The 72089-nt window shown below is 42.5% G+C and overlaps 4 protein-coding genes and 1 long non-coding RNA gene across 7 annotated transcripts in view; 1 reads left to right on the top strand and 4 right to left on the bottom strand.

Annotated features, from left to right (window-relative positions):
- The window catches only part of LOC106583913 (paired box protein Pax-6), a 6119-nt gene extending 3048 nt beyond the window's left edge, over positions 1 to 3071 (bottom strand). Inside the window, exon 1 of one of the 2 annotated variants that reach the window (XM_014168569.3) lies at positions 2849 to 3071. The gene's annotated coding sequence lies outside the window, so the exon portion shown is untranslated. The remainder of the gene's footprint in view (positions 1 to 2848) is intronic. The other variant, XM_014168568.3, reaches the window with a different exon arrangement.
- A 5983-nt stretch (positions 3072 to 9054) lies between these two features.
- Positions 9055 to 17432, top strand: LOC106583893 (calumenin-like). Its single transcript, XM_082967839.1, has 6 exons — positions 9055 to 9082; positions 12651 to 12813; positions 14714 to 14958; positions 15771 to 15943; positions 16485 to 16580; positions 16823 to 17432. Exons 1-6 carry the CDS (start codon positions 9055 to 9057, stop codon positions 17105 to 17107), a joined length of 990 nt encoding a protein of 329 aa, XP_082823965.1. The 3' UTR covers positions 17108 to 17432.
- Positions 17433 to 25058: 7626 nt separating this feature from the next.
- On the bottom strand, positions 25059 to 32321 carry LOC106583915 (uncharacterized). The gene is made up of 6 exons (XM_014168575.3): positions 31301 to 32321; positions 28921 to 29117; positions 28668 to 28736; positions 27654 to 27705; positions 27461 to 27497; positions 25059 to 25468 (listed from the first exon to the last, which is right to left on the bottom strand). Exons 1-6 carry the CDS (start codon positions 31830 to 31832, stop codon positions 25435 to 25437), a joined length of 921 nt encoding a protein of 306 aa, XP_014024050.3. The 5' UTR covers positions 31833 to 32321; the 3' UTR covers positions 25059 to 25434.
- Positions 32322 to 34767: 2446 nt separating this feature from the next.
- LOC106583917 (uncharacterized) lies at positions 34768 to 42492 on the bottom strand. Its single transcript, XR_001323647.3, has 2 exons — positions 36567 to 42492; positions 34768 to 36365 (listed from the first exon to the last, which is right to left on the bottom strand). It is a non-coding gene; the product is annotated as an uncharacterized LOC106583917 (long non-coding RNA).
- Positions 42493 to 43416: 924 nt separating this feature from the next.
- Positions 43417 to 65205, bottom strand: LOC106583916 (uncharacterized). 2 transcript variants are annotated; one of them, XM_014168576.3, is made up of 9 exons: positions 64986 to 65205; positions 64496 to 64605; positions 64328 to 64407; positions 62774 to 62877; positions 58852 to 62643; positions 57106 to 57188; positions 48094 to 48381; positions 46477 to 46605; positions 43417 to 43983 (listed from the first exon to the last, which is right to left on the bottom strand). In XM_014168576.3, the coding sequence occupies exons 5-9, from the start codon at positions 62534 to 62536 to the stop codon at positions 43834 to 43836; spliced, it is 4335 nt and encodes a 1444-aa protein (XP_014024051.3). In that variant the 5' UTR covers positions 62537 to 62643; positions 62774 to 62877; positions 64328 to 64407; positions 64496 to 64605; positions 64986 to 65205; the 3' UTR covers positions 43417 to 43833. The 2 variants fall into 2 exon arrangements, with proteins under 2 accessions (XP_014024051.3, XP_014024052.3); XM_014168577.3 differs by having other exon boundaries at positions 48094 to 48315.
- Positions 65206 to 72089: the final 6884 nt, after the last annotated feature.

Below are 72089 nucleotides of genomic sequence, written 5' to 3'. Positions count from 1 at the left end.
CAGAAATACAGTGTAGACATTGTTAATGTTGTAAATGACTATTGTAGCTGGAAACGTCTGATTTTGTTTTATGGAATATGTACATAGGCGTACAGAGGCCCATTATCAGCAAACATCACTCCTGTGTTCCAATGGCACATTGTGTTAGCTAATCCAAGTTTATCATTTTAAAATGCTAATTGATCATTAGAAAACCTTTTTGCAATTATGTTAGCACAGCTGAAAACCATTGTGCTGATTAAATAAATAATAAAACTGGCCTTCTTTAGACTAGTTGAGTATCTGGAGCATCAGCATTTGTGGGTTCGATTACAGGCTCAAAATGGCCAGAAACGAGGAACTTTCTTCTGAAACTCGTCAGTCTATTCATGTTCTGAGAAATGAAGGCTATTCCATGCCTTCGCTCCCTTCACAGAACAGCGTAAACTGGCTCTAACCAGAATAGAAAGAGGAGTGGGAGGCCCCGGTGCACAACTGAGCAAGAGGATAAGTACATTAGAGTGGGTAGTTTGAGAAACAGACGCCTCACAAGTCCTCAACTGGCAGCTTCATTAAATAGTACCCACAAAACACCAGTCTCAACATCAACAGTGAAGAGGCGACTCCGGGATACTGGCCATCTAGGCAGAGTTCCTCTGTCCAATGTCTGTGTTCTTTTGCCCATCTTAATCTTTTATTTTTATTGGCCAGTATGAGATATGGATTTTTCTTTGCAACTCTGCCTAGAAGGCCAGCATCCCAGAGTCGCCTCTTCACTGTTGACGTTGAGACTGGTGTTTTGTGGGTACTATTTAACTACTTGCAGTTGAGGACTTGAAAGGCATCTGTTTCTCAAACTAGATACTCTAATGTACTTGTCCTCTTGCTCAGTCATGCACCTGGGCCTCCCACTCTTTCTATTCTAGTTAGAGCCAGTTTTCCCTGTTCTGTGAAGGGAGTAGTACACAGCGTTGTATGAGATCTACAGTTTCTTGGCAATTTCTCACATGGAATAGCCTTCATTTCTCATGACAAGAATAGATTGACGAGTTTCAGAAGAAAGTACTTTGTTTCTGGCCATTTTGAGCCTGTAATCAAACCCACAAATGCTGATGCTCCAGATACTCAACTAGTCTAAAGAAGGCCAGTTTTATTACTTCTTTAATCAGAACAACAGTTTTCAGCTGTGCTAACATAATTGCAAAAGGGTTTTCTAATGATCAATTAGCCTTTTAAAATGATCAACTTGGATTAGCTAACCCAACGTGCCATTGGAACACAGGAGTGATGGTTGCTGATAATGGGCCTCTGTACGCCTATGTAGATATTCCATTAAAAATCAGCCGTTTCCAGCCACAATAGTCATTTACAACATTAACAATGTCTACACTGTTGTATTTCTGATCAATTTAATGTTATTTTAATGGACAAAAAATGAGCTTTTCTTTCAAAAACAAGGACATTTCTAAGTGACCCCAAACTTTTGAACGGTAGTGTGCATTTGGAGAGAAAGAGACACACATACACGCTTGTGCATTAGCTTCCCACGGCGACACACGGGGAGTTCATTACAAACACACTCAGTAATTAGGAGCTACATCCCCTCCACTCTGACACTGACTGTACACACACGCATGAGAGGAGAGAGTAACACTGTCAGCTACCATTAACCACACAGGCAGAACACAACCCCAGACACTAACTACACTAATGATACACGGTCACAATGTAGGGACCAAAATACTCACAACATTACACACATTATTATACACACTCTGACTATGATGCACACACAGACAGAAGGGGAGCGGAAATATGTATGCACAACACTAAAGCTATACTAGTGATACAGGGGAGCAGAATTACACACAACACTTGCTACACCTGTAATACACAGAGAAGGGGGGAATAAAAATACTCACAACACCACAATACTCTAACCTTAAACCTAACTTCACATTAATATGGTACACTGAAAGGAGGGACGAAAGTACATACAACAATACACACTGACTATGTATGATAGTGATACCGGTATACATAGAATTGGAGCAGAAATACTCACAACACTGTCGTTAGCACTATAACTATACTCTAATGACACATGATGATAGAGAAATAGAACAACTAAACACACAATGGACTTTGGAAAAACACGCAATAATAGGCCATAATACAGTAATGATGGAAGAGACTAACAACTCACGACACTGGACACACATTATCATGTTGTGGGGTAAAATATGCTCTAACACTATACACTTCATTTTACAGTTGATTCATTGATCCATTAATCCATTATTAGGATTAAGACTGGAATACATGGGGACGAGACAATTAGTATAAATAAAATCCTGCCTTTTATTCAAAAGTTGATGGACTCCCAACAATGACTACAACCAGGTATCATAACCAGCACAGAGCCATACCGGTTAAAAGCATAAGACATCGGACAGGCAGATTTCATAAATCATTATTAGCAGACCTTTAGCTTGAATACATACAAAGTCAAGTGGGTAAAGGTTATACATTACAGAAGAAGAGGAGAAAGCCTGAAACATCAGCGAGTGAGAGCTAGTTCTCTGGCCATATATTCATAAATCTTGCTAGCGGGGTGTATTTCCAACTATTTGGCTCACAGTGCCTTTCCGTATCTCTACGTCGAGTCAAAGATCAAGTTATCTTGGTTCCGTGTGGTTTCACCCTCTCTAGTCTAGTTGGTACTTTTGCTCTCTCTCACTGTCTGTCATAAATAGTTCCTTGATGTTTAATTCAAATTTGTCTTGTTCTCTTATTCGGTCTCTGTCTGTGTCTGTCTCTCTCCCGAAACATTAGTGTTGGTTGACAAGTTTAGTGAAAGGACACTCACCTACTCAAGAGAGAGGATGCCGATGGTTTTCCAAACTTGTGTTTCTCTAGTCTCTCCACTGTTTCCAAGGTTTCTCTCTTCCTCCTCTTCCTCTCTTTCGTTATACCCTCATCCCTCTCCTCTGACCTCGCTTTTGTTGACTGTGTGTGCAAAGAGAAAGAGAGAGCAGGGAGGCGAGCCAGAGTAGAGATGGAGAGAGTTAGACAGAGCGAAAGAGAGGAGGCGAGGGAGGGGGGAGTGGGCCAGGGAGAGAGAAACAAGTCTGCAGGCACTCTGGTCCTCGGAGCGATGGATAGAGAGGGAGAGAGAGAGGGAGAGAGAAGGAGGAGGAGGGAGGAAGAGAGGGATGACACACAGACTCAGTGTCAGTGTCAGGTCTGGACTTAATGCCAGGAAAAGGGGTGATGGAGAGAGAGACAGAGAGAGAGAGAGAGAGAGAGAGAGAGACGAGGGGAAGGAGGGAGGGGTGGTAAAGGTATGGAGAGAAAGGAAGAAACGCGAAGGAAGGATGAAGGGAGGATGATGATCACCTATATCAATTTTTAAACAAGGCCTAGTAACACTTTATTTTGAAGGATGGCTTCTGAACATTATTCAATAGTGTACCCAATTTTATGTAAAAGCCATATCATTCATGATCTGTATGATTACATGTCCTTGCAATGAATGTTTTTAGACATGCACCGGTATTTACTTGTTTATAAATATATAACAAATGATATATAAACGGTCTATGAATAACAACCTACTTAACACAGGCTTATAAGCCATTCATAACACCGTAGGTAAAGCTTTAAAACTGAAATGTGTTCGGCCTTATAGTGTTCCAAAGGGTTTGGCCTGTAGAGAGAAACTCTGACCTTTTGGATACAGAGGACAGGGAGAGAGAGACCACTGGCCTAGTTCTGGCTCTTTCGAGAGAAACTGCATACATTTACATGTGCAGATAAGAAAGAAAGGGTCGCATTCTAAGAACACACAGTTATAGCCATAGTACAAACACTTTGAGGTATACACTTTCATACACAGTACTTTGATTATTTTTTTTTACACACACACGCACACACACACCAGTGACACCCTCACACACCAACTTGGTCAGTTGCTATCCTTACGGACTACGATGTGAGGCCCCTCCCCACATACACAAACCCTACACAGTACAAGCTGCCAAATACGCTTGCTACGGCATGTTTGGCTTGGTTTCTCTCTGACTGCACTTTGTCACTCGTGACACCACATTTGCATATTTCATTGGATTAGCCCAGAGAACTAGAGAGTCCTTGACAGTACAACAATGAGAAGAGAGAATGCATCTACAGTTTGAGCAAACTTATGTTGAGTCCTGTAGGGTAATATATCTGTAACACAATAGAATATAGTGGAGATGTATTGAGGAGAACTCTATTACTTAAATCCCCTTTATCCATCTTTAGTCTTATTCAGTGTCTGCTGAGTTAGAGAGCTCACTATGTTTTACAGTCATAATACAGCATCTTTTGCCTGATATTCTAAAAACGACACTACAAACAGATATTTTTTGGGAGGAAGACTGGATTGTTTGTTTTTCGTAACACACAAGGTTGGGGTCAATTCCATTTTAATTCAGGAAGTGCCCGAAAAAAGAAGGAAGTGCTCTTGATAGTATCACTGCTCTTTAATAAGCTTTACGTATCGTCAGGAGTGCCTAAATTGACTTTCAATAAGGATGAATTTTCACGTCTTGAATTTGAATGTTCTAATGACCTGAATTGATCAAATTGAAATACAACTGACCCAAACTTTAACAGAAGTGCACAACTACTTCAGGAATGACTACTTATAGAAGACAGAGAGAGAATGGAATGAGGAAGAGCATGTTGTTATTATGAAGACTATAGAAAAAACAAGAGGACTTAAGTATGACTATAATATTAGAAGAAGAAGAAAGGGGGACAGAGAGAGCGAGAGACGGGAGGAGGGGGGAGGTGGAGAAGGAGGGTGCCAACATGTTTTATTTCCGGTTGACAAAACTCTGCGCTCTCTCGCTCCCTCCCTCCCTTCTTTCCTTCCCTCCCTCCCATCTCAACCTCCCTCTCTCTCTGTCATTCTCTCTCTGTCACTGGCTACAGAGAATAATCTGAGGTAAGAGATAGATGACAGAAATAATAAGGGATTTTGTTTTCCAAAACAATGAAGGAAAGACTAGAAGATATCTCTGGAAATGTGTTTTAGATGTTTCTATGCATGCAGTCTTTGTGTGAGTGAGTTTATGGGCGTACATGTACACTGTATCTTGTATATAAACCTGTATGCACAAGTGTGTGCTGGGCAGGCTCCAGTCATAAGCAGTCACTTAGAGCCCCAACCCCCCCAAATATAAACGCAACATGTAAAGTGATGGTTTCATGAGCTGAAATAAAATATTACCATACACACAAAAAGCTTATTTCTCTCAAATTTTGTGCATTTGTTTACGTCCCTGTTAGTGAGCATTTCTCCTTTGTCAAGATAATCCATCCACCTGACAGGTATGGCATATCAAGAAGCTAATTAAACAGCATGATCATTACACAGGTTCACCTTGTGCTGGGGACAATAAAAGGCCACTCTAAAATGTGCAGTTTTGTCATACAACACAATGCCACAGATGTCTTACGTTTTGAGGGAGCATGCAATTGGCATGCTGACTGCAGGAATGTCCACCAGAGCTGTTGCCAGAGGATTTAATGTTCATTTCTCAACCATAAGCCGCCTCCAACGTCGTTTTAGAGAATTTGGCAGTATTCACACCTGCTCGTCGAACTAATTTCAAAATCATGGGCTTAATTAGTTGGTCCCTCCTTTGCTGCCATAACAGCCTCCACTCTCCTGGGAAGGCTTTCCACTAGATGTTGGAACATTGCTGTGGAGACTTGATTCCATTCAGCCACAAGAGCATTAATGAGGTCGGGCACTGATGTTGAGCGATTAGGCCTGGCTCACAGTCGGCGTTCCAATTAATCCCAAAGGTGTTTGATGGGGTTGAGGTCAGGCCTGTGTGCAGGCCAGTCAAGTTCTTCCACACCGATCTCGACAAACCATTTCTGTATGGACCTCGCTTTGTGCACGGGGGAATTGTCATGCTGAAACAGGAAAGGGCCTTCCTCAAACTGTTGCCACAAGGCTGGAAGCACAGAATCGGCCTACCACTTCACGGCTGAGTTGTTGTTGTTCCTAGACATTTCCACTTCACAATAACAGCACTTACAGTTGACCGGGGCAGCTCTAGCAGGGCCGAAATATGACGAACTGACTTGTTGGTAAGGTGGCATCCTATGACGGTGTCACGTTGAATGTCACTGAGCTCTTCAGTAAGGCCATTCTACTGTCAATGTTTGTCTATGGAGATTGCATGGCTGTGTGCTCGATTTTATACACCTGTCAGCAAAAGGTGTGACTGAAATGGCCAAATCCACTAATTTGAAGGGGTGTCCACATACTTTTCTGTATATATAGTGTTTTTTTTTTTTAATTCAGTCGTGGTCTCAACTTACTGTTGAGAGTAAGAATAGTCGAATATACAAGGGGCAAGTTTGAAATTTGGTTGTGCATCAGCTAGTTTTATCTTGTTATGTCAGTCATGGACAGTCACTCAATTAGCCATATCAGCTAACAGTTTTTATATTGGTAAATTTGTCTTGCCAGCTATCTAAACTTGTAGTAATCATGGCCGAATACCGACCGGTCACACAGTACATGTGCCCAGGGGCCCTGACCTCCAAGGGGCCCCTGTTGATTTTGTTAATCACTTTTGCTTGTGAGGTGAGGGGCTCATAAAAGGCTAGAGCCGGCCCTGAGTGTGAGTACTGTATACGTATATGCCTGTGTGTATGTGTGTTACTTGAATATTCGTGCAGCTTTAGGGCACATTTTTTCAGTCTCTTGTTAGTTCATCCCTGTCACCCTCTCTCTCTCGCTCTCTTTCCCTCTCTCTCTTTTTCACTGCTGGGGGGAGGGGAATGGAGGTCACCATAGCAACCATGCCGGGACAAATTAATATCAAGTCTTTAAAACAAAACACACAAGCTTACGTGTGCATGCGGGTGTGTGTCTGTGTGTGCGTGTCCTTTTCCCTTTCGTGACTCTGTTACTCTGTGTATTTCCATAAAAGGGGAGTGGCTACATTAATTATGAAATATTCATTTCTATATCCATCTCTCTCACTTTGTCAATTTCCCCCACTCAATTCACTCTTCCCCTCCTCTTCCTTGCTTTTGTCTTTCCTTCTTTCCAGTCTCTCTCTTCCTCCTCTCTCCATCTCTTTGCTGTTGTGTGCCCCCAGGCTACAGTGTGGCACGTCCTCCCTCCATCCCTTCCTCTCCCCTCCTCTCTCACTGCCCCTGTCACCTTCAATTGCTCCATGGAACTAGACACACCGCCTTAGGCGAGGGAAGAGAGGAGCGAGAGAGGAGAGGAAAAAAGAAAGAGAGGAAGAGAGAGACGGAAAGGGAAAGAGAGAAGAGAGAAATGAAACCGAGCGGAGGGAAAAAGTGGCAGACAGGGTATGTGTGAGAGGGAGATAGTAAAAGAAAGGAGAAAGAAACAGCGAAAACGAGTTTGAATTAGATAAAAAGAGAGAAAGAGAGACGAAGAAAGAGAGAGGGAGAAAGAGAGAGAGAGAGCGAGTGAGTGAGAGAGAGAGAGGACATAATAAAAAGGTTCTGGTTAGAGGAGGGGATGAGAAAGTCTCAACTGTGTTGTTCAGCAGCATCCTGTGTAAAACTATCCAATAACAGCAACACCTGCTGTCAATCATTGTCCTAACTGAGGAGTCCAACACTGAGAACTAATGGATTCCTGTTAACTAAGATAGCAAATCGGTTCCATTCCCAGAATGTTGTGAGAAAGTCTTTAAATTCCATGAGTTTATGATAAAAACTCATGAAAGGACAAATTTAGTAAATAACACAATGACGTAAATAATAAAATGAAGTAGGACTAAATAAACAATTAAGTAGAATCAATTCGGGAATAAGTGGGACACTTTTTGCATTTCCGTCTGCTGTAACCTCTGTAGACATCTATCCAACACATCTTCAAGAAGTTTCCTAGTCACAAAAAAATCGAATTGTTTTCATATTCACAGTAGGCATGACAAACCCCTTTTGTGTACACTGTGTCAAAAGCATATTTTCAGTTCGCATTTGGTAGACTGGGACAGAAGGCTATGTAAACTGGGACACCATTATTATAGTCCCAATTGTACCCCAATAACAATTCAATTCAATTGTGTGTGATTAGGAAACATCTGAGGATTTCAGAAATGTATCATGTATTGGGCTAATATGTTGGATAGATCTCTGAAGAGTACAGAAGACGTAAATGCAAAATGTGTCCCACTTTTACAGAATTCACTCAAATAACAGTACTAATAAAAATATTACAAGAAAACATTTACAGGACATAGTACTACAAGTACCAGAGCCCTGCCTAACCTACAGGGGGTCCCTAATGTAAACTGGATCTCATTCCTCCATTAGAAAATCCTATAGAACTGTCCCAGTTTAGCTACTCCATGCTGTCCTACTTTAGCTGGTTGGTAAAGCAGGGCAGCTAAAATAAATACTGAAAATTGAAACAAAACGTTTTTTATATATTTTGAGGCACTAGACCATATGCATGTATTTTCACCCCCTTTTTTTCTCCCCAATTTCGTGGTATCCAATTGGTAGTAGTTACAGTCTTGTCTCATCGCTGCAACTCCCGAACGGACTCGGGAGAGGCGAAGGTCGAGAGCCATGCGTCCTCTGAAACACAACCCAACCAAGCCGCATGGCTTCTTGACACAATGCCCCATCCAACCCGGAAGCCAGCCGCACCAATATGTCGGAGGAAACACCATACACCTGGCGACCGTGTCAGGGTGCACTGCGCCTGGCACGCCACAGGAGTCGCTAGTGCGCGATGAGACAAGGATATCCCTGCCAGCCAAACCCTCCGCTAACCCGGACGACGCTGGGCCAATTGTGCGCCGCCCCATGGGCCTCCCGGTCGCGGCCGGCTGCGACAGAGCCTGGACTCAAACCCAGAATCTCTAGTGGCACAGCTAGCACTGCGATGCAGTGCCTTAGACCACTGCGCCACTCGGGAGGCCAGCATAGTATGCACATTTACATCACAATGTGGCACAGTGCATTATTTATGATCATTTTATAAACTTAACATCAAAATACAAAACAACCTATATGGCCAATCTTATCATGTGCTTTGCAGGTGAGCTTCCTGTTTGAAGCTTGCTCTGCCCCCCTCTATGGCTGCGTTTCAAACTCAAAGTAGACCTAAACCCTCAGCCCTATGCCCTTGGGGGAAACCCCGCGGCCATATTTACCATTTGTCCAAATTATTAGCCAAGCAAGGGAAGTTTGCAACGTAAGCTCTTAAACCCTCGTTTTTAATGGAGTTTGCGAGTGTCCAATTATGTTCACTTCGGAGTCTGAAACGCCCCATATTTCAATTCGCGATGATTGGATATCCGCTAAGAAAAGTCGGTCAAAACTTAACCTCAACGTCATTATGGAGTCAACATACAAGTGTAAGTAAAAATGAATGTAAATAAGTTAGAAATGGTGCTACTAATGCACAAACATGTCTCGTAAAAGTAATTATGTTTTTTCTTTGGTTAGCTTTTGGAAATTGTCGAAATAAAACATTTTCCTTCTTCAGAAGTTCCAGCTAGACTGGCTAACGTTAGTTAGCTAATTAATTTGCTAGCTATCATACAGTAGGTGTATATTAATAATTATATAGTTAGTATAAGTAGACATGCCATCATAATACCCTGACTACACCGCTCGTGTCGTGTGCGCGAGCGTTGCAAAATAAATTTAGAAATCTATGTTATTCAATTATTGCACACACACTGCTCGCGCGTGTCAAAGAGCGTCTGCATTGCCAAGGGCTAAAATAGAAGTCCTTTCTATTTCTGACGCAGATCGCTCTGCAAGTCCTGCCTCTCCCATCTCCTCATTGGTTTATAGAAGTAGGTACCCACGTGCTATCTCCTCATTGGTTATACCCACATGGGTGATTGAAAGACAAACTGTGTTGCCGGTCAGTGTAGTAATACTATGAAAGTTTAGATGCCAATCACCATATAAGTTCAAAGATAAAAAAGCCTGGAAGGACGAGAGATGACTAGAAACGATTCAGTTGACCGTTTTATGTGTGGATTAATTGTCGGAGTAGAGGACTTTGTGCATTTCTGGTAAAATAACAACTCGATGTTTATATCCCAGGACAAATTAGCTAGCAACAGCAAGCTAGCTAAATAAGACAAATTAGCTAGCAAGTGCTAGCTAAATTGCCATAAATGTTTAATGCTTTTCAACCTGTCCTCAAATTAATGTAATTGGTTCAGAGTTTGTTTTGATATTTTAGCCTGCGTGTTGTGATTGCGTTTGGTGTAGAGGGACAAAATAAATGTATGCACGATGGCGCACGCGCGCAGCCGGTTTGGGTTCCGTGTAATCATAATTCACTGTAGCGCATATAAAGCATGCTACCCGTGGCTAAAAACACATTGCGGGTGACAAACGAGTGACGAATTTCCGGGCAAGGGCGGTCTATTTAAATATCATTCCTTCCTCCCTCGCCCCTTGCCCTGCAAGTGTAAACTCGTCAGACGTCATGATACGTCATCAGAAGTGACCACTTAATTTGAGGGCTGAGGGGATAGGGTGTGTTAATTTAAATTAATTTTAATGGACCGCAGGTAGCCAAATGGTTAGAGTGTTGGGCCAGTAACTGGAAAAAGTGTGTGCGAGCAAGGAGGCCTACAAACCTAACTCAGTTACACCATCTCTGTCAGGAGGAATGGGCCAAAATTCACCAATTTATTGTGGGAAGCTTGTGGAAGGCTACCTGAAACGTTTGACCCAAGTTAAACAATTTAAAGGCAATGCTACCAAATACTAATTGAGTGTATGTAAACTTCTGACCCACTGGGAATGTGATGAAAAAAGCAAAAGCTGAAATAAATCATTCTCTCTACTATTATTCTGACATTTCACGTTCTTAAAATAAAGTGGTGATCCTAACTGACCTATAAGGCAGGACATTTTTACTAGGATTAAATGTCAGGAATGATGAAAAACTGAGTAGAAATATATTTGGCTAAGGTGTATGTAAACTTCCGACTTCAACTGTATGTGCTAGGAAGGAAGAAGTCCGGAAACGGAAAAGGGAGGATTTTGCAGAAAAAAAATCTGCTGTGTTTTCTAGATTGTTCTGCTCAAAAGGCATCCCAGTCTGCCCTCAAGTGTTAGGTTTTCAGAACAATTTACGCATACATTATTTAATCAGATAACCCTCTCTGAAATTAAATGTTTCTCCCAAAGCTGAATGCAGACGAACTTCCTTTCTATTAAATATCACGTTAGTCTGTCTTTCCGATATTATTATGGACTTCATTTTCGGACTTTACAGTGGGAAAGGCTACAGTGGTGAGGTTTTCCAGCCTCTCTGTTTTCATATGAATGGGCTAGATGGATGTAAATTGCATTGTGTTTGACCAAACAGTGATGCCTATCATTCATTGCCATATGTTTATATAAACCTCGGTGTCCCTTTACATTGCTGATGAAAACTTTGCTAAAAATCTTGGAATAGTGATAGTGAGTATTTCGAGATTTTTATCAAAAACCGCGCTCTGGTATGGAGGTTTGCACCGTGCGCGTTCGCGTGTCAATGTAGCGCTTCAAAGCCAATCGAAATCAGTCTCCGCTCCGTTAATCCCATTTCCTCGTTTCTATTGGTTACATTTCTTGTCATCGTGTCTGGCAATGGTCGACTGAGCAAGCGTGACACCGCCTCCTTTATTGTAGAATTTAAAGACTACAAGCCCAGAAAAAAACCGTGATTGAGCCGTGTTGGGATAAATTGGTACGTTTTTGTATTATTATTATCATTCATGCATATGCTCCAGTAAACCAATTGAGGGATTTCGGTTGTATAAAATAAAAACGTGTACAGCTCGTTATTGGAGTATTTTTATTAATTTAACTAGGCAAGTCAGTTAACAAATTATTATTTACAATGACAGCCTAGTGGGTTAACAGTGGGTTAACTGCCTTGTTCAGTCAGATTTTTACCTTGTCAGCTCGGGATATGATCTTGCAACCTTTCGGTTACTGGCCCAACGCTCTAACTACTAGGCTACCTGCCGCCCCAATTAAGAGTAGCCTAGACTCATTGACATAAAATATGTAGGCTACCTAACTGCATCCTTTTTTTCATTTACAGGCATTATTGATGTAATTCATTGTTGTGTTCATTATTCAGAAGACTTAAGACAACAGACATTGACTGAGTTATCCTAATTCAAGTCTGGACTCAAGACAGTAGCCTATAAATAGGGGGAAAAGGTTTAACCAACACTATATGTACATAGTGATTCTAGTTTGTGGGTCATGGAAGCGGCAGTCATGTTCAAATATAGAAGAACATTGTAGCCTTTTCCTTTCTGAATATACAATAATTAAATGCATTTTACAAGAAATGTTCCCATTCAGGTCAGTCGGAGTATTTTCCCATGCATATATTATCAAACACTGAAACTCCTGTTGTAGCCGTCCGCTAAATACTGATTGTTCTCTTTTGATTATATACACAAATTCATGTTCAATGAGATATGGATCAATCAACTTCACAAGTGAAGAAACTGCCATAATTTAACAGTAATTGCATGTCACGTGATTCAAGGCTTCTGTTGGCTTTGAGAAAAATATTGGAGCTGATAGAAAGTCACTACCGTCCCTCATTCTCATCCTCGGGGTGGCGGTAGCTGCGCCCGCTAAAGAGAAGCATGTCCATCGCCATAGTGACCCGAGTGACCATGCCCCTGACGACTCCACTGGTTTCCATTATGACCACGAAGCCTTCCTGGGCAAAGAAGAAGCCAAGACCTTCGACCAGCTGACCCCCGAGGAAAGCAAAGACAAACTTGGGTACATTATGTTACACGACACCCAGGCTGGTGGTGTCCCAAATGGCCAATATGCACTACTTTTGACCAGGGCCAATATTTCTTATGTTGTGTATTTCTTTAGACCCAGGTCCATATTCCCTATGTACATCAGTACCTTTGACCTGGGCCCATAGGACTCTGGTCAAAAAGAGTGACCAATGTATGAAATAGGATGCCATTTGGGATGTAGCCCCACTCTCACTGCTCTAGGTTAGAAGTTACCCCCGGGCGCATATCTAGGATCAGCTTGCCTTCTTTAAACTCCTACCCTTAACTATTAGGAGGAGAATGCAACTGACCTGAGATCAGTATCTAGGAACAACTTCATCCTACTCCAATAGACACCCCTCCCTTTCTTTATCTCTTTCTCATCCCCTTGTGGTGCATTATTTCATACACTAATTCTGTATCCCTAGCCCTACCCATCTGGCTAAGTCAACATTACATCCTGAATAATTTTCATTTTTGTTTTACCTTCAACCCTATTTCTCTCTTTCTACACATTCATTCCCTGCTCTTCTCCCTCCTCCAACCACCTACGCTTGCACTCTTCCGTTTGACTACAGTCATTGTGTTTATGTGAAGACATCTCACCCCCTGCCTCTGTCTTAGCATACTGTTAACCTTGACTTGTTCAATCAATCAATACAATTTATTTTATAAAGCCCTTTTTACATCAGCAAGTACAGTAAGAATTTTTGTTATTTCCACGTTTTCAAAAAACTTAACTTAAATATCTGTTCCAAATTAAGATTCAATGAAGTCTGCAGAACGGTTGGGGTGTCAGCTAATACATGAGACATTGACTTTGAAAAAAATCTATTTTGGTTATTATACTACAGTAAGGGAAGTGGATTTACACCCAGTAACGGAATTGTTGTAACATAATTTCATCATGCTGTAACATAATATCTTCATGGTGATGTATCCTAAATATTCACACAAAGGTATAAATATGCAATATCCTGCTTAGCATATTTGGCTATTATTCTACTATTATTTTAATGAGCTCTGCCCCAAACAAGACCGCCGCAAACAAGACCAAATTTGGGTGTAACATGTGTTACGTTCCCTAGAAAGAAAACAAAAAATTTTGCTTAAAAAGGGGGATCTAACAAAGACTCACTGACAACAAACAAAACAGGTGGGGTTTTAGGAGGGGTTCTAAAAGACACTCATGGGGGTGTCCACTGAAAATTGCATAGCAACAAAAACTGGGACCTAAAAGACACTCACCGTGAGTACCCACTAAATTTGCCAAGTAAGAGGCATAAAAATGGAAAAACCCACACCAAACTTAAAGACAGGAAGCAAACCAAAAAGTTTAGCAAAACGAAAACAGGGAAGATCAGACAAAGGAATGTTTTTCTAGACATCAAATAGGGAGCGCCAACTGAAGGTGTTGACACTGCACATCTCAACTGAAGCACTGGGCCAGCCGCTCTTAAATATCACTTGGGCCAGCACAGGTGAAACACCTTCTAACTAACGAGATGGACAAGCCAGCACAGATGTAACACATACTGACTAACAAGGTGACACCAATCGGTGTGCCCTATGTGCTAATGTGCTAAAAGTCCAAACTCAAAACATAAATGGCAAAAACTAAACTTGTAACAAATGTATATACAGTATGCCTTCATTTCTCAAAAATATACTCTTAGCATTAATTTGACACCCAATTTGATATGCTCCTATAAACTTCACGTTGGTGCTCATGGGTCCTTTTACATGGAAATTACCTTATACAAAAACCAAGCCTAAAACCCTAAAGAGCAAGCAATGCAGATCTTGAAGCACAGTTACTAGGAAAAACTCCCTAGAAAGGAAGGAACCTAGGAAGAAACCTAGAGAGGAACCAGGCTCTGAAAGGTGGCTAGTTCGCTTCTGTTGGTAGAATGCTTAGTTGGCTTGTTCTGCCCCTTTGGCAGGAAGATTGTAGATCGCATCGACACAGACAAGGATGGTTTCGTGAGCCATGGGGAACTGCACCAGTGGATCAAACACAGGCAGAGGAGGTACATTGAGGAGAATGTGCTGAAGCACTGGAAGGAGTACGACCAGAACAAGGATGGGAAGATCGGCTGGGAGGAATACAAAAACACCACCTACGGCTACTACCTGGGTACGACAAGGGAGGGTGTGGGTGTGTGTGGGTAGCCTAACTTTGAGGCAAATGAGCGAGGGGGTTGTGACTTCAAAAGGGTAGTCCCAATTTACCAGGGGTGTACAGTCAGCGTATAATTAGTAGGCTATTTGGGTGCTAAAGATTGTTGGAATGATGGGCAGGGTTGGGCACAACCAAGATACTATTTATGTAGGGTCTAATTTGATATAATTACCATGTGATATGAGGAGAGATTGATCATTAGCTACAAACACAATCCAAGAATGAGATGGGAATGAGAGGAGAGAGCTCAACGTGACAGTATAGTAGTAGGCTATACAGCTATGTGATAGTGGTGTCATCTTAGGTTCGTGTTGTTAATACAAAGGCAGGGGAAGGGGTTACCACAATATCCATGTCTTTTATCCTTGATACAAAGAAACAAACACAGGTGGAAAACAGAACATGTTAACACATTTTTCCCTTTGGAGTTAAAGTAGAGATAATCTATAGTAGAGAGGGTAAATTAGTGACACATATCACTGATAAACTCTGATACAAAAGGTTTTAGTAGGCTAGACCTTGACTGCAGTACACAACCCAAGAGTATTTACACTAACAGTGTAGTTCTGGGCCAGTATGAATAAAGTGTCACAGAGTAGGAGTGATCAGTTTAGCCTATTAGGTCATAATAAGTAACATTACATGGACAGGGGGGACCTGATCCTAGATCAGCACTCCTACTCTGAGACGCTTGATGCATACAGACCCTGATCCTTGCTTTACAAAGCCATGTCTTGACTCTGAGATTGTCCTCCACTCCCTTGCAGATGAGGAGTTTGACGACGTGGATGACAAGGCTAGCTACAAGGCCATGCTGACTAGAGACGAAAGGCGCTTTAGGACAGCTGACCGCGACGGGGATGGCATCGTCACCAAGGACGAGTTCACCGCCTTCCTTCACCCCGAGGAGTATGACCACATGAAGGCCGTTGTCATACAGGTCAGTCAGAGGACTGGGATCAGTCAATAGTCACAGGATCAATCAAATTCTGAGGAACATCCAGGTGTTTCACTTCAGGAAGACATTGACAAGAACGCTGATGGAAAGATCACCCTTGACGAATACATTGGTTAGTCTCTCCTTCAACCTACTACCCTTTCCAAACAGAGAACATACAATATGTAATCAACCAAACATAATATCTGGTTCTTTATACATTTTATGAGAACCAAAAATATTTCATTTATTTTATTACTAATTTATGAGTGATATTCTTGGGTCCACAACCAACTGTATATGTTAAATGAAAGTGCTAGTATGCATACACAAACAGAAGATAACCCAGAGATGCACAGTAGGCATGATTTTGAAAGTGATTTTCTCCCCAGCGAATGGACCAGTGGTTTTCAAACCTCTCCTTGGGGACCCCCCAGACATTTCAACATTTTGTTGTACACCTGAACTAGCTCATAACCCCTGGAATAGACTTTAGAATTACAACGCCTACTGTATAAGCTGTAATCTGTTCTATCCACCACAGGGGACATGTTCACACCTGAGAATGGAGAGAGTGAACCAACCAGACTGGGTGCTGATGGAGAAAAAACACTTCACAGAGTTTAGAGACAATAACAAGGTACACTAGTCTGCTGCTACTGGATCACCTTAACAACATCATCTCCTTATACATTACTATAACATCATTATAACATCACTTTTTAAGTCAGTACACTTAAGGTACCCTACCCCTCAGACCAGCTATGTCAAAACTTACACACACACACCCCTCTTTCTGTGGACATACTAAGTTAACAGGTTTGTGTCTGTTGTGTTGTCAGGATGGTTTGTAACAGCTCTCTATGCGTGTTGTGTTGTCAGGATGGTTTCCTGGATAACCATGAGGTAGCTCAGTGGATCCTGCCAGGAGAGATTGACCATACTGACAATGAGGCTAAGCACCTCATCCACGAGACAGACACAGACCAGGTACGCATCTCCCCAGTCTTACTGCCTGAACTCTCACCCTTACCCCAAACCAAAAGCCCCATACCTGTACACTCTTATAAATGTTTCTTAATCCACTTCCACACACAATCTTATCCCCTCCAAAGCACCCCTAGCCAGGTGTCCTCTTCAACCCTCCCCATCCCTGTACCCCTCTAAAACTCGCCATCTGTGTACACCTTTTTACCCTCACCCTATATCTAACCACCCTCATAACAGCAACTATCGTGCAGTGCACACCCCCACCCGTTCACGCCCCTTCCTCTCTGACCTTCTCACACCTTCCCCCAACCTCACACCTTGACTTCCCATACGAAAACCAAATAACATCCTGTTACAACTGACAACTGCATTAGGTGACATGTGCAACGCATAGACCTATCCTACATTACAGGGAGTAAATTGTATTTTTTATTTAATTAGGCAAGTCAGTTGGGCTCCCGAGTGGCACAGCGGTCTAAGGCACTGCATCTCAGTGCTTGAGGCGTCACTACAGACTGCCTGTTTCGAATCCAGTCTGTATCACAACCAGCCAGGATTGGGAGTCCCATAGGGCGGCGCACAATTGGCCCAGCGTCGTCTGGGTTTGGCCGTCATTGTAAATTCTTATTTACAATGACGGCCTACCCCGGACGACGCTGGGCCAATTGTGCGACTCCCAATCACAGCCGGTTGTGATACGGCCTGGAATCGAACCAGGTCTGTAGTGACGCCTCTAGCACTGAGATGTAGTGCCTAAGACCGCTTCACCAATCGGGAGCCCTGTGTTTGTGGTAATAATACAAGAACAGTCTCCTAGCTGTTTAAATTAGGAACTTTAAAAAAGAATAGTAGCATTTATGCTAAAACAAAACAGAATATGCATCCCAAATGGCAACCTATTCCCTGTATAGTGCAGCACTTCAGCCCTATTGGCCCTGGTCAAAAGTAGTGCACTAAAGGGAATAGGGTAACATTTGCGACATTACAGAGACTTATATGAGGCTGGGAGCAGATTCAGGGCTCTCTCTCACAACTCACACATTGTCAGCCTGAACACAGCTAATAATCAACATAATGGAATTAATTGGGGGTAATGACCTGTTAATTATAATGAATCTCTCTCTCCATCTGTCCTTCATTCACGCTTTCTCACTTATCTATCCCCTTTTCATTCCATTCTCCCTCTTCATCCTTCTCAATCATGACTGCAATGAATGGTAATGGGCGGGACCTGAAATTCGCCTCCTCCGCGATTGGACAATTAGGATGACAAAATAACCAAGAGGGAGATTCTGGCCAATTGGAATATGTTTGTGGGGAGCCAGGTGACCAATTTTACGGAGAGAGAAAATCTCACCAGGAGACATGATGAGATTTGATGAAGTCATGCAAAGGCATAGGGAGAGGTTAAGGCTCCACGCAAACGGAGCTCTGTTTGCATTGCTCTCTGCGTAGTTCTATGTACTTTTGTGCGGCAGAATTTTTGGAACAGACCGTAAGATGTAAACCTGATACACAAAATGTTTAAAATATCTTTAAATAATGTCTGAGGTACAGGAAAACAAACACTCACTTAATAGGGCTGACTGACCTCTAACCTCTGTTCTGACTTCCTGGTGAGGCCTGATCACCCTGACTAGGAAGACAGGAGACGTTTTTTTTATGGGTTATGTAAAAACAAATAATTAAGAAAAAGTTTATAATTTATCAATAGTCCTGTGTGATTCGGACCGCGAGAAGGACAGAGAGAGAGCTGTCTCTAGTCTATTTTATCATTACCTTATGGGATACAATTATTTCCTTATGGAGTTATCAAGAGAGAATTCGATTTGATTCAATCTAATTTGTTTATTTTTTATTTAACAGGCAGTGTTGTTTTTGTTTTGTTTTTGTTTCTCTCTGTGTTCTCTTCCCTGCTTAAATAGAGTTATAAACACTCTGGGGACTTGATAGAATCAGTCATCGGATCATAATATAGTTCAGATCTTTTGATTTGTGTCTTGTTTGAAATAATGGTTTCTTCTTTTTCACGCCATCCTTCCTTTCTCACGGTTATGGATTGGATTGACCTGTATTTGTATCTCCTGATATTGTGCGAGTACAGTGGGGGTAAACCTAGGCATTGAGTGACGATGAGAGAGGTTGCATCTCTGGAGGCGCCAGTTAAGCTAGGTGCGGTCTCCGCATGTGTGGGGGGTGGGACAAGGGGGTTATCTGAGGCATATTGAGTGGGACTAGGGGCTCCACAGTAAAATAAAACAATGGGAGCTGCCCTAAACAACAGTACACAAGGCATATTGACATTAGAGAAAGGCATAAAGCAATTACAGGTGTTGATTGGGAGAGCTAAGACAACAACGGGTGAGACAACAACGGGTAAACAGCTAGGACAACAACAATGGGTAAATGGCGATGAATGGGCAGAGAGGGTCAGTTGGCCACACTCAGGGCCTGAGTTCGAGGCTGGGGCCGACAGATAAACAAAATGAAGTACCGTGTTAATGAGCAGTCCAGCAGGCATCAGCTGTGTAGCCGAGTGATCATAGGGTCCAATGAGCAGCAATAAATAGAAAGAAAACATAGTAGAAAGAAAACATTCTCAATCACTACTCCTAATACACACAGATCACTCTCAAACCACATTTAGCCTTTCCCCTATTGCAAAGGTTTAAAACAAAAAAAAATTGAGCTGTCTCCATATTGGAAGGCATTGTTTTCATTTTAGTATACCTTCAAAAAGTTACCCTATATTTTTATTACCAATCTCTGTTTTATATTCACTTTTTGCTTCAATATTTATTAAATGTCTATTATTCTAAGATACATATGTAATGCTTTGGAGAGATCAATGTGTATTAACTAGGTTGCACTAGTCCCCAGTAGATGTCACACTCGGTCCATAATAAGTCTGGCACCTGAGATAACATAGACAAGGAAAAAGATGCAGTCTCCATTTCACCTACTCACAAATTGGTTTAAAACATCATCATTTGGGATATCAACGAGAACGCCATTCAAGTAGAATATAGTGTAGCCTTTTAAGTTTAGTTAACAGAAAATCGTGTTCAATATTCATTGGTTCTTTTTCACAGGGTATGGCCTTATTTCAAAATGCATTACCAGGGTGGAGGAAATCTTCTAAGTTCTACTGGTTAGGGGAAAGTCAAGTGCTGTACGATGCTTTAACCTTATCATTTCTCAAATGATCCATAAAAGGACCACTCTAAACATTTCTCAGAATACTCTTTTCACCACTCACGTACGTCTACGTGTGCTAGTTATATGTTAGTATCACTATTCATGCTTCTCATGATCATCATAACAACCCATTATACTCAATATTATGTTACTTTATCTCTAGTAACCCATACTTCCATACACATTAACGTTACACATCAAAACCAACTGTAGATCCAACAGCGGTGTTGAACAGACCCTAGATAACGTTAGAAATTGAAAAACTCAGCTCACAGAACTGGTTGGGGCATTCTTTCATCCCTTTGACAAATGAGCTAGTCCCCTACCAGCTCTCATTCACTCCATCCTTAATAGCTCAATTTCAATCCTCTTATTATTGCTGGGTTCTGAAAATATGAAATATACTTATACATGTCACTGAGGGAGTGCGGAGGTTTAGAGGGTCTACACCAGAAGTTAATGGTTATAGGAGGAAGGTATATAGTGTGTGCAATTAAGCTTCGAATGTGTTGAGTGCAGGGAAGCGATTACATGTGGCAGGCATTGATAAGGAGAGAGAGCCATGGATTAGTGATGGAGGGGGGTTGAGGTCAGGTCAGGTCACCTTAAGGGAGAAATAAAAGTTTATGGCCCATATCACTTAGTGTCCTGCCTAGCAGTAAAGAACGATGTTTGTACAGAAGTGTAGGAGGAGACTCAGCCTATGAGAAAAGGTTAAATGTCAGTGCTTGTGTGAAAATGTCTTTGACTAATGCAGCTGTATTGATCCTCTGGGAAGAATAAACCTGGTTAAGCTTTCATAGTGTCAGTTGAGTTTTTTACTCTGAGAATTAGAACCTAACATTATCCACATTTCAATATCTTAATCACCCAAATTTCAATCAATTATTTTATTGTCCAAATTCCAATCAGCTTAACACGTCCTTTCCACACTCACACAACTCTCACACCAGGGCTAAACCCCTGTTCAGTTAGTTAGTCAAGCACTCAATACTCTCAACCATATTCACTTAGTACTATTCCCAAACATACTCAGTAATCTCCCTTATTACTTGTCATTACCTCCTATGCATACATACAGTATCTCACAAAAGTGAGTACACCCCTCACATTTTTGTAAATATTTGAGTATATCTTTTCATGTGACAACACTGAAGAAATGACACTTTGCTACAATGTAAAGTAGTGAGTGTACAGCTTGTATAACAGTGTACATTTGCTGTCCCCTCAAAATAACTAAACACACAGCCATTAATGTCTAAACCGCTGGCAACAAAAGTGAGTACACCTCTAAGTGAAAATGTCCAAATTGGGCCCAATTTGCCATTTTCCCTCCCCGGTGTCATGTGACTCGTTAGTGTTACAAGGTCTCAGATGTGAATGGGGAGCAGGTGTGTTAAATTTGGTGTCATCACTCTCACACTCCCTCATACTGACTGGTCACTGGAAGTTCGACATGGCACCTCATGGCAAAGAACTCTCTGAGGATGTGAAAAAAAGAATTGTTGCTCTACATAAAGATGGCCTGGGCTATAAGAAGATTGCCAAGACCCTGAAACTGAGCTGCAGCACGGTGGCCAAGACCATACAGGTTCCACTCAGAACAGGCCTCGCCATGGTCGACCAAAGAAGTTGAATCACATAAGATTGTGTGTAGATTGATTATGGATTTATTTTTATTTTTATGAATGTTATAAGGCTGTAACATAAAAAATGTGGAAAAAGTCAAGGGGTCTGAATACTTTCCGAAGGCACTGTACATGTAATGTTAGGATTATGTGGTTGTCTCAACTAGCCATCTTCAGATGAACAAACTTACTGTAAGTCACTCTGCATAAGAGCATCTGCTAAATGACTAAAATGCCAAATTCTCATATTACTGTATTAAATCGTTTTTACATAAAAAATGTTTGTCACATGATTAGACATGTATCATTTGTACAGTTCTTTATTAAAAATGTTATTTGTTACATTTGACTGTATAAAATCTAGCAGTACTACTTATTTCTCTGAGAATGAGGCGGATAATAGAATTTAGCAAAAAAAAACATGATTATTTGTCTCTGAAATGAAACCATCAAGTGATGTCATGACTAATCATGTCATGGCATGATTAGATATTGAAAAAACACACCAATCTCTTTAATAATTTCAGAAAATCTATAGCGTTTTGGAATTAAACTCTTTATATTTAGACTTGGCAAACGAACAACTTCCTCAATGGTCAATTAGTCCTGCATAAAATATCTTATGTGATATTAGTGCCCAAAAAGATGTAGGCAAATGAATCTCTATATTGAAAAAAAATCGGAAAATTCTGGAACCCTATTTTGAATTGTAGGCCTATTGTCAAACCAAACATGTATGACAATCACTGGTTAAGATTGCACATCAAAGTATCATGCATTCCTGCTTGGACATACTAATTAGTTAAAGTTAGTATGGAGCCCTGTGTATGCTCTCACCCGAATATATAATATGTGAATTATAAGATCTGTGTAAACGCACGGCACCAGCTCAATCTCCCATTGCTCTACAATATCTCGGGGTTGCCACAATATACATTCCGCAGAGGTGCTGGTTCAGCTCTGTGTGCAATTAGGATCATTTAGTGGACTATGTGCAGGGTTGGGCAGTTTACTGAAAAATGGAATCCGTTACTGATTACAGTTACATAAAAAATAAAGTAATCTGTAACGTAATCCTTTTGATTACTCATAATGAGTATCGTAATCAGATTACTTTAGAATTACTTTAATTTATTACACCCAGGCATATTTTTTTATGTTTTTAAAAACATGTAACTAATTATTCCATTTAGTAACATTACTATTTTCAATTTGGGGACTAGTGTGAAATACGGCTCTTATAATTGACATATTGTATATTCTATGTGTGAGAGCATACACAAGGCTCCATATTTTCTTTTTCCTAGCATTTTCAATTGGTGGCACAAGCCTATGATTTGGTCATGCCACAATTGTATTGCGGGTCAGAAAATAGAAAGAAATTGTAGTCTAATGATCATATCGAAACCCATTCAATGTGCTTAATTCTAAGTGTACTAGACTACTAAAATGGTATGATTTCATTGAAAAAATGTTAAACTAATAAACATGTCCAAGCAGGAATGATGATACTTAGATGGTTTGACAATAAGCCTATCAAATTATAGATATAGAGATTAATTTGCCTACATCTTTTTGGACACTAATATCACATGAGATAATTAATTTGGGACTAATTCAGCACCTGAGGAAGTTGTTAGTTCGCCAACTCTATAGTCTAATTATTGCTGATAGTTTGCGTTGTAATTGATAGGTCTATTTAACATTACATTTAATGTAGCCTATGCACTCACCGTGAATGGCTGACTTGAGTACCCTTCGCTTGGTACCCTCTTCTTTTCAACATTAACAATATGTGTTCAAAACAGTGTTTGAAATGTTGCACAATCAGAAAGCATTTTCTCTCCCACTACTCAGAGACAGAGTGAAAATACAATGTAAATAGGCTGCAAACTAAGCATCAAGCAGCAACTCTATGGAGTCCATACGATTGTCTGATTGACCAGTGGGCCAGGTGTAAATGTTATGGCAGCCTTACCTACTCATTCATTCATTCATTCAATTGGAATACAAAAGAAACCATCACCAGGACAATAGATTCTTGCCGAGTTGAGAGCATGTGAGAAGTCTTTAGGGTGCGTGAAATGACAGCAATGCTGACAAAATAAAATGTTCCTATTGATGTTGGATGAAGTAATCCTAAATATAATCAGATGTTTTTAATACATTAACTGTAATCCCGATGACAACTTTTTAAAAGTAATCTGGGCTGATTAGTTACTTCATTTTGGTAATCGGATTACATAATCCCCATTACATGTAATCCATTACTACCCAACCTTGCCTATGTGAATACTACTTGACGTAAAAATATTGATTTGCCCAAAAACTATATTAGAGGTATGTTCAAATGTTATGCAGTAATAGTATTTGACCCCAATTATGTTGACCTGTGAAGACCAAAGACATATACTGAACAGAAATATAAGTGCAACATGCAACAATTTCAGTTAACAGTTCATATGAGGAAATCAGTCTATTGAAAAAAATCTATGGATTTAACATGACTGGAAATACAGATATGCATATGTTGGTCACAGATGCCTATAAAAAAATGGGCCTCACAATAGGCCTCAGGATTGTGTCACAGTATTTTTGTGCATTCAATTTGCCATTGATAAAATGCAATTGTGTTCATTGTCCGTAGTTTATGCCAGCCCACATGACGCTATACACAAATTCTCTAAAACTATGTTGGAGGTGGCTTATGGTAGAGAAATGAACATTAAATTCTCTGCCAACAGCTCTGGTGGATATTCCTGCAGTCAGCATGGCAATTGCATGCTCCCTCAAAACTTGAGACTTCTGTTGCATTGTGTTGTGTGACATAACTGCACTTTTAGATTGGCCTTTTATTGTCCCCCAGCACAAGGTGCACCTGTGTAATGATCATGCTGTTTATTAATCAGCTTCTTGACATGCCACACCTGTCAGCTGGATGGATTATCTTGGCAACGGAGAAATGCTCACTAACATGGATGTAAACAAACTTGTGTGCAAAATTTGAGAGAGATGTATAATTTCTGGGACAATTTATTTTAGCTCATGAAACATGGGACCAACATGTTGCGTTTATATTTTGTTCAGTATATACCGTACATTCTACTCAATGGCAGTCAACAATTTACACTCTACGCTTATATTCCCCATTACAAAACATGACTCTTCAAATTGAAGCTGAAATGATAAAATACCCAATGTTTGCTCATATCTGCCAACATATTTTGTTCTATTATAGCCTAATTCTAGCTGCATTTTCCATTTGATATGACAGTGCACATAAAAACAGTACAGCACAAATGTTTAAAACTTCCCCTTTAGTTTATTTCATACAACCCCACTGTGTTTAAGAAACACAGATATGACTTTAAAATACGAATGCATGTTCCTGAGAAGAATACCATAAACCTGTCATCTAACAATAATACACAAATATCTCAATTAAAGTTATTCTCATTACAACTTCTATAGGCTATCCATTATATCCAATATGTGTATCCAATCTATCCAATATCTCTATATCCAGTTTGCATGTTTGTGGTGTTCTCAGTCAACAACAAAAAATACAGAAAAATTATTTATAACTTATTAAAAATGAAAATAATGACAGTGAATCTAAGAGACAATACAATCCCTTGGCTGCAGCATCTTCCTTGGCCACATGGTGGCGACAGGGGCTTATTTGTCAGCTTCGAAGACGTCGGCTACAGTCCTAACGGATAAAGGGAGACAAGTGGTTGGTTTATTGATTTTACTGCGCATCAGTCTTCACATTTCTACTCACACGGGTAGACCTATTGAAAGAATCACAGGGTGAGGTGCATGTGCATTTGGGTGTGATAGCTTGCCATTTGGATTTGCTAACTATATATTTTTTTCTCACCAATCTACACACAATACCCCATAATGGCAAAGAGAAAACATGTTTTTAGAAATGTTTGCAAATATATTGAAAAGGAAATACAGAAATATCTCATTTACATAAGTATTCACACAGTCAATATTTTGTAGAAGCAGCTTTGGTGGCGATAACAGCTTTCAGCCATCTTGGGTATGTCTGTACCAGCGTTGCACATCTGGATTTGGGATTTTCTTCCGTTCTTCCATGCAGCTTTTCTCAAACTTGGTTAAGTTAACGTTTCTGTTGGAACGTGAATCTTCACCCCAGTCTAAGGTAGTTTGCAATCTGAAGCAGGTTTCTCATCAAGGATTTACCTGCATTTGGCTCAATTCATTGTTCCTCTTTATTCGTACCAGTCTCTCAGTCCCTGCTGCTGAAAAGCATCTCCATAGCATGGTGCTGCCACTACCATGCTTTACGGTAGGTATGGTGTTAGATGGGTGATCAGCTGTGCCTGGTTTTCTCCAGACATAGCGCTTTGCATTCAGGCCAAAGATTTACATTTTTGTCTCATCAGACCACAGAATATTTTGCCTTATGATCTCAGTCTTTCACATTCAAACGCCAAGCATGCTGTTGTAACCGATGTGAAATTGCTAGTTAGTTAGCATTGGTGCGCGCTAATAACGTTTCAATCGGGTGATGTCACTCGCTCTGCGACCTGAAGTAGTTGTTCCCCTTGCTCTGCAAGGGCCGCGGCATTTGTGGCGCGATGGGTAACGATGCTTCGTGGGGTGTCAGTTGTTGATGTGTGCAGAGGGTCCCTGGTTCAAGCCCAGGTTGGGGCGAGGAGAGGGACGGAAGCTATACTGTTACACTGTCATGTGCCTATTTCTCAGGAGTGGCTTCTCTCTGGCCACTCTCCCATAAAGCCCAGATTGGTGTAGTGCTGTAGAGAGTCACCAGGACAAGGTCGTTCTTGCTCAGTTTGGTCAGACGGCCACCTCTAAGCAGTTCCATATTTCTTCAATTGGAAACTTTCAACACTCTAGAAATATTTTTTTTTACCCTTCCCTAGATATATGCCTCATCACAATTATATCTGAGAGCTCTAAGGACAGTTCCTTAGACTTCATGGTAATTAATACAATTGCAAATATTTCTAAAAACATGTTTTCAGTTTCTCATTATGGGGTATGTTGTGTAGATGGGTGAGAAAAACAATCAATTTAATCCATTTTGAATTCAGGCTGTAACACAACTAAATGTGGAATAAGTCAAGGGATATGAATACTTTCAAAAGGCACTGTAGCTAGCTACTTCCCTCGCCGTAACGTTAACTGTGAGAAAGCAGTGCTCGACAGGCGAATGACACAGTGTACTGATGTACTGATACAGCTGCCCAGTGGGAAGCACCTCAGGTCGGCAGGCACCTCGGTACAACACCGGTGTGCACTGGTCATTTGCACTGGCTTGTCCTGATGCTTTCCGAAGGCAGTAATGTTAGCTAATTGTGAAATAAACATAACTATTTTTAATTTTTAACAGCATTTAATGTCTGTTTTTTTTGTGTGTAGCCCAAGACATCTTTCCACATTGTGTGGATAATTGTTTCTCCATCCATTCGATACGAGCCGTGCTGTTAGAAGCAGCCTCAATGGCAGTGGGCGCGGCATGTAGTGAGTGATTCGATGCTAACGGAGGATTCCGGTGGGGCGCTCCTTGTAGTAACTGCATTCCGCAGATAGACATTATTTGTCATTTTGAGAATAAACGTAATTCTGGGTCAAATGGAATGTTGATAGCTCACACTGAGGCATTCAAAAGGTGTTATGTCACTGTGAATGTGTAACTGTGTCTTACTTATAGATTGATCCAGTCAGCTCGTCCAGAAAACCACCTTGGGGATTAAAAACATACAGTGAAGCTGATGTTTCTGCTGCCTGGCTTTCAACCTCAAACATTCCTCTAATAGCAACTAATGACATGTCTACTGTTTTTTGCAAGCAGTTCATACAATCATTCCTTATCAAACAGTCCCACACCCCTGTCTTACCTGGTTGGCAAAGTGTGCTGCAAATGGGACACACGTAGCAGAAGTTGCACATCTAAAGAAATAAGCAGAGAAAAGGTAAGGCATTAGAGAAGGATAAGAAATAAAGGAGGATATAACATCATAGGACATAACCGGAGGGAGGAGCTTCTCTGATCTGACCTTGTCATTGCATCATAACCAGCCCTCTTGATGTAAAAAAAAAAATCATCATATTAAGATCAGCTTCCTAACTTCCGAGGAGCATGCCCAAATGCAAAATTAGAGTCAACTCATCGTTATGATAAAAAGTGAACCCCACTATCAAATTATCTTTCGAGAGTCACCCAGTCCTACAGTCACAGGCGTCATCATGTTTTACAACCAGCCACGTTTGCGATTACAGCCATAGTCCCGATTATTATGCAGTAGTAATTCTAACAGAGTTATGTGGTTGTCATGATGTCTTTCAGTGTAGACTGTTGCACTGCATAGAATTCTGCATGCCAAAGGAAGGCTCTGCCTAAGTCACCATATCTAGATCCTATCTGATTTCGGCTTAGTTCAAGGGTAACAGTGAGGTTTGATGATGATTTGGTCAGCTTGATTTTGACTAGTCTTTCTTTTCACAACCGCTGTATGTAGCGTGCGTAGCGTAGAGAGCTCCCAGAGATTTGAGAGATTAGGTTTTGACTGGCTCTGTTGTAACCTTGCCTAGGACCTGAAGACTTGTGTTAACTTCCCAAGCTAATTATAATGCAAAGTCTTGTGGTGCACAGATGACCTGGGTTCAAAATCCAGTCCGTCTCATTTTCATACTGTCGCTGGAACCAACATTTTTTGGGGGTTCCAGGTAGAACCATTTTGGATTCCATGTGGGGTTCTACAATTTGAACCCAAAACGGTTCTACCTAGAACCAAAAAAAGGGTTCTCCCTGGAACCAAAAAAGTGTTCTCCTACATGGACAGCTTAAGAACCTTTGTGGAACCCTTCTTTCTGAGGGTGTAGGTAGTGGTTGAATGGGAAGGTCATTTTACCTGGCAGCTGTCACAGTTCGCAGACTCATCTCCCTCTGCACATGGGCACTTGTTGCAGGTGTCACAGTGCTAAGAAGGAGAGAGAGAGAGAGAGATAAAGAGATGGGGGAGGGTGAGAGAGGGAGAGAGAGAGGGAGAGAGGGGGAAAATGTGAGAGAGAAAAAAGGATGGGGAAAACATATTAAAAGGGTGCAAATTGTTTTACCAATAAATGTAACCAAACTGGTGTTTCTATCTAGAAGGTGAGACCTACCTCACAGTATTCACAGTATGAACAGAGGGATCCTTTGTGATACAGTTGACCGTCATCGTCCTCCTCCTCTTCCTCATCGTCATCATCATCACCATTATCGTCATCAGCTGCATCATCATCACTGTCATCATCATCATCGTCGTCATCAGCTGCAGCCGGTACATCATCATCATCATCGTCATCATTACCGTCAGCCTCTGTAAAAGAAGTTGTTCACTCCCATCCTAACACGTATGTGTGTATCTGTACATTTTCTGTGATGGTGTTCATGAATGTATTTTGGTTTGTGTAGCAAGGTAATAGTGTAACAGGATGGCAGTGTAGAGTTCATTCATACTGTACAAAAACTAATTTCCTACATACAGTCCCGCATGCACACACTAGTTCAACACGCTCATATTCTGTAGACACACACAAATTCTAACCACATACACAAACCAGTACAATGTATAGACTACCTCAAGGAACATGCTTTGTACACACAAATACACGTAGGTAGATTCTAATCACAAATGCCCATAAAGAAAAGTCTAGTCATTTGAAATATATATAGGTTCACACTCAGTATGACCATACAATAAAGCAATCCACACTAAGATGAACATTTTAACTTTTCCTGTTCATTTGACTCAAACAGACTTTGTTTCAGTACTATCTCCCACCTTTTTTATACTATACAGATTTACTCCATGCATGTAGTCAGTCACCAAACCCATGACTCTAGGCAACAACAGAAGTACATCCATGCAACTCTTCATGATCAATTGATTTATTCTATGATTGAAAGTAGGGTTAGAGAGACATGATCAGAGGTGATATTTTGTCACAGTTTTCACAGAAAGGGGTTGTTTCACAGTCAACAAAAAAAGAAATAAATAAAATCCACATAAAAGTAAGAGCAGAGTCAAACACTTCTATTCATGCAACACCTGGAGTAACTGTCATGTCTTGTCAGTTAGCTACCTAAAACAGATATATTTCTCTCTTTTTCCAAATACAATTTTTTTTCTCCAAAATATGAAAAACCTCATCAACATCTACGTCGAGTCCCAGGCTAGAGGTAGCCCACACAAACATTGCTTGACCTGGTGTAAAATCTCTGATATCTGACATGTAATCTAACTAAAGAGGTATCATACGCAATTATACAAATGAATGTATTATAAGAATAATTCATATTCCAATTATCCTCTCTAAAGTGACAAATGACGAATGGCCATATAAATATTTTAAATTAGTTTAAGAAAATAACGGAAGTTTCTGTTGTCAGTATGTGAATGATTATCTTTGTACAAATATAATAGTCTGAGAACTGCTTGAGTGAGTTTGAGTGAGTATTACAAAATATTAATGGAAACATTCACAGATGTGTTATTAATATGCATTCAAAGATGATGTAAAAGCATAGACCAGGGTTGCATATACAGTACATTAATTTCATTGGAACTATTCAACATAGTGACAAAGAAGGATGCTCTACAGAGAAAGAGAGAGATCGAGAGATGTGGAGAAAGAGAGAAACTCTATTGACCCTCTATTACTATTACCACTCCTTACTACTCTTATCTAGTAAATTAATGAATTCTTTAGCCCTCATGTGCCTCCCCTCACCCCTCACCCCTTCCACCTCCTCCTCCTCCTGTCTGTCTGTCTATCTCTATCAAGCCTCCTCTTTCTACATCACTGTCTCTCTTTCTTTCTCTGTAGGTTAACATGGAGGAGACACAAATACAGGTCAATCCAATCCATAACCGTGAGAAAGGAAGGACGGAGTGAAAAAGAAGAAACCATTATTTCAAACAAGACACAAATCAAAAGATCTGAATTATATTATGATCCGATGACTGATTCTATCAAGTCTCTGTGTTACTTTTAAATAAAAATAAAAAACTCCTTTAACTCATCATTACAATGCTTCTGTAGTCCCCAGGTTCATATCTAGTGTACTGTACGAAGGATGACACACAGTTGGGACTCCAGGCGGGCCAGTTCAATTTCCCCAGAGTGTTCATAACTCTATTTAAGCAGGGAAGAGAACACAGAGAGAGTCAGACAGACACAGCAAAGGTAATGGACAGCTGTAAAGGGGTGAAGGTTGGACTTATGTACTAGTCTCTTTTCCTATATCTACTCTGATTGGACAGCTGAACTGAGTGACAGGCTGAGCTGAGAACTAACTGACAAGGAGACGTTCTGCAGGGCATGGAGAGGTAAGGAGAGGGGAGTGGCCAAGGTGTGGCTAAGCCCCTCCCCTCTCCCTTTCTCTTCTGATATAGTTTCAGACAGGCAGAGAGGAGTGGGGTTAGGGTCACACAGAGATGATGGCGAGGGAAGGTGGGTAAAGAATGCAGCATAATTTAAGTGAAAATACGTAACTTACCAGTGTGGTCATCGTCGTCATCATCGTCGTCATCGTCGTCATCATCATCATCATCGTTGTCATCATCGTCATCCTCATCGTCGTCATCATCGTTGTTGTTATCGTCGTCATCATCATCGTTGTCGTCATCATCATCATCGTCGTTATCATCATCGTCGTCATCGTCGTCGTCATCATCATCGTCGTCATCATCGTCGTCATCATCATCGTCGTCATCATCATCGTCGTCATCATCGTCGTCATCATCATCATCGTTATCATCGTCGTCATCATCATCGTCGTTATCATCGTCGTCGTCGTCGTCATCGTCGTCATCATCCTCGTCGTCCTCTTTACTGTCCCCATCATCATCATCATCGTCGTCGTCATCTCCTCCTACATCCGCTGCATGCTCCCCCTCATCATCAGCTACTACATCCTGTTGGGGGGCCAGCGGCAGGTCTTGAGCCTTGACGCCAGGGGCAAGAGGGGTCTGGAAGGTACAGAGCAGGGCTAGGAACAGTCCCAAGAGCCACGTCTTAAAGGAGGCCATGATTAATCTCAGAACAAAGGGTTGAGAGTGAGGGACGATAGATAAACGAGGAGAGTGAGGGATAATACCAGATAAACGAGGGATCACTCCCTTTGCAGTGCAATGGTTTAGCACGTGCACACTGACACCCCCAGAGTTTGTTGCCTTTCTGTCCCACACACACACAATACACCCACACACACACACAAACCCTAAGGACAGCGATGGGGAACGGGCACTAGTTATAAAGAAGTGCACACAATAGGCCTATGTAATGCCCAGTTGAACGGGGATATTCCAAGTAGAAATCCAGACACTTGTTCTCAACTCCTCACAACACGACGATAAACCAAATCCCTCCTGGAAAAGGTAGGTGTCCTTCTCCTTTGGAGAAAAAAAGTAACCCTCTTGTCCTCCTTAAATAGTGCTTGTTTACTCCACCCTTTAAAGTTTAAGCATGCAGTAAAATGGCACAGTTTGAAGAGACCCCGTTGCAGACCCGACACAGACGGCACTAATGTGGGACGGGCAGGAGAAGAGAGAGACCAACCCGGGGGGTAAGATGAGAAGGAAGGGGGGCAATTAGGCTGAGTGACAGGGGCAAATGCTCCACCGTTGACCATGCTTGCACCGTCTAAAATGGAATGAACAGGGAAGAGAGGCACATAGCGAGAGGGAGGGAGAGAGAGGGGCAGATATTGCTTGCTTTTTTGCCGTCATCAAATGTTCAAGTTTAACTTTAGAGAGGACGGTGGGAGAAGGAGGCTCAGGCCAGGATGACCATATATCGTGAAAGAAGGGAGGTGGAAGGAGGAAGAGTTGAAATAGCAAAGGGGAGAGTGAGAGGGGTGATATCAGAACTATATCAGTGGAACGAGTGAGGGGGAGAGAGAAAAGAGAGCGTTGGTGATCTATCATATCAGCTATCAATTGGGAACTATTTGCCAATGTCAATGCCTATGCCAATTAGTTTTGTACCAAATGTTCCACTTAGTTTTTACCCACCATTTTTATATGCCCACCAACCCACCACTCTCACAATTCCAGCAATGTAGGAACAAGCAATGAACCAGCCCTTGGTGACACACACACATTACCAAGCATTGCAGGCACAATGATCAACAATGAATGGCCTGGTCTTCACACTCAACCCATATAGCCATTTCACTACCTTCCTTCTGAGTACACCCCCTCCCCGGTACTCCTTAGCCCCGCCTGAACATGTAGCCCCCAAAATAGCCACTCTATTTAAAACCCTGCACTCCCAGAGTCAGTGTAATGTGACCATCCCTGGCACTGTGAGTTGACTGACACTCTGAAGAGACCACCGTCTCGCTCTCTCTCTCTCTCTCTCCTCTTTCTCCTCTTTCTTCCCCTCCCTTCTGATACTCTATACCACCCTCTCTCTACCCCTCTTTTTCACTCTCTCTCTCTCTTTCTCTATCCCCCTCCTTTCATAATCCTCTCTTCCACATCTCCAGCTGCTCCCCATGAGAGGTCAGCGAGAGGAGCCTCTGCAAACTATATCTGCAAAGCCTCCAAAATGAAGCCAAACCCAACCAATCAGGGCCAAATTTACCCAAAGCTTTTGCACTTGTTGCACCTCCCTTTATTTCATCTTTCGTTCAACACTCTGTTTTTTTCCGATTGGAAAATAAAAGGTGCAAACTTTCTGCAATGATTAGTGAATCTGGCCCTATGGTCCCCACCCCATTTCTCACTACTACCAGCCCAAACTTCTGTACTACTGTGTGAAACAGTTATGATTGAGACCACCAAAGTAGAGAAAGAGAGTGATATGAGATGCAGATGAACAAGAGGAGAGATATGCAACACCGAAAACTGCATGGCGAAGACTGCAATGTAGCTGAAAGTGGAGATGTATGCAGACATGCCTAAGACATATTTATCTCTCTATTTGGATGAGCTGCAGTATACATGACCTGCCTCAAGCTGGGTTAGAAATGCTTGACCCAAATATTTAACACTTGGCATCTTTAATAACATCTTCAATGTACAACGTTCCCTGAAAATTTGAGCTCTAACTCTGAAATTAGTGAATGTCAGAGGGCCAGTGTTTTTACACTGGCCTAGCTAACCTTCCTTCAGGTTACCAGGTGCTCCCTGGGAAAAGGCCACAGCTGAGGGCAAATGTGGACACTAGCCCTCCGCAGCCTTCCTCCCTCAACTCAGTTAACAGCACGTCTACTCGGACAAAAGGTGCTAATAACTCCAAACTGATATTTGAAAATAGCTGGTTATTAATACCCGTTGTAGAAGTACGGTTGTTGTGGAGTGAAAAGGCAGTAAGAGTCGGTAAAACCCAGTTCTAAAGTACACATTTAGGCTTCGGTCGGTTAGAAAGATCTGACGCTACAGATGTAGGATCTTAATTTGAGCCAGTTTGCTACAGCGGGAAAATAATCCTGCAGCAACATTAAATGTGAAGTATTATGTGGATTATAATTAATGGGCAGTTTTGTAGGGGTTGATACATTTTTCGGGAAAATCAAGTCTGAAATTTCAAAGTGGAAATAACAAACCTCAGAAACCTTTTTAAACCTCAAATATACTACAAGTTTTACGTTTCCTGAAATACAGGAAAGTTCTCCTGCAACAGGGTGTGACGATCCAACATATGTAAAAGAACTCCATTCATTCACCTCCAACAACATGACCCAAGCTCTTTCCCTGTAAGGATCGGCTGAAGCGGAGAACAGTGGTGGAAAAAGTACCCAATTAACATACTTGAGTAAAAGTAAAGATACTTTAATAGAAAATGACTCAAGTAAAAGTGAAAGTCACCCAGTAAAATTCTACTTGAGTAAAAGTCTAAAAGTATTTGGTTTGAAATATACTTAAGTATCAAAAGTAAATGTAATTGCTAAAATGTACTTAAGTATGAAAAGTAAAAGTATAAATCATTTCAAATTCCTTATATTAAGCAAACCAGACAGCATCATTTTCTTGTTTATTTTAATTTACAGATAGCCAGGGGCACACTTCAACACTCAGACAAAATTTACAAAAAAAGCATGTGTTAAGTGAGTCCGTCAGAACAGAGGCAGTAGGAATGACCAGGGATGTTCTCTTGATAAGTGTGTGAATTTGACAATTTTCCTGTCCTGCTATGTATTACCAATGTAACGAGTACTTTTGGGTGTCAGGGAAAACGTATTGAGTAAAAAGTATAGAATTTTCTTTAGGAATGTAGTGAAGTAAAAGTTGCCAAAAATATAAATAGTAAAGTACAGATATCCCAAAAACGACTTAAGTAGTACTTTCAAGTATTTTTACTTATGTACTTTACACCACTAGCGGAAAATCACTTCCGAGTTTCCAAATAGAGCACTAACGGTTGCAGCAGTTGTAACAGTCTGAACTTTCATGTGTTTTATCACCACATATACTGGTGAAATTCCTGTGCTTAAACTGTGTACAGCAATTCACCATTGAAAAATGTACGAATTTACAGAGGTACTTAAAAGGTTATTTAGCAAGCAAATATTCTGCTATACAAAGGGAGTAAAAGGGTCCAAAGACTCCAAATAGCTACATTTAAAGGTCCAATGCAGCCATTTTTATCTCAATATCAAATTGTACCTATAGCAGACATTGCCATTGGCTGCATGGAGTGGAACGTTAAGAGAAATCCCCATGCAGCCTTGTTTACAAGTTCAATCACTGGAATTTGAGATGTAATCTACACCTCGATTAGGATGATATAAATCCTCATGATTTAGTTTATTGATTTTTCAAATTGAGAGTAATTGTTTCAATATACTCTACACTTTCTTGTTTTGAACTTATAATGCGAGATGGGCAGGTGTGGCTTTTTGACAACGATCACAAGAGCAGCTGCTCACTGATTTGACGGCTCGTAACAAGGCTGCATGCGATTATTACTACTGTGTCTCTGCACATCCAATGGCAATGTCCGTGACAGCTATAATGCCGGGAGGCGTTTGGTGATTTGACAGCTCCAATGCAGTTACACCTCCGACATCGCCTTCATTAAAACAATGTTGTCAGTTATCATGGGTTAAGGCAGAACTGATTGAATGTAGCTTAGTGGAGCATTTGTTCAAGTGTAAAACCAAAAAGCAACATACAATCAATCTATGTTTTTGTGATTGTGTCAGGTTGAATGTGTTTGTACTTGGTCATGTCATTATGTAGGTAGAGAAATTTGAATTGCAACTTTAAAAATGTTTGTACATATTACATTAAGAACAGATTGCCCATCCATTCTATAACCCACAGGAACAAGATTCCTAGACCAACATAGGAACAACAAAGTGTAACATAGAAGAGCAACAATAGTCCACATACAAAATGACAGCAGTTCAAATAATCAAAGTTGAAAAACAACATTGAAAGGATGGCTGAATGAGCATCGAGTCCATCTTTGGCATTTCCCCGAACCACAAGAGGAACATCCGTCATCATCGACATCAATGGATTGCTAAAATGTGTGTGTGTGTGTGCGCGTGTCTAGATTTCACTGTTCTCCATCAGACATGGGTCAGCTAGTTGGAGAGAGAGGGGTCAGATCTGAAAGAGAAAACAGAACAGAAACTGAAATTAGTACATAAAACTAAGTAATAAAATTGACTGGGGATCAATAAAGTTCATTTACATTTTGACTGGAAAGGTCTCTCGGAGTTAGGAGGCAACCTTACATAGAAATAGAACATATATGTAACCTATATCATATATACTGTATGTATTAAATATATCTGTATGCGACCTTACTTCAGAGCGGGTGGAGGACATGTGGGCTTTATCAAGTTACTCTGAAAGAGAGCCTCTGTCATCCAGGAGAGGGCACTAGAACAGTACTCCAACTGGGAATGAGAGAGAGAGGAGAGAGGGAGGGTGAGAGGGGTGACCATGACAGATTGGCTCTGTACAGTGCTGAGCAGGCAGATACAACAGCAGCAATCCAAATGCAGAGAGAGAGAAACCAGAGGAGGCACATTGGGCCTGTCATGCCAAATAATGTCCCCAGGCCAAATAATGTCCTCCTCTGCGTCAGAATGGGATTCGATAAACTATTAGCGTCCGTTGCTATATCAACGGTGTGATGGCATAATCATTTGAATTTTGGAGATCATTACAGCCTAAATGACGTTCTTTTCATCATCGTTATGCAGACAAGGCTGATTTCTGCGACAATTTCGCTGTTTAAATAAGTTTTGTTTAGCTAATAAAATGAAAACAACATTAATTCAAACTACTTTTGGGTACCTTGTTAACATTACAACATGAAATCCATGTCTTAAATGTTGCTACCTTTCGGGAAATGGGGCAAAAACGTGTAATCTGCTTGACACTTTACAGTTACTTACCTTACAGATCACGAAGTCAGTTAATTTCCACTACATTCATATGCGAATCAGTTTGATAGATACACTGGCTTTTCTGTCTGTCATGTTTTTATTTTAACCTGCCCTTATCAACACCGAAATAATACAATTTCAGTAGTCCTCTATTATGATTAAAAATATACATATCTCGCATAGCTCATTAGTACCTCCTTGTGGTTGAATATATGGTAACTTTAGGATGTTAAATGTTTTGGAAAATGAAACCTCTTGAAACTGCTTTTTATCTATCTGAATATTTTCTTCACTGTCTGGAAACAAGATTTAATAGTGGCTGAGACCATACTATTTAAGAATATAAAGATGTTTATCTTTTCACCAAATTGCCGAGGGGAAATGTCATTACCACCACATCATAAAATGTGCTATTTTAGTTTAAAAAGGAAATTACCGAAATTGTGCATATGGTATTTTATATAATATTTCACATGAATTGTATTTTTTTCATGTTATTGATTTACTATTTGGAAGTTTTCTTAATCATATGTATTAATCATTGTCATGTCTAAATATGCCTTGATGATACTCAGAAAAATGTATTTACCACATCAAAATCTTAAGAATTTCTAAAGGAATGTAAAATAGAGAACAAGCATATAAAGGTTCACATATGGGAAAAATCATCAATATCAATTGTAATTTAATGCACCTTTATCTCAAAAATATGTTCCTTGATGGTAATGACTTAGTGTTGTGGTAATGACAGAGTGGTGGAAATGACATTTCATATAAAACTGATATTTAAGTACAATTTTTACAAGTTTCAGTACTTGGCGGTTCCGTTCAGGTGCTTCTACACCTGCATTGCTTGCTGTTTGGGGTTTTAGGCTGGGTTTCTGTACAGCACTTTGAGATATCAGCTGATGTAAGAAGGGCTATATAAATAAATGTGATTTGATTTAAGCTTGTGTGGCCTACCACTTCGTGGATGAGCCGTTGTTGCTCCTTGATGTTACCACTTCACAATAACAGTACCTACAGTTGACCTTGGCAGCTCTAGCAGGGCAGAAATTTGACAAACTGGCTTGTTGGAAAGGTGGCATCCTATGACGGTGCCATGTTGAAAGTCACTGAGCTCTTAAGTATGGACCATTCTACTGCCAATGTTTGTCTATAGAGATCGCGTGGCTATGTGCTCGATTTTATACCCTTTTCAGCAATGGGTGTGGCAGAAATTGCCGAATCCACTAATTTGAAGGGGTGTCCACATACTTTTTATATAGAGAGTACAGTTGAAGTCAGAAGTTTTCATACACTTAGGTTGGAGTCATTAAAACTCGTTTTTCAACCACTCTACAAATGTCTTGTTAACAAACTGTAGTTTTGGCAAGTCGGTTAGGACATCTACTTTGTGCATGACACAAGTAATTTTTCCAACAATTGTTACAGACAGATTATTTCACTTATAATTTACTGTATCATAATTCCAGTGGGTCAGAAGTTAACATACACTAAGTTGACTGTGCCTTTAAACAGCCTGGAAAATTCCAGAAAATGTCATGGCTTTAGAAGCTTCTGATAGGTTAATTGACATCATTTGAGTCAATTGGAGGTGTACCTGTGGATGTATTTCAAGGCCTACCTTCAAATTCAAGGCCTCTTTGCTTGACATCAAAGGAAAATCTAAAGAAATCAGCCAAGACCTCAGAAAAAAACATTGTAGACCTCCACAAGTCTGGTTCATCCTTGGGAGCAATTTCCAAATGCCTGAAGGTACCACATCATCTGTACAAACAATAGTGCGCAAGTATAAACACCATGGGACCACGCAGCCGTCATACTGTTCTGTCTCCTAGAGATGAACATACTTTAGTGCGAAAAGTGCAAATCAATCCCAGAAGAACAGCAAAGGACCTTGTGAAGATGCTGGAGGAAACAGGTACAAAAGTATCTATATCCACAGTAAAAACGAGTCCTATATCGACATAACCTGAAAGGCCGCTCAGCAATGAAGAAGCCACTGCTCCAAAACCACCATAAAAAAGCCAGACTACGGTTTGCAACTGCACATGGGGACAAAGATAGTACTTTTTGGAGAAATATCCTCTGGTCTGATAAAACAAAAATATAACTGTTTGGCCATAATGACCATCGTTTTGTTTGGAGGAAAAAGGGGGATGCTTGCAAGCCGAAGAACACCATCACAACTGTGAAGCACGGGGGTGGCAACATCATGTTGTGGGGGTGCTTTGCTGCAGGAGGAACTGGTGTACTTCACAAAATAGATGGCATCGTGAGTAGGAAAATTGTGGATATATTGAAGCAACATCTCAAGACATCAGTCAGGAAGTTAATTCTTGTTCGCAAATGGGTCTTCCAAAATGGACAATGACCCCAAGCATACATCCAAAGTTGTGGCAAAATGGCTTAAGGACAACAAAGTCAAGGTATTAGAGTAGCCATCACAAAGCCCTGACCTCAATCCCATAGAAGATTTGTGGGCAGAACTGAAAAAGCATGTGCGAGCAAGGAGGCCTACAAACCTGACTCAGTTACACCAGCTCTGTCAGGAGGAATGGGCCAAAATTCACCCAACTTATTGTGGGAAGCTTGTGGATGGCTACCCAAAATATTTGACCCAAGTTAAACAATTTAAAGGCAATGCTACCAAATACTAATTGAGTGTATGTAAACTTCTGACCCACTGGGCATGTGATGAAAGAAATAAAAGCTGAAATAAATCACTCTCTCTACTATTATTCTGACATTTCACATTCTTAAAATAAAGTGGTGATCCTAACTGACCTAAGACAGGGAATTGTTACTAGGATTGAATGTCAGGAATTGTGAAAAACTGAGTTTAAATGTATTTGGCTAAGGTGTACGTAAAGCCCCAACAAGGGGGCAGCTTGTGCAAATGTTTCCCCGGCTTGTGCAGAAAACGTGATCTCAAAGATCAAAAGATATCTAGACATCTTTGAAAGAGTCTTGTCTTAAAGGGGCAGTGTTGTATTTTGAGACATACTTGATTAAGCTAAGTAGCCAATAGGCAGAGGGTAGCATAATTTGTTCGATTTTTTTTGTTATAATGGTATGGGAATAATAAAAAAAATATATTTTGTAAAGTGGTTTCTTGCATCAAACAATACAACAACATTTCCAGTAATCTCCTTGTCTGAAGAACAAGTGGAAAACAGGTTAATGTCAAGCCCTGCATGGTTTTTTTTCTCCAAAAGTCTCATGGAATTTAGGCCTACATTGAGCACCACACATTGGCTGCTAATGTAGGCTGAATGATAGAACAGCTATTTTCATGTTAAAATGTTTTAGGATGGATTTTCTCAATTGTTTTTGATGGTATGCCACTGGTAGGCCTACATTATGATCAAACAGCCACAGTAGCCTACTTGGCCATTGTTAAAACTGTACTTTAAAGAGGGTACAGCCTCAGTGTTCTCAGTAAAAGTCTGCTGGAATTTGCACATCATTTTCACAACGTTCAGGTTTGTGCTCAGCCGACCTTAAATTTGCTCAGTACCGAAACAAAGAGGGAACATTGCCCTCCTCCCAATTCAATTAACCCCTGGCTATCAGATTACAACAAGGTTTACGAGTTCAAATGGAGACATCAAATTCAAAGCAATTTGTGCACTGCCTAAATGGCTGACTTGCAAAACAAACTGGCACTGTCTCCAATTTCTAAAAGTGAGAAAAAAGGCTGCAGGCTGACAGCTGCTCTCCGAGTGACGCTTTGCATGGTCCTAAAGTCATTTGAATCAGGATTGGAATGATTTTAGCCTACTTTGTTGTTGCTTACTTTACATTTTTTGCCTTGAGCTAGGGTATGGCGACTGCCCCTGATAGAAATGTGCCGTTTTCACATATGTAGACACTGGTTTAGTGCTGGAGATGATGAATAGGAGGTTGAAGTGTCCAAGTTCATACAAAAAAAACATTACACGTATAGTGAGGTCTTGATTTTGTCTAAAGTAACGGTTAGCAAATTATGTAAATTGAGAAAGCTCACTTTATTTAACCTCATTGTCAACTTGTAGATTTTTGCTGTATAGATCATGTATTGTGGATGTTTTCAATGTATTTCCAACACTTTCAGATAATGTGATTAGTTGTTATAAAAAATAAAAATGGTGCATTAAAATGTCAAAAAGTTGATAAAACTGATTAACTCTGACAGCCTTAATAATTCTATACTTATATAGTGTTGAGGTGCTCTTGCTGTTGCTTGGAGTTGACTCTTTTGGGACTGTCTCATTGGTTCCAATTCTGACAAGTCAAACACTTGTAGAGAAACTGACTGAGGTGTTCACTCACTCACTAACTAACTGCCGGAGACCTGACAATGAAAGGAAAGAGCGTGTGCTGATATATCCACCAGTTTACACATCCCAGGCACCCAACACACGTCGACTCACCTTCTATATCTTCAACTTCCAACACGATTCTATTTCTTGGGCGTCAACGAGTGAAACATTTTATATTTTGATTATGACTTAAAATAAGCTCTAACCTAGTAGAAAATGGAACGTGTGAAACCACCAAGCTACAGAAGACTTCATTTTCATGGTTGCTTTCAGTCAGCTCTGATGTCACAATTTATATGCTTTCAATGTGTATTACCGTTTTATTTTGTCTGTTTATTTACTGATAGCACTAATAGAAACCAATGACGACTCAGACTAAGCAGAGTAGTAGCGTGAAATTGCACCTAAAAACATGTTGAGTTTACAAAACATTAAGAACACCTGCTCTTTCCATGACATATACTGACCAGGTGAAAGCTATGACCTCTTATTGATGTCACTTGTTAAATCCACTTCAGTGTAGATGAAGGGGAGGACAGGTTAAAGAAGGATTTTTAAACCTTGAGACAAGGATTGTGTATGTGTGCCATTCAGAGGGTGAATGGGCAAGACAAAATATTTAAGTGCCTTTGAACTGGGTATGGTATTAGGTGCCAGGCGCACCGGTTTGTGTCAAGAACTGCAACACTGCTGGGTTTTTCCAAGTGCAACAGTTTCCCGTGTGTATCAATGGTCCACCCCTCAAAGGACATCCAGCCAATTTGACAACTGTGGGAAGCATTGGAGTCAACGTGGGCCAGCATCCCTGTGGAACGCTTTGGACACCTTGTAAATTCCATGCCCCGACGAATTGAGGCCGTTCTGAAGGCATAAGGGGATGTGCAAGTACAACTCAATATTAGGAATAATGTTTGGTGAACTCAGTGTAGGCCTAGGATTTAAAGCTTTTGGTTGATAAGGGAAGGGGATAGAACTGGGCCTTAGTCAAAAAGTTGATGAAAACTGATTAAATCTGACAGCCTTAATAATTATATACTTACATAGTTTTGAGGTGCTCTTGATGGAGTTGACTCTTTTGGGACTATTCCATTGGTTCCAATTCTGACTGCCTGACTGGTCAAACAGTTGTAGAGATAAACTGACAGGAGTGTTCACCCACTAACAGAGACCTGACAATGAAAGTAACAAACGCGTTGATACATCCAACATAGTACACACATCCCAGTCACCCAACACACGTTGACTCACCTTCTATAGAAGTACCTCATTTTCATGGTTGCTTTTAACAGTCAGCTCTGACGTCACAAGTCATATGCTTTCAATGTTTAATTCGATGTCCGTTTATTGACGGATAACTCATTTGTGGTCATGGACTAGAAAAATTACTCACTAACACTAATAGAAACCAATGGAGACTCAAACAGACTAAGCACAGAGTAAGTGTCAAATTGCACCTAAAATCTATGGTCAGTTTTGCAGTTCCCTACTTTAATGGGTAGGGTAAGGATTGTGTGGAGGATAAAACTGATCCTAGATCTGCCTCTGTATGACAGAGGGGGATACACACAGATGCGTACAATTACTTTAGGCTGCAAAGTGGCTCTTCTTTTAACTAAAGTGTTTACATTCTTACATAACTTAAACATTACCTACAGTATTTACGCCTGGTTCAGAAACAGCCCTTATAAAGAATCTATTACAAACAGTTCACTCAGTCAGTGACAGGTATGCTGCAAGCCTGTAAAATCCATAGCTTGTATGACAGTGACAACTTGCGTTCATTTATTTCACTCTCTGCCTAAGCACTGATCAGAGTAGTAAAACCTTCAGGATTGGTTTCCCGGACATAGAGTAAGCCTGGTCTTGGACTTAAAAGCGAACTCGATAGAGAATCTCCTGTGCTCAGGAAACCGCCCCTCAGAGTACAGACTTCAAAAAAGAGACAGGAACAGAAAATCAAGTGTCAAATCTCTATATTTAAACCAGCCGACCAACAACCTGACTATTTGACAGGTTTATACCACACAGAGAGAAAGGAGAGTCAGTGTAGTGTACTTACAGTATGTACAGTATGTGTGCGCGCACGTGTAAGTGTGTATGCATGTGTGTTCTGCATCGCTCCCATAACATTGTAGTTTTTTTTATTCATATACTGCGTGTGTATATTTTGCAGATATCTACTCAATATTTCTGTACAGCAAGACACACAGGAGACGAGAGAGGGGGCGGGGGGTGGTTACGAGTTTACATGGGGACAGCAAATAGGGAGGTGAATAAAACAAATGTCACTCTACGGCCTCAGTGGGCCCAGTCACGTGCAAAGAGTGGGCAGCAGAACCAATGGGAGTAGGGTGAGAGCGACCCCTGGTCCAATCAATAGGAGGAATCCATCTCTCTGTCCTCCCTCACTTCCTCATCCATCTTTCGACCGTGCTTCCTGAAGTACTTGTACCTCTGAACATAAAGCTTGACCAGGTTGCTCACCTTGACCGGGTTGATCTCTCCCTTTCGACTGTGGCAGATCTGAGAAGCAGAGACAACCACACACACAGGTCGGTATTAGTCATAAACACACTATATCAAATTGCTGTTAAACTAACTACACAGTAATTACTTACGCTAGGCTGTAATTACTTACAATGTAACGTATTTACATCTTCCAATTGTTATTGTGTTGGAACATAGTTACATATTCTGCATTATAAACCGGATAGTTTGCATCCTGGATGCTTAATGGCTGAAACAGTATTCCAGCCTTGTGTATATTAGACAATATACCACGGGTATGATGCAAAAATACTTGTTTACTGTCCTTTTTTATGTTGGAAACCAGTTTATAATAGCAATAAGGCACCTCTGAGGTTTGTGGTATATGGCCAATATACAGTTTCGCGTCGTGCATAAGAACAGCCCTAGGCCAATGCCGTTTTAGAGAATTTGTCAGTATGTCTAACTGGCCTAACACTGAACAAAAATATAAACACAACATACAACAATTTCAAAGATTTTACTGAGTCACAGATTATAAGGAAATCAATTAAATAAATAAATTAGGCTGTAATCTATGGATTTCACATGACTGGAAATACAGATATGCATCTATTGGTCACAGATACCGTAAAAAAAAAAGTATGGGCGTGGATTAGAAAACCAGTCAGTATTTCGTGCGACCACCATCTGCCGTATGCAGCGCGAGACATTTCCGTCGCATAGAGTTGATCAGGCTGTTGATTGTGGCCTGTGGAATGTTGTCACACTCTTCAATGGCTGTGAGAAGTTGATGGATATTGGCGGGAACTGGAACACCCTACGTAAACGTCAATCCAGAGCATCCCAAACATGCTCAATGCGTGACATATCTGGTGAGTGTGCAGGCCATGGAAGAACTGGGACATTTCCAGCTTCCAGGAATTGTGTACAGATCCTTGCGAAATGGGGCCATGCGTTATTATGCTGAAACATGAGGTGACGCCAGCAGATGAATGGCACGACAATGGGCCTCAGGATCTCATCACATTATCTCTGTTTTTTCAAATTGCCTTAGAGAAAATGCAATCGTGTTAGTTGTCCGTAGTTTATGCCTGCCCGTACTATAACCCCACCCCCACCATGGGGCACTCCGTTCACAACACTGACTCCCACACAATGCCACACACGCTGTCTGCCATCTGCCCAGTACAATTGAAACCGGGATTCATCCGTGAAGAGCACACTTCTCCAGCTTGCCAGTGGCCATCAAAGGTGAGCATTTGCCCACTGAAGTCAGTTACGACGCCAAAACTGTAGTCAGGTCAAGACCCTGGTGAGGACTACAAGCGTGCAGATGAGCTTCCCTGAGACAGTTTGACAGTTTGCGCAGAAATTCTTAGGTTGTGCATACCCACAGTTTCATCAGCTGTCCGGGTGGCTGGTCTCGCAGGTGAAAAAGCCGGATGTGGAAGTCCCGGGCTGTAGTGGTTACACATGGTCTACGGTTGTGAGGCCAGTTAGACATACTGCTAAATTCTCTAAAACGGCATTGGAGGCATCTTATGAACATTACATTCTCTGGCAACAGATATGGTGGACATACCCGCAGTCAGCATGCCCATTGCACGCTCCATCAAAACTTGAGACATCCTTGGCAGTGACAAAACGGCACATTTTAGAGTGGCCTTTTCTTGTTCCCAGCACAAGGTGCAACTGTGTAATGATCATGCTGTTTAATAATCTTCTTGATATGCCACACCTGTCAGGTGGATGGGTTTTCTTGGCAAAGGAGAAATGCTCACTAACAGAGCTGTAAACAAATTTGTGCACAAAATTGAGAAATAAGCTTTTTGTGCATATGTTACTTTTTTAATATTTTATTTCAGCTCATGAAACCAACACTTAACCTGTTGCATTTATATTTTTGTTCAGTGTATTGGCCAATATATCACACCTCCTCGGACCTTATTGCTTAAATATAATACACTCCCTCTGGCCTTATTTATGAAGTCTACTTCCAACAACTGCCAATACCTGTTTGTGGAAATTCTATAAACATTCACAAACCAGTCAAAAGTAATTATATCGACACCACTCAGTCTAGTAATTACGCCAATCTTTTAACATTGTCTTAGCCAATCTTTTAAAATGTTACAAACAGGTTGTTATTCCTATGGAACAAAATGCACCTACACTCCGTTACTGAGAGACACTACAGCCTAAACCCAAAAGCCTGACCATTGCTGAAGCAGACTATTTTGTTCCAGCCCAGCACTAACACACCTGATTCAACTACTGACCCAACTGTTTATCAAGTCATTCATAGAATAAGGTGTTTTACACCATCGAATAACAAAGTTAACAACGCTGTGCTAAGCCACGTAACACTGTGCTAAGCCACGTAACAACACTGTGCTAAACCACGTAACAACACTGTGCTAAACCACGTAACAGCGTACTTAAACCATGTAATAACATAACATTGTGCTAAACCATGTAATAAAGTAATGCAGCTAAAGCAGGTTCATGGTTAGAGGGCTGGGTTACCTTGTGGACTGCCTTCCTCAGGATGTCCTTGTAGTCGTCCTTGTTGATGTCTTTACGCTGGTAGTAAGGCTTAATAGCCAGCTTCACCTCCTCCACCGCACGCTCCTGAGTGTGGAGCTTCTTCAGGTACTGAGAGCGAGAGAAATTAAATAAGAGGTGCAGTACTAGTGTTGCACGGTATACCAATACATCAGTACTTTTTAGATACCAGAACATGAAAAACTGTTTTGCAGTAGAATTTGTTACTTTCGGTACTTCTGTCAAATGTGTCTCACAGATCAAGCCGTTCTTATCAGCGCAGTCGACCCCTTATTATAGAGCGCACAGTGCCTGCTCCACTTGCGAGCCTGCACTGGGAGTCTGGGCTGCATCATATAAGCTCCCACTCACACTGCACAGAAGTTAACAGACTTGAATAATGTAACAAGGCATGTAGATGTTGAAACTGTTAATTACTGTTCGCAAAACAAAGTCGATACAGGCTAGAACCCTTTACAATGGAAGAATATACCGATAGTGTCCAGCTTTGTAGGCTAACTTTCCTTGCTAGGTGACAGCTAAAGCTAACATCAATTCACTACCCTAGACTTTGTTTGTGATGATATGCAAACTAAGGCATAATATATTGATTTCATAGCTGATTGCCAATAAAAACTTTATGGATTCACTTAGTCGGTCTCTTTCTCATCTCTCCAAAAGATTTACATTTTAGACACAAAATGTCCAAAAGATGATCTATTGCTTCAGCGAACTGCCTGCCTCCCTGTGGCTCAGTTGGTAGAGCATGGTGTTTGCAACGCCAGCATAGGTGTGCAACGCCAGGGTTGTGGGTTCGATTCCCACGGGGGGCCAGTACAAAAAAAATAAATCCATGAAATGAAATGTATGCATTCACTACTGTAAGTCGCTCTGGATAAGAGCGTCTGCTAAATGACTAAAATGTAAATGTAATGACATCATTACTCATTAAAGAGAAAAAATTTTATGAAAAAAGCTACTTCTAAGCAAATGCTGTTGATGAATACAATAAAATGTGTCCCAAAATGGAAGGGAAATGGTTTGTCATCTGTAGCCCCATGGAATCACCCAAAAACAAGCTCAATAACTCAATGCATGCACACACTCCTATTGAATATGCATTCACCTGTATTGTGGATATGCTACAGATGTATTTACCATTCAAATAAATGATTACCATTATGTAGTTAGATTGTTTTTACCTAAGTCAAACTGATTGCATAATTGATTCATTAATGCATACATGGCTGTCTCTGAAAAGAAAAACATGTAAAAAAAAAAAGCAAATGTGTTGATATTGAACTCAAGATGCCCAACGATTGAACAGAGCAGTAGCTGAGTATATCTGTCTGGATCATGTGCCATTCTGTAACTTTGGCTAATATGCCTTTTTTTGCCACGGTATCGTTTTGGTATCGAGCATCGTGATACTAAACCTAGTATCAGTAATGAAGTTAACATTCTGGTATTGTGCCAACACTATGCAGTACTGTACTGATAGTCAGATGACCTTATTCCTTTCCCCCCACACACACACACACACACAAGTAATTGGAAGATATGGGAGCGGTAGAAAGACATGATTTTTAATGGTGCTACCTTGTCAGGGTCCTTGCTCTCGTTGTCCCAGCCTATATCACTGGAGTCTCCGGACCCTCCCAAGAACCCAGAGGGCATGGGTGGGGGCGGGGTCTGGGCACAGCCGCCACCCAAAGACATGCCAAGGTGCAGGTGGCTGGGCGGGGTTTTGGTGCAGCCCACCAATGGGAGAGCGCTGTGCAGGATGAACTGGGCAGGGGTGGGGCCAGGGGAAGGAGGAACCTGGGAGGAGGAAGAAGAGGAAGGGGCATGCTGCGATGAATGGTTCTGATTGGTTTGGGAGAGAATCTGCAAGAGAGAGAGAGATGGAAGGTATGATGAGAAACGGTTGGTCAGATATCGAACACCTTCAAAACAATCCAAGACAAATACGTAACACGTATACAGTGCCTTCAGAAAGTATTTACCTCCTTTGACTTATTCCACATGTTGTTGTGTTACAGCCTGAATTTAAAATGGATTCAATTGAGACTTTGTGTCACTGGCCAACACACAATACCCCACAATGTCAAAGTGGAATTATGCTTTTAGAAATGAAAGGCTGAAGTGTCTTTAGTCAATAAGTATACAACCTCATCAGCAGGTTCAGGACCAAAAACGTGCTTAACAAGTCACATAAGTTGCATGGACTCACTCTGTGCAATATTTGTTTTATTTCACCAGGTAGGCTAGTTGAGAACAAGTTCTCATTTGCAACTGCGACCTGGCCAAGATAAAGCAGAGCAGTTCGGCACATACAACAACAGAGTTACACATGGAATAAACAAACATAAGGTCAATAATACAGTAGAAAAGGTCTATATACAGTATGTGCAAATGAGGTAGGATAAGGGAGGTAAGGCAATAAATAGGCCATGGTGGCGAAGTAATTACAATATAGCAATTAAACACTGCAATGGTAGATATGTATATATGAAATGTGCAAGTAGAGATATTGGGGTGCAAAGGAGCAAGATAAATAAACACAGTACGGGGATGAGGTAGTTGGATGGGCTATTGACAGATGGGCTATGTACAGGTGCAGTGATCTGTGAGCTGCTCTGACAGCTGGTGCTTAAAGCTAGTGAGGGAGATATGAGTCTCCAGCTTCAGAGATTTTTGCAGTTTGTTCCAGTCATTGGCAGCAGAGAACTGGAAGGAAAGGCGGCCAAAGTAAGAATTGGCTTTGGGGGTGACCAGTGAGATATACCTGCTGGAGCGCGTGCTACGGGTGGGTGCTGCTATGGTGACCAGTGAACTGAGATAAGGCGGGGCTTTACCTAGCAGAGACTTGTAGATGACCTGGAGCCAGTGGGTTTGGCGACGAGTATCAAGCGAGCGCCAGCCAACGAGAGCGTACAGGTCGCAGTGGTGGGTAGTATATGGGGCTTGGGTGACAAAACGGATGGCACTGTGATAGACTGTATCCAATTTGTTGAGTAGAGTGTTGGAGGCTATTTTGTAAAAGACATCGCCGAAGTCAAGGATCGGTAGGATGGTCAGTTTTACGAGGGTATGTTTGGCAGCATGAGTGAAGGATGCTTTGTTGCGAAATAGGAAGCCGATTCTAGATTTAATTTTGGATTGGAGATGCTTAATGTGAGTCTGGAAGGAGAGTTTACAGTCTAACCAGACCAGTCAGAACAGTCCAGAGTAGTGATGCTGGACGGGCGGGCGGGCAGGTGCGGGCAGCGATCGTTTGAAGAGCATGCATTTAGTTTTACTTGCATTTAAGAGCAGTTGGAGGCCGCGGAAGGAAAGTTGTATGGCATTGAAGCTTGTCTGGATGTTAGTTAACACAGTGTCCAAAGAAGGGCCAGAGGTACACAGAATGGTGTCGTCTGCATATAGGTGGATCAGAATCCCCAGCAGCAAGAGCAACATCATTGATGTATACAGAGAAGAGAGTCGGCCCGAGAATTGAACCCTATGGCACCCCCATAGAGACAGCCAGAGGTCCGGACAACAGGCCCTCCGATTTGACACACTGAACTCTATCAGAGAAGTAGTTGGTGAACCAGGCGAGGCAATCATTTGAGAAACCAAGGCTGTCGAGTCTGCCAATAAGAATGTGGTGATTGACAGAGTCGAAGGCCTTGGCCAGGTCGATGAAGACGGCTGCACAGTACTGTCTTTTATCGATGGCGGTTATGATATTGTTTAGGACCTTGAGCGTGGCTGAGGTGCAACCATAACCAGCGCTGAAACCAGATTGCATAGCAGAGAAGGTACGGTGGGATTCGAAATGGTCGGTAATCTGTTGGTTAACTTGGCTTTCGAACACCTTAGAAAGGCAGGGTAGGATAGATATAGGTCTGTAGCAGTTTGCGTCTAGAGTGTCTCCCCCTTTGAAGAGGGGGATGACTGCGGCAGCTTTCCAATCTTTGGGAATCTCAGACGATACGAAAGAGAGGTTGAACAGGCTAGTGATAGGGGTTGAAACAATTTCGGGCAAATAATTTTAGAAAGAGGGTGCAGATTGTCTAGCCCGGCAGATAATAGCATTTAACATGATTTTTTAATGACTTCCCCCATCTCTGTAAACCCACACATACAATTATCTGAAAAGGTCCCTCAGTCAAGTAGTGAATTTCAAAACAGATTCAACCAAAGACTGGGGAGGTTTTCCAATGCCTCGCAGACATTGAATATCCCTTTGTGCATGGTGAAGTTATTAATTACACTTTGAATGGTGCAGCAATACACCCAATCACTAAAAAGATACAGGAGTCCTTCCAAACTCAGTTGCCGGAGAGGAAGGAAACCCCTCAGGGATTTCACCATGAGGCCAATGGTGATAAAAACATTTTTTTTAAATCCCCCCCAATTTCGATCTTGTCTCATTGCTGCAACTCCCCAACGGTTTCGGGAGGCGAAGGTCGAGTCATGCGTCCTCCAAAACATGACCCGCCCGCTTAACTCAGAAGCACCAATGTGTGGAAGGAAACACCATTCACCTGACAACCGAGGTCAGTCTGCAGGCGCCCGGCCCGCCACAAGGAGTCGCTAGAGCACGATGAGCCAAGTAAAGTCCCCCCGGCCCAACCCTCCCCTAACCCGGATGACGCTGGGCCAATTGTGCGCAGCCCTATGGGACTCCCGATCACGGCCGGTTGTGAAACAGCCCGGGATCGAACCCTGAGTATGTAGTGACGCCACTAGCACTGCAATGCAGTGCCTTAGACAGGTGCGCCACTCAGGAGGCTTGACCAACGGTGAATTTAAAACATTTGCAGGCTGTGATAGGAGAAAACTGAGGATGGACCAACAACATTGTAGTTACGCCTAAATGACAGAGTGAAAAGGAATCCTGTACAGAAAAATAAGGCACTAAAGTAAAACAGCAAAAAAATGTGGCAAAGAAATTAACTTTGTCCTGAATACAAAGCATTATGTTGGTGCTAACAACACATCACAGAGTACCACTCTTCATATTTTCCAAGCATGGTGGTGGCTGCATCATGTTATGAGTATGCTGGTCATCGGCAAGGACTAGGGATTTTCTTTGTATAAAAAGAAACTGAATAGAGCTAAGCAGAGGCAAAATCCTAGAGGATAACGTGGTTCAGTCTGCGTTCCAACAGACACTTGGAGACAAATTCACCTTTCAGCAGGACAATAATCTAGAACACCAGGCAAATGTACACTGGAGTTGCTTACCAAGACAACATTGAATGTTCCTAAGTGGCCGAGTTACAGTTTTGACTTAAATCTGCTTGAAAATCTGACACCGCCTAGTATATAGGTCATAGACGAAAGGAAGCTTGGCCCCAGTGATGTACTAAGCCGTACGCACAACCCTCTGTAGCGCCTTATGGTCAGATGCCGAGCAGTTGCCATACCAGGCGCTGATTCGACCGGACATATTCAAATCAACCCCATCCCAGTCTGCTGTCCCCACATGCTTCAAGATGGCCACCATTGTTCCTGTTCCCAAGAAAGCTAATGTAACTGAACTAAATGACTACTGCCCAGTAGCACTCACTTCTGTCCAAAATCATATCACCTCCACCCTACCTGTTACCCTAGACCCACTCCAATTTGCTTACCGCCCCAATAGGTCCACAGACGATGCAATCGCCATCACGCTGCACACTGCCCTATCCCATCTGGACAAGAGGAATACCTATGTAAGAATGCTGTTCATTGACTACAGCACAGCATTCAACACCATAGTGCCCTCCAAACTCATCATTAAGCTTGAGACCCTGGATCTCGACCACAACCTGTGCAACTTGGTCCTGGACTTCCTGACGGGCCGCCCCCCAGGTGGTGAAGGTAGGAAACAACATCTCCACTCCGCTGATCCTTAACACTGGAGCCGCACAAGGGTGTGTTCTCAGCCCTCTCCTATACTCCCTGTTCACCCACGACTGCGTGGCCATGCACGGCTCCAACTCAATCATCAAGTTTGCAGACGACACAAGTGGTAGGCTTGATTACCAACAACAACGAGACAGCCTCCAGGGAGGAGGTGAGGGCCCTCGGAGTGTGGTGTCAGGAAAATAACCTCACACTCAATGTCAACAAAACAAAGGAGATGATTGTGGACTTCAGGAAACAGCAAAGGGAGCACCCCCTATCTACATCGACGGGACAGCAGTGGAGAAGGTGGAAAGTTTTAAGTTCCTCAGTGTACATATCACGGACAAACTGAAATGGTCCACGCACACAGACAGTGTGGTGAAGAACGCACAACAGCGCCTCTTCAACCTCAGGAGGCTGAAAAAAAAAACGTGGCTTGTCACCAAAAACCCTCACTAAATTTTTACAGGTGCACAACTGAGAGCATCCTGTCGGGCTGTATCACCGCCTGGTACGGCAACTGCTCTGCCTACAACTGCAGGACTCTCCAGAGGGTGGTGCGGTCTGCACAACATATCACCAGGGGCAACCTACCTGCCCTCCAGGACACCTACAACACCCGATGTCACAAAAAGGCAAAAAAGATCAAGGACAATAACCACCCGAGCCACTACCTGTTCACCCCGCTTCCATCCAGAAGGCGAGGTCAGTACAAGTGCATCAGAGCTGGGACAGAGAAATAGAAGCGGTTTTTCAATCTCAAGGCCATCAGATTGTTAAACAGCCACCACTAGCACAGAGAGGCGGCTGCCTACCTACAGACTTGATATCATTGGGCACTTTAATAAAAGGAACTAGTCACTTTAATAATGCCAAATTAAGAATGTTTACTTATCTCGCATTACTCATCTCATATGTATATACTGTAATCTTACCTATCTATTCTTTACTATCTATTGCATCTTAGCCGTTCGGTCACTGCTCATCTATATATTTTATACTTATATATTCTCATCCCATTCCTTTACTAGATTGTGTGTATTAGGTTTTGTGGTGGAATGTTAGATACTGCTGCACTGTCAGATCTAGAAGCAAAAGCATTTCGCTACACTTGCAATAACATTTGCTAACCATGTTTATGTTCGCAATAAAATTGTATTTTAACCAGTCAGGAAGCTCTCAATAGTGCAGCTGTAGAACTTTGAGGATCTGGGGACCCATGCCAAATCCTTTCAGTCTCCTGAGAGGGAAAGAGGTGTTGTCATGCTCTCTTCACGACTGTCTTGGTGTGTTTGGACCAAGATAGTTTCTTGGTGATGTGGACACCAAGGAACTTGAAACTCTCGACCCGCTCCATAACAGCCCTGTTGATGTGAATGGGGGCGTGTCCAGCCCTCCTTTTCCTGTAGTCCACGATCAGCTCCTTTGTCTTTATCATGTCGAGGGGGAGGTTGTTGTCCTGGCACTACACTGCCAGGTCTCCAACCTCTTCCCTATAGGCTGTCTCATCGTTGTCGGTGATCAGGCCTAACACTGTTGTGTCATCAGCAAACTTAATGGTGTTGGAGCTGTGCCTGGCCACACAGTTGTGGGTGAACAGAGAGTACAGGAGGGGAATAAGCATGCACCCGTGGGGCCCCCTGTTTAGGATCAACATGGCAGATGTGTTGTTGCCTACCCTTACCACCTGGGGGCGGCCCGCCAGGAAGTCCAGGATCAAGTTGCAGAGGGAGGTGTTTAAGTCCCAGGGTCCTTAGCTTAGGGATGAGCTTTGTGGGCATGATGAACGCTGAGCTGTAGTCAATGAAAAACATTCTCACATAGGTGTTCCTTTTGTCCAGGTGGGAAAGGGCAGTGTGGAGTGCGATTGAGATTAAGTCATCTGAGGATCTGTTAGGGCGGTATGCGAATTGGAGTGGATCTAGGGTTTATGGGATAATGGTGTTCATGTGAGCCATGATCAGCCTTTCAAACCACTTCATGGCTACCAACATGAGTGCTACGGGGCGGTAGTCATTTAGGCAGGTTAACTTCGCTTTCTTCAGCACAGGGACGATGGTGGTCTGCTTGAAACATGTAGGAATTACAGACTCAGTCAGGGAGAGGTTGAAAATGTCAGTGAAGACGCTTGCCAGTTGGTCCGCACATGCTTTGAGTACACGTCCAGGTAATCCGCCTGGCCCCACAGCCTTGTGAATGTTGACCTGTTTAAAAGGTCTTGCACACATCGGCTACGGAGAGCGTGATCCCACAGATGTCCGGAACAGCTGGTGCTCTCATGCATGCATCAGTGTTGCTTGCCTCGAAGCGAGCATCAAAAGGCATTTAGCCCATATGGTAGGCTTGCGTCACTGGGCAGCTTGCGGCTGGGTAAATAGTTTGCAAACTCTGCCACATCCGACAAATGTCAGAGCCGGCGTAGTAAGATTCAATCTTAGTCCTGTATTGACACTTGCCTGTTTGATGGTTAATCTGAGGACATAGTGGTTCGTATAAGCGTCTGGATTAGTGTCCCGCTCCTTGAAAGCGGCAGCTCTAGCCTTTAGCTCGGTACAGATGTTGCCTGTAATCCATGGCTTCTGTTTGGGATATGAACTTTCAGTCACTGTGGGGATGACGTCGTCGAAGCACTTATTAATGAGGTTGATGACTGATGTGGTTTCTCCTCAATGCCATTGGATGAATCCCGGAACATATTCCAGACTGTGCTAGCAAAACAGTCCTGTAGCATAGCATCCGCATCATCTGACCATTTCCATATTGAGCGTGTGACTGGTACTTCCTGCTTTAGTTTTTGCTTGTAAGCAGGAATCAGGAGGATAGAATTATGGTCAGATTTGCCAAATGAAGGGCGAGGGAGGGCTTTGTACGCGTGTGTCTCCGTGTGTGGAGTAAAGGTGGTCTAGAGTTTTTTCCCCTTTGGTTGCGTGTGACATGCTTGTAGAAATTATGGAAAATGGATTTAAGTTTGCCTCCATTAAAGTCCCCGGACACTAGGAATGACGCTTCTGGATGAGCCTTTTATTGTTTCTTGTTAAGTGCAATCTTAGTACCAGCATCGGTTTGTGATAGTAAATAGACAGCTACGAAAAATATAGATGAAAACTTGGTCGACTTGCTTAGTTAAATAAAAGGTCAAATTAACATTTACAAAAACAAGAAAAATTTGTGTGGTCTACAGTTTATCATGAGGTACTCAACCTCAGGCGAGAAATACCTCAACTTCCTTAATATTAGACATCGTGCACCAGCTGTTATTGACAAATAGACACAGCCTCTTCTTACCGGATGTAGCTGTTCTGTCCTGCCGATGCACGGAAAACCCAGCCAACTTATTATCCGTGTCGTTGTTCAGCCACGACTCGGTGAAACATACCATTTTACAGTTTTTAATGTCTCGTTGGTAGGATAGTCTTGAACGGAACTCATCCAGTTTATTCTCCAGGTGATTTCACGTTGGCCAATAGAACGGATGTTAGAGGTGGGTTACCAAATAGGGCTATCTTGTCACAACAATCGATTGGCTCAAACGTTAACCTCTTAAAACTTCTTCGGGATCGGTGTCCCTTCCATGGGACGGTTGAGCTAATGAAGGCTAATGCGATTAGCATGAGGTTGTAACTAACAAGAAAATTTCCCAGGACATAGACATTCTGATATTGGCAGAAAGATTAACAAGAATTGAAGCTAACTGCACTGTCCAATTTACAGTAGCAATTACAGTGAAAGAATACCATGCTTGAGGAGAGTGCACAATTTTGAACATGAAAAGTTATTAACAAATTAGGCACATTTGGACAGTCTTCACACAAAATTTTGAAAAGAAATGCAATGGTTCATTGGATCAGTCTAAAACTTTGCGGATACAATGATGCCATCTAGTGGCCAAAATGTAGATTGCACCTGGGCTGGAATAATACATTATGGCTTCTCTCTTGCATTTCAAAGATGGTACAAAAAAAATATATATAAAAAATAAATAAAAGAACGGTTGGTTTTTTCTTTGTAATATCTTTTACCAGATCTATTGTGTTATATTCTCCTACATTCCTTTCACATTTCCACAAACTTCAAAGTGTTTCCTTTCAAATGGTACCAATAATATGCATATCCTTGCTTCCTGAGCTACAGGCAGTAAGATTTGGGTAAGTCATTTTAGGCGAAAATTGAAAAAAAGGGTTGGATCCTTAAGAAAACAAATGAACTTTTATCAAGGCACACCTGTTAATTGAAATGCATTCCAGGTGACTAGCTCATGAAGCTGGTTGAGAGAATTCTAAAAGTGTGCAAAGCTGTCACCAAAGCAAAGGGTGGCTACTTTGAAGAATCTCAAACATAAAGTATATTTTGATTTGTTTAACACTTTTTTGGTTACTACATGATTCCATATGTGTTATTTCATAGTTTGTCTTCACTATTATTCTACAATGTAGAAAATAGTAAAAAGAAAAACCCCGGAATGAGTAGGTGTGTCCAAAATGTTGACTAGTACCGTGTGTGTGTGTGTGTCGTACGTACGTACGTACGATACACTACTAGTCAACATTTTGGACACACCTACTCATTCCGGGGTTTTTCTTTTTACCACACACACACACACACACACACACACACACACACACACACACACACACACACACACACACACACACACACACACACACACACACACACACACACACACACACACAGATAACGGAATATAATTACTCAAAGACACACACACACCTGGCTGGTAGCATGGATGAACTCCTGGGCTTTGGCTCTACTTGCGATATTGGCCTCTTCCATCTTAAACAGCAGAGCTGTCACTGAAATACAGAGAGCATGGGGTTAGTAAAACCTTATACATATTATATGCACTTCATAGTAGCAACAGGAATACACAAAAACGTACCAAAACTCCACTTGTTGACATTACACTGTGTGCACAATTATTAGGCAAATTGTATTCCTCTGGATTAATTTTATTGTTGAACAGACACAATGCTCTCAGTCAATCCAAAATGTTATTGAACCTCAAACCTGAAATGTTTAACAAAGGAAAAGTGAGTTTTGTCTTTCTCAGGGAAATATATAAGTGTGCACAATTATTAGGCAACTATTAGTGTGCACAATTATTAGGCAACTAAATTACAAAAATAATTTCTCTCAACTCACTTGTTTATTCTCAATTTTTAGAGTAAGTGTAACAGATAACACAAAATGACAATTATATAAAATGTTTGGCCTTTAAAAAATATTCAGTGACCAATATAGCCACCCTTATTTTCAATAACTGCCATGAGCCTTCCATCCATGGAGTCTGTCAGTTTCTTGATCTGTTCACGATCAATTTTCACTGAAGCCGCAACCACAGCCTCCCAAATGCTGTTCAAAAAGGTGTATTGTCTTCCATCACTGTAAATCTCACGTTTGAGAAGGGCCCACAAGTTCTCAATATGATTTAAGTCAGGTGAGGAAGGGGGCCAGGTCATTATTCAGGCATTTTTGAGGCCCTTGCTGGCTAGCCAAGCAGTGGAGTACTTGGATGCATGTGATGGAGCATTGTCCTGCATAAAGATCATGGCCTTCTAGAATGCTGAGGACTTCTTCCTGTACCACTGTTTGATGAAAGAATCTTCCAGAAACTGGCAGTAGGTTTGGGAGATGAGTTTCAGTCAATCTTCAACCCAAAAAGGTACAACTACCTCATCCTCAATGATAGCAGCCCATACCAGTACCCCTCCTTCACCTTGCTGGCACCTGACTCAAAGTGGTGCCCTGTGTCCATTACTGATCCAGCCACGGGCCCATCCATTTGGTCCATCAAGAGTCACTTTCATTTCATCTGTCCATTAAACCTTTGAAAAATCTGTCTTCAGGTATTTCTTTGCCCAATCTTGACGCTTCAACTTGTGAATCTTATTCAGTGGTGGTCTTGTTTCAGTCTTCTTGACCTTGGCCATGTCTCTGAGAAATTGACACCTTGTACTTCTGAACACTCCAGGAAGGTTGCAGTTCTGGAATACGGTGGCACTGGAGGATAATGGGTTCCTGGTAGTTTGACGTTTAATTCTTCTCAAGTCTTTTGCAGTTAATTTGCGCCTTTTCTTCCCCATGCGTTTTTTTGCGCCCCAGTTGACTATTCGCAACAAAACGTTTGAATGTCCGGTGGTCACACCTCAATAGTTTAGCTATTTAAAGAGTGTCGCATCCGTCTGAAAGGCATTTTACATTTTTGGTTTTTCAGTGTCAGTTAAATTTATTTTTTGGCCCATTTCACCAGAGGTAATGAGGCTGCCTAATAATTTTCGCCACACCCTCCCTCATTACACAAATACATATCACCTGAAAATGATTAAATACAATAAGCATTCAAGTTTATATGGTTTGGAGTTGGAAAATGTGAATAGAAACAATGATAAGATCAGAATACTGACTTGTAATTGTGCACGTAGTGTATTATAATGAATGCTAGTGACAGAGACTTACATGCTAAAACTCCTCCGGCCGTGCAGTCCACTCCTGTCTGCAGACTCCAGGGGAGGGTGGGGGCAGCAGAAGGGGGAGGAGGCAGCGGTGGCAGCTTGTTGGCCGAGGAGGAAGAAACAGAAGAGGAGGAAGAGGAGGAGGGGTCTGTGGAGGAAGGAGGAAGGGAGAGCGAGGCGAGGGCAGAGCCAGATGAGGAGGAACAAGGGGGTGAGGCCAGGGATTTGAGGCCTTCGTCCAGAGGGAGGGGCTTCATGTTAGAGGGGCCGTACTGTGAGAGGCCTCCCCCCTGGGAGGAGGGTAGGGACGAGGGACTGGAGGGGGACAGGTTGAGGGTGCTCTGGGTCTGAGCAGGGCAGTCCTCGGGTAGGAAAGAGGGCTCAGGGGTCTTACAGCTGCTGTCCACTGTCTGAGAGTCGGGAGACGACTCCCGAGCATCACGCGAGGCGGTGAGGGAGGGGGGAGGGGTGTGGGGGGGTGAGGAGGACGGGGGGAGGACACTGGTGGAAAAGGATGATGAAGAGGATGAGGAAGGAGTTGGACCAGCTGGACCAGAGTGCGGACTGGAGGGTTTAGCCCCCACTCCTGATTGGATGTCGGAGGAAGACCCACCCCAGCCGCCGCCCTCAGAGCTACAGTTGGCCATAGCGCCATCCACGTCCGTCAAAACGCTGGCTAAGCCTTTCTCTCCCCGCATCTTCTTTGCCAGCCTCCTCCTACGCTTGGTTGCTAGGGACAGTGAGGGCGAAGACGCCGAGGAGGATGTGGTAGAGCTGGGCTTGGCCTTCTTGGACTTCAGCGCTGCCACCGTGGGATTAGCCAGCAAAGAGGAAGGTGGAACGGCCAGGGAACGGCGTTTTCCCACCTTCCCCAAGTCCTTGTTGCGTCCACTCAGCAATAGAGGCTCAGAGCAGGGCTTGAGGAACGGAGACCTGCTCTCATTGTCCCTCCTAAAGACCACAGCAATGGAGCCTCCCACCACCGGCACCCCAGAGCCCCCTACTGGCCCACCCACCCCGAGGAGCTCCATGCCCAGCTTCCCCGAGCCCACCGAGCCCCCCGTGGTGCTGCTCACGCCCTCGCGCACCAGCACTGACACTTTGGACTGCAGCTTGGCTTTCCTCCCACCCCCACTTAATTTCTTGGACCTGCCAGACCGACCAGACTCTTTCTTTCCTCCTTTTTCCCCACGCTCTTTCTCCTTCCCCATCTTCCGCCCTCGTTTGGCCGAGGGGAGGGTGGTTGGGGTGGAGGCCAGGCCGGGGGTGGCCTGGGTTGGGGAGAGTGAAGGTGTGGAGAGCCCCTTGCCTTTGGGTCGAACCGAGGAGGAAGAGGACGACTTGGACTGACCAGCTTTCTTGCCCGTTCGTGATTTCTTCTTGAAGTGGTGGCGTCCAGGTTTGGTAGCGGTCTTGGGTTTGGCGCTGAGGGCAGCGGGTTCCAGAAGCTGGGGAGGGGAGTCTTCTATAGAGGGGTAGTCTGAATCCAGAGCCTCCCCGTCCAGAGAGTGCATGTCTATCTCCAGTTTGTCTGAGAAGTGGTCCGAGTCGTAGCCATGGTAATGTGACGGTGGCGAGAGGGAGAGGCTCCCACGCCGGCCAATGCTGTCTTCTAACTTTTCGTCCGAGCGCCGACGGCTCTTCTTCTTCCTCTTGTGGGGCTTTTCGGAGCCCTGGGAGGGGCTGCGGGGGGAGGATGGAGCCAGCGGGGGGGAACCGGGGAGAGTGGTGGTGGTGGTCGTGGTGACCGTGATGGTGCGCTTGATGGCGAACAGGTCAGAGCCATTGAGATCCTGGATGGATGGCGGCACCACGGGTCGACCATCTCGACGTCTCTCCCTGTCCCTTTCTCTGTGCCTTTCTCTGTGCCTTTCTCTGTGCCTTTCTCTGTGCCTTTCTCTGTCCTGGTGCCTGTCCCTTTCCCGGTGCCTTGGTTCTATGCTTCCTTTGGACCTCTTGGAGCTGCCTCTTTCTCGGCTGGTTGATTTGCGGACGCCGTCTTGCTCTCTTTCCCTCTTTATCCGGCTAGAGTCTCCATCCCTCTCCCTTCTCCGGGTGTCGTCTTTCTTTCTGTCCTTGTCTCGATCGCCGTCTCGTTCCCCATCTCTGTCTCTGTACCGGTCTCTGTTATTCTCTCTGTCTCTGTCTCTCTCTCTGTGTCGGTCCTCTGAATTGTTTGACCAGGAGCGGCCTCCGTGGGCCTGCTGCACTGAGGTGTTTTGTGAGCGGGGGCGTGCTGAAGATTCCGGGGTACGCCGTCGTCTCTTCTTCCTCTTTCTGCTGTCACTTCTGCTGCTCCTCCCTCTCTCCTCCTCCACCTTTGTTTTCTTCTCTTTCTCACTCCGCCGCCCCCTCTCCCTGTGTCTTTCCTTCCTCTCACCACCATTCTCTCCACCACCATCCTTTTCTTTCCTTTTCTTCCTCCTCCTCCTCTCCTCCTCCTCCCCTACCTTGCACTCCTTTCGCTTACGCCGCTCCCTCTCCTTGGAGCTCTTGGATGACTTGCGGCTCTTGTCCTTCTCGGCAGTGAGCGGGGAGGGGGGCAAAGGGACGGTGTGAGGAGACGGTGGGAGGTGCTGAGGCGAGAGAGAAGAGGGGAAGGAGGAGCGGTATCTCGCCTTACGCCGGCTGACCAGCTTCCTCCTCAGATCTCCCACCCCGACCACCACCACCTCCTCCTCCTCTTCTTCTTCCTCCTCCTCCTCCTCCATGGGCTCCCCATCCTCCCTGCCAGGCATCACCGGCCCCGCCCAGTCCCCCTCAGCCCGCACCGACACAAAGCTATCCCCGTCCAACACCCTCAGGATCCTCTCCGGCTTGGCTCCCCTGTGGAGGAAAGGACTGCCAGAGGAGATGGGGAGGACGAGAGGAAGGACTCCTTCCCGGCCTCTCTCCTCCCTCTTTCCTCCGTCCCTCTCGGTGGCCCCAACGATCTCACCCTCCTCAATCTCAGAGTGGTCCGAGTGGTTCGCCTTCTCTCTCCTGTCCCGTACTTTCACCCGGGGCTCTTTGGTTCGGTCCAGCCTCCTCCGAAGGGGGAGAGGGAGGGAGCGCGGTGAGAGCGGGGGAACAGAGAGAGCGTCCGTGGAGTCTGGAGGAGCATTGTCTTTCTCCTCTCCTCCTGTCCTCCCAGTCTCTGCCTTCCTTCTCTTCCCTCTGGCATCGCTCTCCTTGCTGCTCACGCTATCCCCTCTCTCCCTCCCTCCCCCCGTCTCTCGCTCCTCTTCCTCTCTCTCTGAGGGGGGAGAGCCGGTCGGATCAAAGGGGTCGTACTTTTCCCCTTCCTCCTCCGGCGCTCCTTCCTCCCTCTCTCCTTCCGTGGGGTGAAATGGGTCGTAGATCTCCGTCTCAAGCTCTTTTTGTCCGTCGGTGCCCACAAGGGGTGAGAGGCATAACAAGGGATCTGAGGAGGAGAAAGAGGGGTCAGAGTGAGAGGAGGGGGGAGCCAGGGAGGCGGAAGTGGAGGACACCACGTCACCCATCATCATGCTGTTGGCCCTTCCCTCCTGGATATCGTTGTGGTAGCTGGTTGCCACGGCACCAGGAGAGGAGGATGAAGAGGAAGGTGGGGAGGCGGGAGAGGAGGAAGATGTGGAGGAGGGCAGGGGGCTCTTGGCAGTCTCTGTGATCCCGTGAGGAGGAGGGACAGCAGGCATCCCTTTAAGGCCTGGGATTTGAGTTAAGTCCATGGCCAGGATGGGAGCTGGGCCTGGGGTAAGCTGTAGTCCAGAACTCCCTGGAGCCTGGGGTTGTGGGTGGAGGAGGGATACTGAGGGCCGGGGATCAAAGAGCAACCCTGAAAGATGAGACAAGAAATGTTAGGCCTTTATCAACCACCTGGGGCCCACAATCTGTCAAGTGTGTGTGTGTGTTTGGGGGAAGTAGAGTACTGTATGTGTGTATTAGAGTTGGTACAAAGTATTTACCCGTCTTCCTGCTGCCTACACCAGGGGTGACAGTGGACAGGATACTGAGCAGTGACGAGCGTTCCACTCACACCTCAGCTGTCAACTCCACTTCAAGGTCAGAACTGGAATACAAATACATCACTCATGAAACCACGCACAGTGGAACTGGCACATCTAAATTCCCTGTTATGTAATTCATTATATAGGGTGTCTCACTCTCCCATACATTTCAGCTTACTTGTCACTGACATCCTCTCTTCAGCCAGGCATGTGATTTTGGCCCCAATTTATCTGTCCCAGACAAGTTTGAAATCGGAGACAAAATACCCATGGTGTTGCCTACTCGAAGCTCGCAGCTGTCACCGATGCTCGTTTAACCTCCCTGGGCGAGCGTCCCACCCTAGTCAACAGCCAGTGGAATCGCGTGGCGCGAAATACAAATACCTCATAAATGCTATAACATCAATTTCTCAAACATATGACTATTTTACACCATTTTAAAGACAAGACTCTCGTTAATCTAACCACATTGTCCGATTTCAAAAAGGCTTTACAGCGAAAGCAAAACATTAGATTATGTCAGGAGAGTACCCTGCCCAAAATAATCACACAGCCATTTTCAAAGCAAGCATATATGTCACAAAAACCAAAACCACAGCTAAATGCAGCACTAACCTTTGATGATCTTCATCAGATGACACTCCTAGGACATTATGTTATACAATACATGCATGTTTTGTTCAATCAAGTTCATATTTATATCAAAAACCAGCTTTTTACATTAGCATGTGATGTTCAGAACTAGCATACCCACCCAAAACTTCCGGTGAATTTACTAAATTACTCATGATAAACGTTCACAAAATACATAACAATTATTTTAAGAATTATAGATTATAGATTATAGATACAGAACTCCTTTATGCAATCGCGGTGTCAGATTTTAAAATAGCTTTTCGGCGAAAGCACATTTTGCAATATTCTGAGTACATAGCTCGGCCATCACGGCTAGCTATTTTGACACCCACCAAGTTTGGGAATTACTATTAGAAAAATGTTATTACCTTTGCTGTTCTTCGTCAGAATGCACTCCCAGGACTTCTACTTCAACAACAAATGTTGTTTTGGTTCCAAATAATCCATAGTTATATTCAAATAGCTCCGTTTTGTTCGTGCATTCAGGTCATTATCCTAGCGCATTTCGTGACAAAAAAATTCAAAATATTCCATTGCCTTTAACCAAAGCGTCAAATCATTACAGCTCTGAAGTTGACACGCAATGTTATTCAATTCAAAATGTATTGGCTTGACATTTCAACTCTGTATGGCAAGCGTGCATGTCTGACTGAAAACGTTTATGAGGCGGCTTTGAGCCACAGCTCGTTCTAGCTAATCTAATTACATCGTTTTCGCGAGACAGCGTGGTATCGCGAATCCTCACGACCAAGGGAAGAATTGTATAGTGTGTGACCCCCGTCTCTGCCACTTCGTTTAGTGTGTGCACCACTACGTTGGCAAGACAAACAAATATAGGAAAGTTTTTCAAATTAATGTAGCGTTTGCCGGAATTACCTGTCGAGGAGATGCTGTGGAGAGCAGTGAAGAGAGACCAGGCAGGAAAGTGTTTCGGGGGTTGCAGTAAGGCCAGCTCCCTATATGAAGGGGACAGACATTAATAGCTGCTACAGTCAATGGATGAGCTTAAAAAAAACACACACACACACACACAATAACACTCACCAGTTCGCTAGGCTCGTCATCTGGGTTCTCCCTATCACCTTGGTAACACCTCAACCTCGCCCTACTCCTTTCTTCATCCTTCTCTGTTTCCTCTTCGCTGGAGTCTTTGTCTGATGATACATAACTTAAGTCAAATCAAGTTTTGAAGAATCTTGCAGTGTCGTGTGTGACGATGTTAGCTAGCTATCTAATTAGCCTTTGCATTAACTGGCAGTGGCAAGCTAACGTTAACTGTTGCAAAATACCTGGATCAGGCCGCACTCTCGTCTTGTTGCTTGCAACACTAGTTGACCCGGCGGGTAAACTACATAAACTAACTTAACTAGCAAATACACTTGATCACTGAGAACTAGTTATAATCATCACGTTTTCACTGGAATCAGATTCGTCGCTAGCTAGCCAGACCTGCCAGAAATAGCAGTAACGTTAGCTAGCTAGCCAGGTTTGCTAACGTTAGCTCTCCTCCTAGCTACACCAGTCAAATACATACCTTAGATCCAGTTATATGTTTTGTCCGTTTAAATCCACAATCTTCAACTAACCTTTATTTTCTAAAACGTGAAATGTACATTTAAAATACAGTATTAAAGGTTGAGATATTGTTAAAAGCACAATAAGAGGCCCATCCCATCCATCGCCGACATTTTACTTCCCTTCACTTGAAACAAGGGCCGACGGGAATTGACGTTTTTCGTTGATCGCGATAATTTGGGGGATATCTTCTTCTTCTTCTTCTTCTTCTTCTTCTTCTTCTTCTTCTTCTTCTTCTTCTTCTTCTATGAGGTTTAACGGCGTTTGGCATCCAATTTGTTTCATTACCGCCACCTACTAGACTGGAGTACAACTCCCTTATACTTTACTTGAAAAATAAAAATGTACTAAATAAATACCCTACCATCTAACACTATACTCACGAATCAAAATTATATTAAATAAAATTAACACCCCCCTACTCCGCTAATTGAATGTATTTATTCCTACCTCGTCATCACACTGAAAGGATGGGACATCACCACTTAACACATCCTGTAACTCTTCTGCTGTCAAGTCTCGCACACCCAAATACCTCTCTGCAGCTGCCACCACAACCTCAATTTTCTGAGACTTCCGATCCATCCCTGCAGTACAATTAATAACCATTGCTATAAATGTTAAAAATCCAATCTTACTGACAGTTAACACATTCCACTACTTTCCCCAATACTACAAATTCCTTTGTCTCATGGCCTTCTGCATATTTTTCACACCTTGGACCCTTCCTCCGACACACTGCTGTCACATGCCCATAAGCTTGACACCTGTAACATCTTAATGTATTCGGCACATACACTCGTACAGGATAACTTATATATCCTAACTTCACTTTGTCAGGCAAAGACTCAACTTCAAAATTCAAAAGAACAGACAATGACTTCTGTTTCCCCACTCTCGCCACCCTGTCTGTGTCGCATCAAACGACAAGCATCACATACACCGGGAATCTTTGCCCCCTAACGTTTATATCTACTACTACCCCAGTTATCACTCCTTCCATTGGTGCCCTTTTCTTGAGAACGAAACAATTCACTTTTCTTGCCCCCATTCGTTTTACTTCGAGCGCATTCTTCCTCTGCCCAACAGAGACACAAACAATTATCACTAGACGACTTCTAGTTACCCTCACCGATTCCACATGACCCAACTCTTTTGTCACCCACCGTGAAACCACAAATGGATCCGCCAAAAGGCAAGAGTCTCTGATAACTTTACCGCACCTACCACCTCCGATACTTCACCCTCATTCACTTCCATTTCTCCCCCTGTCTTCAGCTCCCTCTGCTTACACTTTCTACCATTCTTCTTTGACAAACATCTCCCTTTTTTCCACAATTTTTATCCGACTCAAGCTCACCCTCTTCTTCCCTCACTCTCTTAGACCTTTTCTCCCTCTCTTTTTCCCTCCATTCCTTCTCCGTTTTCCAAGTACATGTCTCCTTATGATAATACGGCCGCTCCATCCCTGACATCCATCTTGTACTTGCTTTCTCTAAGGACTCCATTTTCCCTTGTGGAGTTCTGCTCATGTCCCCAATAATGTGCCTACAACAACGCAGCTGGGCCATCCGACCTTCCATTACAATTCACACCAGTCCGCTTCCTCGGAAATCTCCCACTAGCAAAGCAAGGAAGTAACTACCTTTTGGGGATGACAACCTTCCAAATGCTATTTGAAAGATCCTGCTCAAAATAAATACTTTTCCCGACAATAAATCTACATGTGTATTTATTCCTGAAGATTATAATTTTTCCAATTTTTTGCATTTATTATAACAAATAATTATGACTATACACTATTTTATTGTTCACATGTGAATTGACTTTCAAACTTTTTATCCTCATATGTTGACCCATATCATTTTACTGTATATACTTTGCACTGGTGTAAACCCATGCTAAATGTGTCTCAAAGTGTTCTGTGGTTCTCCTTGCTTGTTGGCTTTTGGGCTTCAAACTAGTACAATGCAACAGCATTCCTAAGTATTGCAGTAGTTTTCCAGGTCATAGTAATTTCAGTAGCCCCTCTTTAACAATCTGTGGCTCTTATCTCTATCTCTCCCACTCTTCATTCTCCAGCATCACCCTGGTTCCCATTTGGAAAGGGGCTATGTCCCTAATCTTGATGCCAGTGGAGGCTGGTGGGAGGAGCTATAGTAGGATGGGCTCATTGTAATGGCTGGAATGGAATTGATGGAATGGAGTCAAACATGTTATCCATTAATTCCATTCCAGCCATTACAATGAGCCTGTACTCCTATAGCTCCTCCCACCAGCCTCCACTGGATGATACCTGTTAGAGTTGAAAACAGGGTACCCAGTTACACAGAAAAAGGCACTTATAGACACATAGACACACACAACAGAGACACACACACACAAAGTTATGCAGACCTATGTTGTCCTCTCTGACCCGTCTCCCATGCTGGTAGAACAGCCCCTTCCCTCCACAGACCAACAGCAGAGCTTCGACCAGCTGGATTCCACACAGACTGCGGTTCCCAAACGCGCACACAGGGATGGCAGAGGGAGCAGGCACAGGGCCAGGAGAGGGAGACCAAATGCGGCGCATCCAACTGCTACAGAGGAGGAGTACAGAGTAGAGAGGAGCAACATGATGGGGGTTTGTGAGAGAGATAAATAAAGGAAGGTTGGAAGAAGGGAGGGAGGGATGTAGGGAGAGAGAGAGAGAAAGAAAGAAAGAAAGACAAAGGACTAGCTAGATAGACGACAGAACAAGAGAGGAAGGGATGGAGAGGAACAATTTGTTAGCAAGAAGAGACAGAAAAAAAAGATTAAGAAAGAAAGAGTAGAAAAAGAAGTAACCCAACACAGAAAGGCAGAGAGAGAGAAAAAGAGAGAGAGGTGAGATTGAGGGTGAGCGACAAATGCTAAGAAGAAAAAAGTTGCTGTGAATTCAAAGACGGAAATGCAAGTACAGTTTTAAGTACAGTTTTAAAATAGAGTTAACTGGCTGTTAGGGCTTTTACTTTCAATGCCAGCTCAGTCTGTGAGTCTCTCTATGTGCTCATGTCCACACCCAAAGATGATTTGCTCCTCTCAAACCTTTTGTGTTTCTGTTGTGTCATCAATATGTATCCCTTACCTCCTTATTCTCTCGCCCTCTCTCTCTCTCTCTCTCTCTCTCTCGCTCTCTCACACACACACACACACACACACACACACACACACACACACACACACACACACACACACACACACACACACACACACACACACACACACACACACACACACACACACTTCCATTCTATCTATCTACTGTACATTAACTAATACCAATGTCCGAGGCCAAATGCCAGAGGCCTTCAATTAATCATCACTAAGAGCATTCATAATTACCCCCATTCCTCTAGCAACAATCATCAACATTATTAAAAGGTTTTAAAAACTATTAATATAAATGCAACAATTGGACAATGGATGAAGATACTCCAAACTATTTTTTATTTTTTATTTTTTTTATCTATCAGATTTTTACAAATGTTCCTAATTTCAAAGCATTGAAAATAATTGGAATTGTAATTTCAGTGTACTTCCTGAATTGACTGGAATTGAAAGGGAATAGACCCCAACCATGATTTGGGTATTCAATTTATTGTAAAATTTCAACAACAACAACAAAAATCTTAGAATGCACTCATATATACAATTATATCAGTTATTTAAAAAATATGGAAAATCTACATAGGCGTACAGAGGCCCATTATCAGCAACCATCACTCCAGTGTTCCAATGGCACGTCGTGTTCGCTAATCCAAGTTTATCATTTTAAAAGGCTAATTGATCATTAGAAAACCATGTTGCAATTATGTTAGCACAGCTGAAATCTGTTGTCCTGATTAAAGAAACAATTAAACTGGCCTTCTTGAGACTAGTTGAGTATCTGGAGCATCAGCATTTATGGGTTCGATTACAGGCTCAAAATGGCCAGAAACAAAGAACTTTCTTCTGAAACTCATCAGTCTATTCTTGTTCTGAAAAATGAAGGCTATTCGATGAGAGAAATTGCCAAGAAACTGAAGATCTCGCACAACGCTGTGTACTACTCCATTCACAGAACAGCGCAAACTGGCTCTAACCAGAATAGAAAGAGGAGTGGCAGGCCCCGGTGCACAACTGAGCAAGACTAGCCTTCTAGGCGGAGTTCCTCTGCCCAGTGTCTGTGTTCTTTTGCCCATCTTAATCTTTTCTTCTTATTGGCCAGTCTGAGATATGGCTTTTTCTTTGCAACTCTGCCTTCACAATAAATCCAGGATTTATTTTAGACAGGTCTAAAGAAGCATGATATGAAGAAAATGTAGTCTATTTCAGAAGAACAGAATAGCATACTCTGAGTTGTCCTTATGTTAGGTCTTGATCTGGCTATGCCAAATGGCTGTGGGCTACACTAGTTAATTTAGTAGACAAATTTGCTTAGAATTCCTTGCCATTATTTTACATTATTTCATAGTATGAAGAATACAATTAGAATAAAATAGAATCAGAATAAAATAGAATCAGAATAAAATAGAAAGGATATTTTCTCCGAACGATTTGAGGGAGTGCTAATATGCGGCTATTCTGTTTTGAGTGGTTAACAAAGAAATAGGTACACCTATATGCTTAATTTAGAGTTATTAATGTTAACTTTAGATGTTTTACAAACGTTGGGCTATATGTTTGGATTTTTAATACATTGTAAGGCTGCATGATGCGACACTAATTAGGATTTGAAAAACGTTGCTTGAACGGCATGAGCTCTGCTTTGTTTTTTTGCGCAGGCTGTACACACGCCTCTCATTCACAATTTGACAAACACTTGTTATCAGTTGATGTTACTCTTCAATAACAGACCCCAAAGCAAAACAGGGGGAGAAAAATAGGTTTATTCAAAGAGGACAAATCATAGATGTTATGCTGAGAGATATATGTTCATTCTCCCCTGTCCTCAGTGATTCTCCTTAGTGATGCTCTCCACAGAACAAAGGACAGGATGTAGTTTTATAACCCAACCCTAGCCCGTGGTTGACCAATTAGAATTCCTTGCAATAAAACTGGGCCAGTGGCCAGATAACAAGTATCCTATTTCAGGCTCAATGTATAGACAAATTCCTCCCATGCCTCTGACCCATTGCTCATTAATTCCCTATTACAGAAAAAAACACTATTTCCATTGATCGTTAGTAGTCTATTGACTTTTAGTCCTCTTGACCTTTAGTCCTCTTGACCTTTAGTCCTCTACGTTGTGTATTTATCTTCTAAATATTCTTACACACTTGATAATGCCTCAAATTTCACGGCAGCATCCCCTTTCTGTGGCTGTAATGCACCCTAAAAAAATCCATTCCATTTGCGGCCAGTGGCTGTTGTACCCTTGGCCCAGAGTGCTGCGTTGTGCCCTTCTCCCTGAGTGCTGCACACTCCGAAGCACCTCTCACTCACATGACTTTCCATCACGTGATTGGGTCTTTCTCACAGGCTACAAGTGAAGACAGACACATCGGGGATGCAACTGCGCGCATCCTTATCCAATTCTGAAGTGCATTTTGAAGATATTGGAAGAACAGTCCACATTTACTTTTCGTCAGCCAACAAGATGAGTAGGCCTAACAAACAGCAAAAGCACTAGCCTATGTCAATCTACTATACCCCATAGTACAAAAGTTGACCTATTCTATTCTGTGCGAGAAATTAATATTCCAAACATAGTCTGGGACAGTTGGGGATATGATAGATCCCAAATTAATACAACCACAATGTGGCTGACCCAACAAATGAGAATGCTAAGCTTAAAATGTTGATAACCTATTATGCTATTTGTTCGCATTACGTAAACAGCAATGCGCAAATGGCAGTAGGCTATAAGCGCGAGTTCCATTAGCGGGAAAACACTAGCGGGAAAACATTAGCGGGAAAACACCATTATCAAATTAGATTATGCATGTAATGCTTTTATTATAAAGGCGCATTTTTATGGTGAAAATGATCTTCCCCAAACTTGAAACTCATGCGCTACTTATGTATGCCAGTTAGGCTCTACACCCCTTGTAATGCGGATTAATGTGTGTAATTTTAGTTATTTATAAGTTATTTGGCCACTTTAGTTGTGATACAACTTTAGTTGTGTCTCAAAAAATATTGTCACCCATCAGACTATTCTTGATTTAATCTTGTTTTTACATATACTAAATAATATATGTGTGAAATTTGTTTTGATTTAGAATTGACCATTATCATGCACCTGTCTCCAAACAGGGGCAGCAGGAAAAAAAATGTAATCTATGCACTTAAAAATCGAATGAAGGATGTTTTTCCTATGATTCATTTTCATGCCAGCCAGGTAGGCTATACTCCTGTTGTAAAGATAAGCAATGCGCTTAATATTAGGAAAGTTGAGAAATAAATATATTAGGCTTAGACAAAAAAAGCTGATGTGATCCTCCTCTTTTAAATAGAGGCCATCACTCTGTTTTCAAGTGCAATTACATAGCCTATAAAAATGTTGCGCAACATGTGCTCATCGGCTCTCATGAAGTGTTTTATTAGATTTTCAATTACATTTCCATTGATGTCAGCGTGATTAGCGGGACAAGAGTGCTGAGTACCAGGCAGTTAGCAAGTTTGATAGGCTACTAATGACCATCAACAGAATCAGAGCCTGAAGAAGCCTAATTACCGTGACTAAATGGTCACGTGGAATTTGACTCCCTTCATGACTCAAGACCGCGGTGTGGCAGTAATATGCTCATCGCATCAGCCATAATTATGGCTTGGGGGTAGAAGCCGGTTAGGAGCCTTTTGGACCTAGACTTAGCGCTCCACTACCACTTGCCTTGACCTCCTCCCAATAGGCTGTCTCATCGTTGTCAGTGATGAGGCCTACCACTGTTGTGTCATCAGCAAACTTAATTATAGTGTTGGAGTCTTGCTTGGCCACACAGTCGTGGGTGAACAGGGAGTACAGCGGGGGACTAAGCACGCACCCCAGAGGCGCAGCTATGTTGAGGATCAGTGTGGCAGATGTGTTGTTGCTTACGCTTACCACCTGGGGGCGACA

The sequence above is a fragment of the Salmo salar genome, chromosome 23 (genome assembly GCF_965601325.2).
Source record: "Salmo salar chromosome 23, fSalSal1, whole genome shotgun sequence".
Classification (NCBI taxonomy): Eukaryota; Metazoa; Chordata; class Actinopteri; order Salmoniformes; family Salmonidae; genus Salmo; species Salmo salar.
Note: the sequence above shows the minus strand (reverse complement) of the source record. Positions and strands in the feature narration are given on the sequence as shown.

Excerpts from the sequence above, each read along its gene's own strand:
- LOC106583893 (XM_082967839.1), top strand. The coding sequence starts at position 9,055 with ATGGCCAATCTTATCATGTGCTTTGCAG. Across the intron at positions 9,083-12,650 it reads TCTTATCATGTGCTTTGCAG|CTGCGCCCGCTAAAGAGAAG; the intron begins GTGAGCTTCCTG and ends GGGTGGCGGTAG. Across the intron at positions 14,959-15,770 it reads CACCTACGGCTACTACCTGG|ATGAGGAGTTTGACGACGTG; the intron begins GTACGACAAGGG and ends ACTCCCTTGCAG.
- LOC106583915 (XM_014168575.3), bottom strand. The coding sequence starts at position 31,832 with ATGGCCTCCTTTAAGACGTGGCTCTTGGGACTGTTCCTAGCCCTGCTC. Across the intron at positions 27,706-28,667 it reads CGAACTGTGACAGCTGCCAG|ATGTGCAACTTCTGCTACGT; the intron begins GTAAAATGACCT and ends TTATTTCTTTAG. Across the intron at positions 25,469-27,460 it reads CTGACTGGATCAATCTATAA|GACTGTAGCCGACGTCTTCG; the intron begins GTAAGACACAGT and ends TTTATCCGTTAG.
- LOC106583916 (XM_014168576.3), bottom strand. The coding sequence starts at position 62,536 with ATGGACTTAACTCAAATCCCAGGCCTTAAAGGGATGCCTGCTGTCCCT. Across the intron at positions 57,189-58,851 it reads GGCCGGAGGAGTTTTAGCAT|TGACAGCTCTGCTGTTTAAG; the intron begins GTAAGTCTCTGT and ends TCTGTATTTCAG. Across the intron at positions 46,606-48,093 it reads AGAGCAAGGACCCTGACAAG|TACCTGAAGAAGCTCCACAC; the intron begins GTAGCACCATTA and ends TCTCGCTCTCAG.